This window comes from Anabas testudineus, chromosome 12, assembly GCF_900324465.2.
Source record: "Anabas testudineus chromosome 12, fAnaTes1.2, whole genome shotgun sequence".
Classification (NCBI taxonomy): Eukaryota; Metazoa; Chordata; class Actinopteri; order Anabantiformes; family Anabantidae; genus Anabas; species Anabas testudineus.
Window position 1 is genome coordinate 15,814,462 of NC_046621.1, and position 72,089 is coordinate 15,886,550.

Consider the following 72,089-nt stretch of genomic DNA (forward strand, 5'->3'; position numbering starts at 1 on the left):
AAAAGAGAATGGCAATATACAGAACGGTTCACGTAGGGGAGAAAAAGAAAAACAAAAATAAACAAAAAAACAAAACAGATGATCACCCAACATCTTGAAATGCACCAGAGACCCACAGAATATTGAGAAAGGCATCAAAATGTGTTGGGATGTCTCAGTTGACCACGACTCTGAATAGCCACTAAGTAAGTAAGTATTTTATTGTAATGCAAAGCCCTGTATGAGAGAGAATGGATCACTGTTCTGATGGACTAACAAACAAAACAGGCTAGGTGTCATGCAGTCAAGTGAAAGTGATTTCCAGAGAGTTTTCGACTGTGTGCCCCCTAATAAGTTATCTTCTTCCTCCATTTTTCACTTAACGTCCCCTCCTAAGCAGCATAATGACCTTTATCAGGCTAATAAATGTCGGTTTGGGCTCATTCCATCATTTAACCAGGTTAAATGAGCAACTGTTATACTCTGTTGTTTGTGTAGCCTAAAGAGATTTCCAGCCAAACAATACATCCCACTGTGGGTTTAAGCAAATGATTAAGTGGGCCTGATGGATTTCAAAGACCTGTAATAAGTGCTGATAGCATCTGAAACCGTACCCTGAGGCCAACACTCTGTTTACATCAATGGCCTTTCAGCCTACGGGGACCACTGTCACCAGCGCTGACCGATGGGGAGAGTATCAAAGTGTTCAAAAAGACATTTTGTCACAGCAGGATTTCAACCTGAGCTGCAGACACACTTGCTTTGATAAAGTGGAGAATACATCAGTATATGTAGCATTTGCAAACAAGTACAGAACTTTGACTTTTGAGCTGTTTGCAATCCATCTTGTACATTTGACTTTCACTGTATTCCCATTCACTTTTCATACAGAAATAACCTCATATGATACATAACCTGAGGTAGAAATACAAGACTGGCTTGTTGGGGTTGGGTGTTACTGATATCTAGGGCAGAGGCCAATAAGACTTTCTGAAAAACGATTCATGTTTCTTTCATGTCTTGCAATAGATGAAGCGATTGAAACGCCTGTATGTGAAGGGATAAAGGGGCTTCCATGTGTGTATCTGAATATCACTTACGACTCATCACTGAGTTCTTTCTCCTTCTTCTGATGAATCATCTCAAATAATAAATAGTATAAATCATATGAAAAAAAAACCCAAACGAAAACAAAAGTGACTTTGTTTTAATGTTCTAATCACTCCTCTGGTCCTTCCCTCTACTGTTGCACAGTAGCACTTCTTCGTGTTGAGGGTCCACGACACTGTGATTGAGTTCACCAAAGTCGAGGCAAATGCTCTTGGCATTTTGTTTTTTTTTTTTAATGATAGAGACACAGTAAATCCACTTTGAACTGCTCATCTTTCTTCAACCTTCTTTTTATCTGAGCCCTGCGGGTTGGGAATTACACCACCCAGTTCATACTGTATATCCGCACAATTCGAGGATCCACATAGTTTCAAACGGGGACAGTTTTACAGTTAGAGACTGTCAGAGAGCTGAACTCATGGCCAGGAATCGATCACGCTGAGTGTCTTTTTTTGCAGATAAGTATTCACATGGATGAACTTCATGCAATCCCCAGAGGCAGCTTCGCTCCCTCTGCCCTCATGTTCCTTTGGTTCCTGACATAGATGTATTTTTTGGCCATGGCCCTCATAGTTCTGCCAGCTGTACTCAAACTGTGCTCTCCATCACCCACTCAGAGCTCTCGCAAGTGGGCTTCTCGTCCTCACTGTCGTCATACTGCAGCAGCATGCCATTAACAGACAGACTGCGTTTAGTCCAGATGTTGCTGATCCTGCGTGGGTAACTGCTGCGACACTGTGTGGCCCCCACATGACCCATGTCAAATGAGTGGCTCCTCTTGGGCTTGCTCTCCTGTGGCAGCCCTAGGAGACGACCCAGCATGGTGGTGGACTCGGCCCTTCCAAGCAGGGGTTCTTTATCTGATGGGGGTGCCGTAGCCGCCACCATCATAGCATTGGAACTGGTGGAGGCGCCAGAAGTCCCTTGGTGGTCCCTCGCCACCCCACGCAGCTCAAGTGATGTAAAGGCCCCTAAAAGGTGGTCCAGGTTTGGCCGTGCTTTGGCGCCGTGCCCATGCCTTCTGAACTTGCTGCTGGGTAGGGTGCTGCATTCACTGCCCTGCATGCTGTAGCGGTCGCATGCCGCTCGCCCTGTTTGGCTGTCTAATGAGTTAGACGAGGAGGAGGATGAGGACAGGCTGCTTTGGAGGGATCCACACTTGAACTCTACCATTTCCTCACGCATTACCACCACTGTGGACTTGACCTGCGGCGGAGCGCCATTGAACCTGTTCAACCCTCCATTGGTCTGCGAGTATGTGTTGCTCACAGTGGGCAATTTGCTCGTCTGGATGCCACTGGTCACCTTGTAGCGCACCATGAGGATGATGATGAAGACCAGCAGCGTGGCCACAATGATGCCTCCAATGACCAGAATCATGGTGCCACCTAGAAAACCACTGTGGAGAGACTGGCACTGGGCGTAGTCCTCCCTGGTGATAAACTGGACGCAGCCGACAATGTTGGTGGCAGTAAGGGTGGTGGCAGTGTCCTCCCAGATGGCCAGGACACACAGGTCATATTGCATCCCTGGGACAAGATTTGTGACTACAAACACTCTGCTGGTCATCGGAATCATCCTGAAAACACACACACACACACACACAAAGAAACAGCATTAGAATACAGACGTCCTGTCTTGGGAGTTAAACATAAGGCAAGAGAACTTTAGCATTAAAAGGCGTCTCTGGCTCAGTCTGCTGTGTTCCGGCAGATCAAAGAAATAGCCAAAATGAAAAATGCTAAAGGAGCTATTTATATGCACAGAGTAACTCAGAAAGATGACTTCACCAGTCCCAGTGTCGCATTTGATATGCATGCAGCAGCTGTAATGAGATAAGCATTCAGTGGCCACTTTTTGAATATTGTTCTGGCTAAATGCAATTTCTGGTACATCCCATTTAACACGCATTAAGTTGTTGTAATTTCAGATGTTTAAATATGTCTGATTAACAGAAACTCTGCTGCTGCTGCATGTTAATTGTTTGTGATGTATTGCCAATCAATGAAATGCTGTGAGAAACTCTGTTTCTGTAGCGTAAACATGCGGTGAAGTTTTCATCCATCAAACTCGTCTGTCTAGCTGCAGAAACATCTAATTAGTACCGAAGTTGTCACATTATGGCATGAAAGATAGACATTTAAATACTCCTGACAATATTTAAACACTTCTTTCCTTATGGTGATATGAAAGGGGCTTGCTATCAAAAGCAAAGTTAATTGGAAAAGTATTTAATTGATGTAGTTTGTCTTGGCGTGCAGTTTCTCGCAGTGCTTGACTAGTCAAACATGCTGCAATTACCTTTTTAAAACCTTACACAGGCTGATTTGTAAAAGCTGTGTTCTGAAGGAATCAGATCAACGCTGTCACTGTCGTAGCTTTTGTTGACATGTGCTGGGAGCTCTCTTTTAAGTGTAATTAACTCTACCGACTGTGTCCTTCCACAACTGCACGGAACATCACTGAGATGTCAAAGTAAGCCTCACACATTAGTTATGCACCGCACATAAATAACCTCATATGTGCACAGTATCCCCACGAATATCGGCCATTCCATAATCAATATGACTTGCGTTCACAGTATTTGAACAATTTAATATCTTTCTTCAGCGCTGTGTATAGTTTAAATCTCATATTCCCAGCTCATACTGAGCCTTCTTTTTTTTTTCTCCTTCCTATATTCTGTCAATTAGCTTTCATTAAACAGCGTGCTAGAATGCATGACTGTGCACAGAATAGGTTATTAGATAAGGCTGAACGTATTGGGGGCTTTGCAGAATCATCCAATATCTACATTCGTGTCTTGCAACAGGATTGTGTGCCCATCAGTTTACTTTTCATTTAAAACCTCCACTGACCTTTAATCCTGTCTCTGTTTCCATACAACAACACTGCAAATGCCATTAGGTTTTGGCCAGGAATATAATGCGCTGGCTGGATTATGCTCTCATGCTGAATGTTTTGAATGACTGAAGCGCTAAATTTGCTAACTTAGAGTAAGTCACAGGAAACGTTTGCAGTGGGTGGTGGTTAAGCAAAGGGCTGACACAGGTGGAACTGTGAACTGAACTTGACAAGGTCTGTCGGTAGGAAGATTCAGACAAGGTTAGTGCAGAAATTTAGATATCACGTTTGGGATCCAGTAGGGTTTGGTTTTGTAGGTTGAACTTTGGGCGAAATCAGTATGATTGCAATTGAAGCCTAAATAATTTAGGTAAGATATAAACTACATTAACCCAGGATATGTGGTGGCCATGCTGCTTCCAGAAGAACACCGCCGCATGGGGTTTGGACATCATCCTTATTTGCCTCATCCTTAAAATGAGTAAGATGCTGAATAGTCTCACGTGCTCAAGAGAAGCCATACACTTTTTCTCCCTCCCTGTGTACCTCTGATTGATCTGTAATCATGGCCTGCTTCAGTGTGGACAGGGCCCTGGAAAAACAATGTCAGCAATCTAGGCAATGAACCCTCATAAATATGATTTCAAAAACAGTAGTTGAAATCATCAATTAATTAACAGCTGAGCAGTGAGGTTAAACTGAGAAAATCACCATAAACATTTGCTGTATGAGAGAGTAAAAACCAGTTAACCACACGAGAAAATAAACATAAGAGAATTGTGTTAAAACAACATCCATAACAAATATGTGTTCTGTGACTGTTGCTTCCCACAAAATCACGCCCTTCAATAAGAATTATCACTTTTCTGTGAAACGATTTCGCCACTGAAAATTCAGTGGCAGGGTTTCTAAAGCACACGTCACCGCTATGTCTGCAATTTGGTTGATATTAGAGAAAATTTATAAAGCATTTTCCAGAAACACACAGATGAGTCATCCAATGTTTCCTTCGCCGGGAAGAGAAAAAGGTATTGAAAATCCACATTGCTCTCGTTTCCCTGGCACGACAAACTGGCACAGAAGTGTGCGAGGATGGAAATCAGATAAACACCTTATTACTGAATTCACAGGACGTTGAGTTGCATTCACAGTGTTTGAACAAAGTAATATCTTTCTTCAATACTGTGTACAGTTCAAATCTCATATTCCTAGCTAATAACCAACCGTTTTTTTTTTTTTTTCTTCCAATATTCTGTCAATTATGTTTCATTCAACAGCGTGCTGGAATGAACAGTTCAGGTACATTGTGTAGGACAACTGGGCGATGAAGTGCTGCTGAAGGGATTCACCATCAGTTGGCAGTGAAGCATAAATGTGACATAAAGCTACTGGAAGTGCTATTCACAACAGGTCACTTCAGCAATTTTCACACTATTCTGATGCTGTAAATAATAATAAACATAACCGTTCTCTGGAGGCAGCCATTAAGTCATTTATAGAACACAGCTAAACCAAGTACTTCCCTGTGCACCATCACTGAAATTCTATCATTTTACAATAATTGTATTTTTTTAGTTGAAGTGTATGGTACTTAATCTCATCTGTGTGATTATAAAACAGGTCATCAGTAGAAGTGATCATTTACATTTATCACTGCAGCTAAAGGGACACCTGTGATTTCTTGCTAATAGTCTAGTTGCATGAGCATGGTTGTAAACTGAGCCGTGACCCCCACAGCTCTCTCTGTTTCTGTTTTGACCTGGCTTGTGTCTAATGCAACATGGCTCCACCTTGTACTGTAAGGCATCGTGCCCAAACAAGTAAGAAACCAGTGAGTGAGCTCTGACGATGGGCGATGATACAACATAAGCTGTGCACAATGAGCTATTTATACAACCTTGCCCTGCCAAACGGACAGAGAGGTGCTGCTGCCTTGGCACAAGGAAAGACACTGGGGAGGACATTGCATTGCATTACATTGAAATCCACTCTTTGGGTGGCAACCAAGAAGAAATAAAAAACAAAACAAATAATTAAAAATTAAAAACAGCAAAATTAAACTTTTGCCAAAGAACATGGGAAGAAACCTGATTAATACTGGCAGCGTGTTCTTTGGTCAGATGAAAGCAAAATAAAATGAGTTTGGATCACTTAGTGTCCAGCATTTTTGGCACGGACCTGGTCGGGACTACCACAGTGCCAACTTTTAAATAGGGAGGCGGGGTAATATTCATATGAGACCGCATGAGTGCAAAAGGTCCAGGAGATTACATTTGTAGATGTCACTACGGGTACATCCCAAGTCCTCTAATAACATCCAAGTTTCCCTCACTTGCATCTTAGTCCCTCCCACGAAGGTTTCATGGAGAGATGCAAGAAAAAGATGCAAAGAGCGGGAGGAACTGAGGAGACGGGTTTTTGGAGACATCTGCCTCAAAGTCTGTTTCTGATGACCACCGCTCAGCTGGACGTTAGAGTTGCTGTGGTCACTTTTGTTGTTGGGTTGGAGTTTTTTGTCTTTGTCCAAAAACACACTGTCCAAAATAACAATTCGAATGCATAGTTACCACCATCTGTTTATTTTTGACTAGAAACATCTACTTATTTATTAAAACCTGATTCTGTCCAACATGCAGTAAATAAAATAAAGCAATCTCAATAATGAATGGCGCACTAACATTTGTTGCCGTTGGCTTTCAAATATGACCTTTCTTAATAGATTAAATATTCAAAGTCTTGTTTTGTTTGTTTGTTTGCTTTTTTCATTAATGAGCTTAATTTCTCTCAGATTTTGTCCGAAAACAAATACAGTGGCATTACATGCAAAGGATTTCTAATTATTTGCATGGTTTTCTCCAGGTTCTAGTTGACTTGTACTAGTTGAGCCCACAAATTGAATTCAAAAAGTGCATGATGTACAGGATACTGATGATACATGATCAAGGTTTAAAAGCTTAGGAGCTGTCAGATAAAATCGGTCCTTCAGATTCACATACATGATTCATGGAATTGATCTGTTTGTTCTTACATCACACCTCAGTTTGTTTTCAGTGCCTTCTCCAAACGGTTTAATTTTAAGCACAGATGCTGTCTCTTATATTTGAAGCTCAATTATCCTAAATGTCACTACTTTCACCGTTTTGTTTGACGTAGTAAATTGATTTCACAGAACTCAAAGATCTCCATCCGCAGTCTCCAGGCTTACATTTTATAGACTTGAGCAGCTTAAGGAAAATAAATTAAAACGAAGGTCCATAATCCTTTTTCTTCTTGGATTTCTAATTAATCGTTCAGGGCAAAGATTTCACTTTGGCTTTCTTGAAAATATGAAAGCAGCATTCCCACCAAATTGTCAATTTTAGGAAAAAAGAAAAAAAAAAAAACATCTCAAGAAGGATTAGGAAGAAATGAATACTGATCTCTGAGTAACACTTCAAAGAAATTGGCTGTCTCAAATTCTCAACCAGCAAACAATTAGCAATTGACTGAAGAAGCTGAGCTGCAAGAATTTTGAAGTGAAAGATTATGCAATGGGCTTAATTCACCACTAGAATAAGAAAAGGTCTAAGATCCTACTTGGGTGTAATTGAATTTCATTAGTCATTCTTACCTGTAAATGAGGACTTCATCTTCAGAACAGTTGTACTGAAGCTGATACATTTTGACCTTTGGTGTTGATTTGGTAACAGTCCACTTCACCAGAGCAGAGACAGCAGTCACCTCTGATACAGACACCACCTTCTCTGGCAGAGGTTTAGGCTCCCCTTTGCTAATCTTGGTAGAACTAGTTATGTCTGAAAGCCCTGACTTGGACTGTGTGGTACGATTTGTACCATTACTCAGATGCGGGAGTTGAATGATTGATAGCTCAATAGAGGCTGTAGATTCCCCAGCAGCATTAGCAGCTATGCATGTAAAGGTCCCGTAATCCTTGGATGTGGTGATTGTTATGTCCAGGGTGCCATTTTCATATACCGTGGCTCGAGAGGAGTTGCTAATCAATCGGTCATCAGGAGCAACCCAATGCACAGTGGGCATTGGATCACCAACAGCTTTGCAGCGCAGGCTAGCTGTTTGGCCTTCTAGCACTAGCAGCTTGTGTGTATGTTGCGTGATCAAAGGGGGCTCGCACACAAACTCTTCCTCGCGAACTGACCAAAAATAGCGACCCTTCAAGGTTGCGGGAGAAGCACAAGTCTCCATATCATCCTCACGTTCCAATCTTCGAAGCCAGAGCACTTCACAGTTGCAGTGCAATGGGTTTCCACCAAAGCTTAAAGAGAGCGGAGGTGCATAAGGAGTGCTCAGCACTACGTTGCTCTGAGAGCGTGCAAAGATGGGGTCTGGAGGGAGCTTCTGCAGACGGTTAGAGGTGAGATCCAAGCGAGCCAATTTATCCAGATCTGTAAAAGTCCCCTCAGCAATGAAAGCGATGAGGTTATGATCCAGACTCATTTGATGAAGGTTGACCATCTTGCGGATGGCTTCCCAAGGCACACTGCGCAAGTTATTATATGACAAGTCTAGATCCTCCAGTGTCAGTAACAAGTCATCAAAGGCTGCTTTGGAGATCCTACTCAGCTGATTGTTGTTGAGGATCAGGTGCTGCAGGTTGACCAGACCTCGGAGGTCATCTGGTCCCAGTTCGGTCAACCGGTTACTGTCCAGGTGCAAGGATCTGAGAGTCTCCAGGTCAATGAATGAGAAAGGCTGGATGGCGCTAATGGTGTTGCGGGACAAGGTTAGATCCACCAGACCTGTCATGTTGGCAAAGTCCTGAGTGGTGACCTTGAGGATGAAATTGCCACCCAGCCGCAGCTCCACGGTTCGCCGGTCGATGTCTGGTGGCACGAAGAGCAGACCTTTGGAGGGACACAGAGTCCCCAGAGACTCTGAGAGATTCTGGCAGACACAGTATTTGGGACATGCATGGACCATCATAACTGCAGTTCCCAGAAGCAGGAGACAGATGACCACTTTGTCCATGTTAGTTCATAAAAAGGGGACCTGTGAAAACAAAAGTATGAGTTTAAATTTGAGATTTAGGTTGTTAACACTTATTTAAGACATGTTTGGTGCATTCAGTGCTACAACATTAACTAACTGGCACATGTCTCACAGTTACTCATCCATCCATGCTTTCCACTAAAAATTTTAAACAGAAAGATTTTACAATTGTCATTAAACCAGCAGATGATGAGCTGGTCTGATTACCATCCTGGAGAATTGTTCACATATTCTCCTTTATAACATATGCATGTATCTTCCAATGCAAAGCAGGTGTGTGATACCAGCGTCTGAATGATTAGATTAATCAGTGCTAAGAAGCTATTTTTAATGACGCACATACTTATAAGCTGTCATTACAGATGTACTCGCTTGCATGCAGTGGAACCTGGTTCAAGTTTAGTGCAAATGCATGTATATCCAGCAAACAATAGATGAGTTCCTCATTGGAATAAAAGGAGGTCTACGTTTTGTATATATTTCAACACTGTCTTTCACTTTCTATATCTCTCTGTGTGTTTTTATTTTAATTTTGTTCCCACTCTCCACCGTCTCTGCACTGCTTTATTTCAAATGATAACGCCATTTGGAAAATAAAAATATTCCACAAGCTGCAAGTGTTAGACTCATCGGCCTCTGTGAATGTCTTAACACCTGGCTGACTCCTCTGAATGGATGGCCACACTTGGCTTCATCCAAAGACCTATTACTACACCCAGACATTTGTATCATTAATTCCCAAAACACTCAAAACCTGAAAATCTATTTCAATCTTTTTCTTTTTTTTCACAAGAAACATTTATTATTGGAAAGCTGCATTGAGGCTGGTGGTGAGACCGCAATGTTAGTAGTTTTACAGTAGTTTATACTATGTTTTACTATGTTTTCTCCTCGCATTTGTTATTTATTCATAAGTATATAAGGCTGGTGTCAGCATGAGGCCAGTGAATATAACTTACTTTGCATTTCAGTACAGTAAAATAACAGGGTATATAAAATACATATGCTAAATAACTCCAATCTGAAATGAAAGAGAAGAAACAGAAGAAAAGTGGAACGTGTGACAAATAGAAACAGGTAAATAAGTAAGTATACTGTCTTTACAATATTTGGCTCAGCTTATCTCTTGAAACCCGCCGCTTTGAAACTATATAACCTTTACATTTAAGTACAAGATAGTGGTGGATGCTTAAATAAAATGTAACAGTATCACAGGCAGAAAGGAGTCAGCAAACTGTAGTGTTCCTTGTGTAGCCACATCGATCAGGCGCCTGCTCAAATTAGAAACCATAAAGGCATTTTGTAGCTTTACAAGCTTTAAACAATCCATTTTGAATTGAGCAAATGTCCATTTTACTTAATTTGACTGTGATGATCATGAAAAAAGCTTTCTCCCCTTTTCAAGTCCGCATAGCACAGATTATGTAGCACCAAGCTGTTCTGCAGCCTCAACATCCACAGTACTTACTGCATAACACGGATAATGTAAGGAGTGCCTAACCAGCAGCTAACAACGCTGGACTTCCAGCTGGTTAAGTAACAACACACAGCTGAAGTTGTCAAGATAACCATATTGGTGCCCACCCACACAAATAATAAACCAATCAAACTATACCACTGATTTATAAAAATGTAAACCTTTTCTGGGTGTAAATTACATTTTGACTATTGTACACAAGTCGAAACATACATTAGATGCATATGTTTGGTTTCTTTTCAAATGATACGATGTGGCAAAAAAAAAAAAACAAAACTGCAGCCGTTCCACATTCACAGATTGCCCTTTTCTCCCAACTGTCACATGTCTGAGCAGCACATTATATTAAAATTCAATCAGCGCTGCAGAAAAGTGTGAAACTCTGTAAAAAAGGTGTTTATTTTAGCCCAATAATTGCAGACTTGATGCATACTGTTCTGACCCTCTCAGCACTCTGGAGCTAATCCCCACAAGGCCTCATGGTGAGAGCTGTCAGTGATGACAGACACTTTCTCTCATGGACTCATTTTAATGGACTGCATCTAGAAACAACCAACTGAAAAGCCCTGCGAACCTGAAAGAAAAGCTGCCTTTTTATTTTGTTTTGATGTTCCTTTCCCCTGAAAAGGTACAATTGTGGTGGGTAAGCATTTCTTAAAGACTGGGGGGGGGGGGGGACAAAAAAAATCTAAATTTGCAGAAACGCTGGCTGAAAAGTTCAGTATAATTTCCAACCTTGCAACTGTTTTCCCATTAAAGTGTGCGTCATTTGTGGGCAGTATTGTGGTTACTGGGCAGAGAAAAGTAGGCCGAGAAGAGGCAGAGGTGACCTTTTGGGGAAAGAAGAGGTTCAGTCACAAAGAGAGCCACGGGCCATGTTTAAGGTCCACACCAATTTACTCCTGGCCTTTACCAAGTCTGCAACACCCTCTACAATTCAGTATAAGGGACAATGATACTTCGAAAACACCCACAGGCACAGATTCTATACGGTCCCACAGTGCATTAGTAGTGATGACATATAAAACTGTAATTCATTATGAAAAGATTTGAATGGTTGTAACCGTCTTGCTTCTTTAATGGTTATTGTGCCTGTGGAAAGTAGGCTACTGGGCTTTTTATTTAATTTCTATGCACTGCTTATATACATTATTTATAAACTAGCGTAGCGTATATTAAATTTTTGAAAGACTGAGCTTTATATGTCAATTATTCTCCTCTTGTTCACTTTGTATCACAGTGATTGACCGTATGCTAAATCCCTTCCCAGACAGTGAAGGACCAACGCTGGTCTATAGCAACAGGACATCTCAGCTCAGCAAGAGGTTGTGTCGTGTGCTGTTTTAAGCTGTATCCAGCATGCTACTTACACTAGAAATGCTAAAGTATAGTAACAATAAAGGTCAACATATACACCATTTGGACATTATAACTATGTACATGATGTACAGGTTAATAGTGTAGTTAATAGTGCTTATTAGTGTAGCTGCCACTAATTTAACCTTAGCAGCTCCTGTGCTGCTTACATTTTGACTTATTTCCATATTGTCTACATGGATCATCAACTGGGGATTTTTTCCTGGGAGCTGTGCTTTAGTCTCGGACTTTGAGCCTGACATCATATAAGAGCATTATATCATATAGTGTATTTTTGAAGACACATAATGTTGCACACAGTCCCCATGTTAAAGAGAGAGTAAGCTGGAGACGGCATTTTTCAAGCCACAAAGTTAGCTTTAATTAGATATGCCAACGTATCCTACATGTGCATCACCCAGGAGTGAAAAGCTTAACAGATGCAGCATTTCTAACTAACATCTCACTGGAAGCCTGTGTCATAGATTAAAAACAGCAGCTACTTGTTTCAAGTCATTTTTAAAAATATGATTTTACTTTACTTTTGCTTTAACCCAGGCGATTTGGACTAAGATGAAGATGAAGACAAAAAAAAAATAAAAATTCAATCGTTCGCTTCATTCAACCAGAGAAAAAAAGAAAAAGAAAAAGATAAAAACTCATTAGTTGTTTGCAACAGCAAACATAAAAGTGTTTAAGACTTTCTCATTGTTTATATATATCACTTGTTGTGGTTTCACTGTCAGTGGTGCTGGCATCAATCAAACATAGAAAAGACTGAACATCTATTCATTGTACGAATCTATGGCTTCAAATACTCGTCAACAAAATAAAAGCCTTCTCTTTTCCAAGAATTATTCAACAAGAGTAATTCGCACAGCGATTCTTCACTGTGGCTCTCTTTGGAGCTTAGATCACGCTCAACTTCACTTTGTAGGTTTCGCTCATCACTACATAGGAAGTCTGGTCTGTTTAATGTGTATTTTGTGCAGCAAGAGCCATTAAAATTAACCCAACAGCAAACGGAACACAATCCACATATTATAGTTTTTTTAAGCAGGTGACTAAAAAGAAAAAAAGGTCACGGGTAAGAAGATGATAAAAAACCTTATGATGAGGAATGATTAGAAGAGCGACAACACAGTTAGTGCATAATTTAATACAAGGAGGAGTGGAAATAGTTTCAGTTTAGTCTTTTTGCCCATTTCCTGAGAGGAAACATGTATTCATGTAGCTGATTTCCTGTCAACAGAGGAGACATACTGTACCTTACTGACCGCTGATGGACACTGATTAGTGACCCGCTCTACACTAAGTCAGTTTGCCAGAATGGCTGCTCAGCACAGCCTAATGAACTACTGACAAGACAACGAGCACCAGCAAATAAATAAATATGAGAGGTTGGATCATTGCTCAACTTTCCTCCGCCTCTATCACCTGATGGTTTGGTGGGACAGTGATCCACGGGTGTTAACAACTCCAACTCCAGTCTTTCAGATGAGAGGCAAAACATTCCTAAAGAACCAAAGTCAATTGTGAGGAGTGTCAAAGAAAGACCAGGACTCACATGTTGCATCATGTAGTAGCAAGATTTATGCAATAAAAGCACTTTGGCTACAGGTGGTAAAAGATTGTGGTGTGGGTTTAATTTGAATACGTTTTTTTTTGTACGGTGTCAAATGTCCAATATATAACCACAGTTATTCCGTAACCTCAAACTACTGTGACTAATAACAAGCATAGAAATGCTGCTTTGTATATGCGGAAAGTTTTGGAATGTAATTTTGGTGCCATTCAGTTCCTTGAAAATAGCAATGCAGTAGCGGGCGATGCAGTAAAAGTCATTTCTAGGACACAAAGAAGGAAACAAAGGCAGAAATAGGATGACATCATCTTGCTGCAACACAGTGTGTGATTCTTTAACAGTCAACTATGACCACGATCATTTTCACTTTTCTAACTGTCGTCTATATCTTTAGAAGAAAATGACAAATGATTTGTTTTTGTCATTCAGCTGCCGGCAGACAGTGAGAGTTTGTCCAAAACAATGTGTTTTTTTGTGAGTGGGAGTTTGTTGTACAAGGGTAACCTTCACATGAACATGCCTGCACAGCTGTGTTGCCATCTGTTAGACAAAAATCCAAGTGTACTATAGTTAGTGTGGCCCCTGCAGGGAGAGGAGGACGGCCTTCTTCCTCTCTTGACACCAACAGACCTGTAAAAATGTCACATTACGTCAACCGCGGCGGATGCTTTATATCTTTCAGTGCCCAGAATTGCAAGCCGAGGCTGCAACAGCGGGGACAGTCTGGATCCTCCTCACTGAGACCATCCTATCTGAGCCGTGCCCTTTTAGCCTCGGTGATATTTGCAGTTGTCAGCGAGGTTCGGTGGCATAATCCTGCAACACACGCAGGGGGAGGCAGCGTGAGGTACACCACAGCTGTCTCTTTAAAAAAAAAAAAAAATGTCGAGTGAGCGCTGAGCAGAGAGAGCTGCACTCGCCGGCATTACATCTTTGTCTTTCAAAGTAGCAACTTACTCTGTCTCTGTCTCTTACTGCTGTTTGGAGCAGTCGACAACACATGGATTTGTTCTGTGGAGCCCTTTGTTTCCTATCATATGATTCACCTGCATCAGATCTGAAACCTGTGCATCTCTTATGAAATGATATGTGACAGTAGTAGACGATTGTCTATGGTATTTAAAAGCTGAATCTCACCACATTTTTGGAAAAATCTAGTGATTATCAGAGTGGGAAATGGAAGCAGCACAACGTGGCCGACAGCTGACGCTTCTCTGGATGATAACCAGACTAATCTTTCTGTTCAATCAAATATACCCACACACACATTGTACATAATCTATGTCTGCTGCGTAAGAAAAGACAACCTGAATGGCTCCGGCTTTTCTAGAACAGGGTCAGCCAGCTATTGAGGATTACATCAACCAGCTGCGAGCTTGTCTTTCTGCTACCTTTCTCGACAAGGTGCTGAGAAGAGGCTCCGTGAAATAGATGCAGACTTTTATCAGTTGGGGGGGGGACTTGAATAAAGACAAAGCAGTGTCTGTTCTGCTTGTTGTCCATTTGAAGGCTGCTCTTACAGACAGATTGAGAGTTTTTGTATGTAATGTAAAGTACACAGGCTTGTAGGCAAGACGTTTAACCATAGAGGTCTTCAGGTGCCTACATGTTTGGACTCATGCCAAACGTCCCCAAACCCAGCAATCCTAAATTAATTTGGCAAAGAGCAAGAGACCAAGTCTGAGGGGGATCGAAGATCAGCTAGGCCCGACCTGAACAGCCCGAGGATAATTAGATGCGGGCAATTAATTAGATCAATTAACAAGCAGCTGCAGTGGAAAAAAAAGCAGCATCAAAATGTCCATAATAAATAAATACGTAAAGAAGTGTGGATGAATGTGAATGTACAGAAGAAAAGGGCCACATACTGTAGACGATATGGAGTTAACAGCTGTTGGAGTACTTCCAGGAATTTACCAGGCATGAAGCGCTTGAGATGAACCGTCAACCTGACCAATTAGATTAGAAAACCCCTCGGTAAACCAGACCCTCCCAACAAGAGTGACAGGGAACCATGACTACTCAGATACAAAGCCCGACACATTACAACTGTTACAACTGTTGTACTAAAAATGATGTGGGATACACCCGTGTTTCTAACCAGGGGAACATCGACAAGAAAGTCTTTGACGTGCAAATCTGCAGTGTACAAGTCTGCAGTCACCTGCCTGTCATATGTAGACTGTTTGATGTTTGAGTAGTCTTATTTAGGCTGCTAGTTAGAGCGCATTCACTGGCACTCAACACAATATTAGCTCTAGGTGGGTGGAGGTTGCAATCTCTTTATCTTTCTCTGCTGTTTGTTTCAGTCAGACTTTATTCAGATGAGTCCTTGTGCATAACATCATCCGTGTATGATTTAATTTCACTGAAAGAGCCAAAAACGTTCAGACTAGTAAACTATTATAGAAAAACAAAACAACAAATAAAACAAATAATACACAGTCAATACACTTTTACAGTCATACAGCCAATGCATCCCAGTTGCCAGACTAGTGATACAGTAAGTGCTGTTGTACTGTAATTGTGTCTGTAAATACACTTGTATTCTTTAAAAGCCATATACCCTGGATAAAAGGTGTCCCACCAATAGCTGCTCTTTATTGTGAATGACACCTGGATTTGCAACCATGTACCCTCTGCTGAGTTTGCTAACCCTAACCCTAACCCTAACACACCATCAGAACTACAGAACTGTTTAGTTTGCTGTGTCCATGTCTTTGAATACACGGTATTCCCTAAATGTCTTCAAGGCTTCTTATCTAGTTCCTGCTGAAATGACATGGCAATTACTTTAAAAGGTATTGACAACGGATATGTTTATAATGATTATAAAGTTTATATCATGAAGGGAAATTAAGTTACATTAGTTGGCAAAATCTAAGTTTAAGAGCAAGGTAAGAAAAGGCTTAAACGTGGCAATATTAGAATGAGCACTAGCAGTCTGGGATGTCTGATATGAGCTTAATTCATGCTGAGCAGCAAATGTGCCAGTGGAGGTAAGCTGAATCATCTGAGGAGAGCAGGTTGCACTGAATTGTTTGGGCTATTTTGCAGCAAAGATGTGCCAGAAGCATGATTAAGACGTGGATTCTGCAGATGGAGAATCAGGCTCGAGTGGAGCTTCTCTTTCTTTTTCGACCACTATAATGATGCAGGTTCTGAAACCATCTGGAGGTTTGTCGCACATTGACAGAACACTTGCTGTCGCCCTACTTTGGTAGTGTAATTAGGTAGAGCTAGGTTTGAAATCATTGCTGGTCACTGACACTTTAGCGCAGTCACACGGCGAGTTTAGCTCGCTTTAATCAATCAGATAATTTCACAGAACGGTTCAGTTTGACTGTTAGCAGGTCCTAATGATAGGCCACTGGTATCAAATTAGACCATGTATGTTAGTTTAAATTGGCTGCCAACTCTTACAACTGACAGAAGAGAGTGAGAACAGGTCAATAGAGGGGAAAACATTTTCACTGCTCAGAACAAACTAATGTGTAACTGCTACTGACACAGATACTAAAAAGCTTTATTTTATTGTAGACTCAATAATGCTGTGCTGAATCAAAACAACATATAATCAGGTATTATTCCAGCTAAGGGCACTAGTTTGTTCTTCATATGTGGCAGATTTGAAGCAACAGTAGCTTTTGCAAACGACTAAACAATAATAATAGTTGTATTTTATACATCACAAGGGCATTTTTCTTTAGGTATATTAATGGCACCTTGTGGAAGCAGGTGTCTCTAGGAATACCACCATTTAAACCAGGCTGGCTAAAATGCTGCTAAGGCCCCTGCATTGTTAAATGATCATCATTTGGTAACTGTTCAAAGGGTCAAGGGTTGGCTGTAAAAGGGCAGATATGTAACCTGTGTATAGATGTAGTACAAAGACAGGAGGGATATCAAGGCATGAGTCAGTCTGCTGTACAGTTACAGAAAGCTCCCACACAAACCAACTTTAAAGCTTACCATATATACTTCCAGTAACACCCCACACACCTCCCGAGGCAAGCCACTGGTTCTGTGCTAAATCAGACATAAATTGGTAATTGACAAGTCATTGCCTACGCCTTATGCTCTTGCTCCCTTTATCCAGCATAAGCATCTCACTTTTGTATCTTATTTCATTTCATATTTGGTTGGCTCCCTGCCTGGCACATCACATCGCTCCTGACTGCTGAACTTTCCGGCCAGAGCCTCTGAACCTTTCAAGCGTGAGATGGAGCAAAGGGTGAGATACGCCGGGTCAGGAATTGTGTATGGGCTCTCGCGCGCTCTGTGATGTGTTTGATCTCATGTCTAACTGCAGAATCGAGATTCTGACACAGAAAAGCCCCGAGGATGAGAGATGGATACGGATCCTGGTTGTTTATTCGGAGGTCATAATGCATTTTATGGTGATTTGACTGAGAATGAATTGAGAGTTCAAAGGTTCAACAATAAAGGAAACATCACATCAAAAATGATGCTACAGCTATTTATTGTTCTATAAGCGTATACACAACATTTTCTTTCTTTAAAACAAAACTTTCAAAACATTTATTTACACAGTAGTTGCATGAAAACTGAGTTTCGAGTTGAATCTTTCATATCTACAGTGCAGCTTGATTTTGGAGTCTCCTGGATTGTAGATCATAGGGTGGAGTTAGTTTGCCAAAACCGTAATTTCTCTTCTTTGACTCCACTCCTATCAAAGCCATACTCAGTCTGTGCCCCATGATGCCTCGCATCCCTGTGTGAGGCCTAACATGGAGATGATTATAGCAATTAGGTGTGTCTGGCTCTTTCAGTGGAGTTTTATCTGGAATTAATCGCACAGTGGTAAATACTGTTAGTCCCTGTACCCTGCCCCCATGCCTCCAGGTCAAACTTATAATTAATATAGTGAAAAAGTGTAACAGGGGAGATATTTTCATTTAGAAGGGCCATGTACACTCTTCAACAAAGTAGGCCTAGGAGTCAGATTTGATACAGATGTTTCCCTATATCCACTGAGCAATTAATTCCAAAACTTCCTGAAAAGAGATTTCATCTGTGATAAACTGCAGCCCCGTGGCTCAGATTATCTATTCACAGTCAGCAAGGGAAGGCCAAGGTTTGCCCAGAGCGCGTTTCAGCTAGACACAAGATGTCAGGAGCCGAAGCAGTATCGGGAAGATCTAGACTCTACAAGGGCACCATCAAAGTCAGTGTCTTTGTTACGGTAAAGTTTAGCAACAGATTTCTTTTTTACGCCTCTGAGCCAGTTTGTGATAAATAGGCCAAGTTTAAAGCTGCAGTAATGATTATTTATTCATGTTTTATCTTGATAATTGATCAAGTTACTATGTCTAATGCAACTATTAGAAACTATATGTCATGAAGAGTCTTTCTGGACAGGTTTTAGTCATGTTTTTTATTTCACTGTAAATCTGTAGTAATTTATATTTTTTACATTAAAGCTACAATATGCACCTTCTCTTTTGGGGATGCAAGTTAGCAGTAGAATGAGCCTCAAAATCAATCCACTCAAACCAACCTACCTCTCCCTGCTCTGCCGCGCTCTGCTGCCCAACCGTTCAGGTATTAGTCGTTATGAAATTACAATAAATCGAAAGCTACAAGACCTTTATGAGGGGGTATTTCTGCACTGCTGCCAGACTGTTCAGTGAATCTGGAACACAGAAGCCTTCGACAGTACCTCTGCAAATGAAGATAAATTGATCATATTTCTACAAAAAACAAATGCATAAATAGAAAAATGTTACATAGCTTTTGACGCTTTAGCTGACTGTTTTGGTTTCTCAGCTTTCAAAGAGTGCACTAATCAACCTCATTTCCACTGTCCTGCAGAACCTGCACCATGCAGTTACTCAGAGATAAAGTTAGCAATCAGGTGGTGAACACAGTGGAGCAGTTAGCAGATAAAAGTAGATATTTTTTATCAGGAATAATGAGAAACCAAAGCTATAAAAGAGCCAACATTGGATGTAAATTTATTAAGTGAGCCCATAAGTAATTTTGTCAGCCACATTTAGGTAGCATTTAGGTACATGGTAACTTGTCGTTAGTGTTTTGAGCTTGTTGACAATAATCAGTTAATGGACTTTTAAAATTTAGCAGCTTGTGAGAAAATCACAAAGGATCAAATAACAACATACCCCACACATTTTGACTGAAGGGCACATGTTGTGGTCACTGCGTTTATGCTGTGGTCTATAGTGTAGTAGATGTTTTTCTCCTGTGTCCTTCAGACACAGTAAAAAAAAATGTTCCTGGATGACCAAAAAGAAAAAAAAATGTTTTTTTGAAAAACATCTCAGAAGAAATAACACCAGCTCATTCGCTCTCTTATCAGAGGCTGCCAGATGCCAGCCCACAACACTATCCCACACACAGCCTGAAGGTGCACCGCAACACGAAGCCATCACATTGGGGTGGAAGAGCGAGAGGGAGAGAGGGAGATACAGTAGAGAGGGAGGAGAGAAAAAGACATATAGCCTGGGAACATTCGCTAGGAAAAGTGGATCACTGTGCAGAGGAGGGTCGATGGGAGCACAGAGAGGCCGGGAAAAAGTGGATCAGTAGCATCGGAGACCATTGTCTTGTTTTTTTTTTTCTCCACTGTGCATGAGAAGCTAAAGAGGAAAGAAAGGGGACATCACTTTTAGATGGGTTCTGATAGAGTGGGATCAGCTAGGGTGGAAAAAGTAGAAAAAACACGGTTCATGATGGTGACCAAGGCAGTTTTGTGAAACAGTAGAGATGATGCAAATGACTTGTGAGTAACAAGCTCCATCGATCATCCTTGTTATAGCTCCAACGTACAGCACAGGCCCAGTGGCAAAGCCACTCATGCACACACTGTATGCAAAAGCCTACAGTCTGTCTTTGACTGTGGGTGGAAGCTTTCTAAAATTTACATGTGGAAAGCAGAAACCCTTTTGCCAGAGTGAGATACACTGTCTGATCAAGCCATCTGTGATTAGATTTTGACGGGCTGCTGAAAGTGCACTGGTTGACAGGCTCAAAATTCAATTTTGTTTCACTTTCTCATGTTCGCTGCTTAAAGACAACTATCTGTGGTGACATTGAGATGTACGCACCACTTGACAGATGCACCAGCATCCACACTTGTACACACACGATGGCTGGCAGCTGCTCACTGCCTTAACTTCTTTTTTTCAGGCTGCCAGTCGAAAGCTGATTACCAGCGCCAGTCATCCTCCAAACACACAGCAGAGAGCTTGCAAAGTATGTAAGCATAACATATGAGTTTGAGAGAAAAACAGACAGAGACAGAGAAGTACCAGAAGCCGTTATGAAAAGCACTGAGCCCTGTATGAAAACATAATTCTAGCATGAAAAGTCAAAGAAAAGGAGTGAGCTTCATGTGGGCGTTTTGAGGATTGAAGTGACAAGAAGCAATGGAACTGGTTGAGCCATCAGGCCAGACTGAAGAAAGATAAGAAGTTCATAAAAAATAGGAATTGAAGTCTACTCCAAACCCCAGACAGCCTCAGTTTACAGCAATAAACAATCGAGAAATCACAGAAGAACCTTTGGAAATAATTAATCACTGATTTTATTTATTTGCTCTTCCAAACAGCACAGTAATAGGCATCAGTGAAATTACATAAAATATTAAAACATCCATAAAGGTCCATTGAAAAGCTGATTTTAAACCTCCTTAACATGCCAAGCTGATTCAATTAGCCAACACAATTGTAATTCAGAAAACATACATTGTATAGATATGACATAAGAATTCTGTTATTAGCAGGATTTCTTGGACAGGTTGATGTGAACTTCCTGGAATTTCCCGAGGACAGTTGAGGACAGTCAGGCTTTAACAGCCCCTGAAAATCCTTCCACAGTTTGATGCTAATGCAAAAATGACTACATTGTGTTTCTAAGTAATTCAAATCAAGTGAGGCTGGAATATGTCTAGACAATCACAGGCAAAAGTGTTTGTGAAAGGAATTAACACAGCCATCTGTAATTCAAACCAAACCCAACATTAAAACCTTACCCATCTGCCACACCATGAAGATTAAACAAAGACCAAAAACTGTTGGGAAATATGAATTGAACCCAGGTCTGTCCTCAGAAAGAGACACAGCTAAAGAACGAGGCGTCAGATATGATGCCAGATTTTCATTTGCACTCTGTGAATGCTCTTGAAAGCGAAAGACTGTCTGTATGCGATGCAGGAGTGATACAGCGTGAGCTTCATAAATTAGATACGTCTTTGGGATAGGGCCCCTATGCGTTCACAAAATGGCTGACAGGAAGTCACCGAGGAGAAATAAACCCAGGACAGGGGTACACAATGGGAAGGTAATATGAAGGGCACAAAACCAATCAGCAGGCTGTCAGGGACCTTTTTGTCCAACAGGAACACGTCTGACATGAGGCTTTCCTCGTGGACACAATGGTGTATGTTTCAAATTAGTTTGAAGAGGATCTGCTACTGAAGATTCAAATCAGAAAAAAAATAATCTGCATGTGAGTCAGTCAGCCAATATTCCCGTTACAATAATAGGATTTTCTTTTGTTTCCTACTCAATGCACGATGTGCTTTCAAAGCCTGATAAGGATGCCTTTTAATTAGTTTCCGAAACGTCGATAATAAGAGAACTGAAAGTGATGTATGATGAAAGCAGGCGGTGATGCGGAGATACTGAGCGCTGCCTTTGATGTGAACTGCACTTTGCTGCATATTCTGTACAGTAAACACTGCTGTCACGGAGCAGATGCTGCTGCCTCGCTTTGTCATACTACTGGCCCAAAGACAAGAAAAAAAAAAAAAGAAAAAAAGATCTCCCATCACCAGAGACTTGTACAACAAAGGTAGCTGGTAATTTATAGCACGTTGAGGCCACTGAAGCTATGCAACGAAACCCAGCAGTTGAGTAGTGGCTTCCTCTGATCTCTGCGAGTTTCCGTCCCCCGAGTGGTGACACTGGAAACAGCAGAGGGCATGACGAATTGTTTTTCTGGTTTACCAAGAAACGTGTTGTCTTCCTGTGTATCAGTCAAAGATGAACTGAGACCAGCTGAGCATTATACTGAAATATATGTCAATGATTCAGCTTCATAGGGACATTAGCATTGATATACATGAAAATTCTATTTAAGGATCATTGCTCCGGAGAGCACAATGCTCACAGCAACTTAATGGGCTCTGTACCACTGCTAACTGGGATGGCTGTACTGACCAGAGACACCCAGTCACTGGAGTCCATTGATTGAAACAAAACTGCCTAGAGGAGTGTGAGAGACAGGAGTGGGCACACTGTCAGACTCAGCCAGTGGGTCTGCAGACTTCTACGATCCATTTATTGATCCTCGCTGGCTGCTCACTGCCTCTTTTCACAAGGTAAGATCTTCAGAAGGACAACGCTGATGCACTGTACTTCAAAAATCCTATACCTGTGCACTCAGTCTGCCACAGGACAAATAGAGCAGGTTAATCTGTTGTGGCCTCCTAATCTATTTCTCCTGTAATTTCAATTTTTTTACTTTTTGAGGCATGGGGTTAGGTTTTTGTAATGACAGTTCCTGTAACGTCTGCACAAGCTTTCAGACTCAAATATTCTGATCGCTGAGTAAAACAATATTTTACTCAGACGATCTGTCTGCATCCTGTTGAGAAAATAAGATTCATGAAACTCTTTGACAGATTATGCTTGAGGCAGTGGAAACTAAACATGGATAAAATCATTTTGCTCTGCGCCTCAGCTTCTCTAATAATTTATGTTGTTTCCCATAGCAACAGACACAAAAACGATGCTGAAAGGTTACCTTATGTTTTAAAGGTCTAATTTTTGTCTTGGTCTTGATCAGCGGCCTGTTATATGAAAATCTGGACCATATTAAATAAGAAAATGGCTTTGGTGCACAGGAGGTGGCGTTTCTATAAATAATCACCAAGCTGAGAAAATTAGTGCCAGCTTATGGAAGAAAGTCTTTGCTGCATCTCAGTCAAATTGCTCCTGCCTTTTTGCAAGTATTTTTGCTTGTTTACCTCAAACACACAGTGAAAGAGGCGATTTCACAGTTGCCAATAAACCTGCACGTCTTTGGACTGTAGGAGGAACCCAGAGCATCCGGATGAAACCCACACAGACGTGGAGAGGCCAAAAGGTTACAAACCATAACCTTCTTAAAGACCTGCGGATATACTGAGAAAGCTAATCACTTTTGATTGCTGAACAGGCTTTATCAATTTCTTGTGTTCCTAGAAAAAAAAGAACTATCTCAAGCTCTTCGGCTCGCGTTTACACTTTGCAAGAAGGTGTTTTTCCTCGTCTAGAGAAGACATCCAGTCACAGATTGTATGTTAACGTCAGGTGTAAATGGACTAACGTCCTAAAGTAGACTCGCAATAACACCTCTGAGGGCATGCAGATACTAAGAAGCTGATAGTACGCTTCCTATCAAAGCAATTTTTCAAAATAAAGACCCAGTTACACCTTTTCTTTCACTCCATCTGACCCTTCTGCCACAGGTTTTTCAAAGGGCTTGTTTCCTTCTGTACGGTTGTGAAAAACACATTCAGTAGGATAATAGAAGACCTTGCACTGATGAATCCCTCTCAAAACATTTCCAAGCCATGAAAATAATCCCAATTATATGATGCAATGAGAACGCAATGGGACGAACCTGACTAAAAGATTCCTATCCTCATGCTTGTCCACAAAAGCGTTAGCCTTGATGTTGTAATAGAAACAGCTAATCACAAAGAGGAGGCAGGTGAGGAATGAGATAAAATAAAATATATACACGACATAAAACTATCAACTGATGGTGAAGGAAAACAGATTTGTTCCTAATGGTGAGATTTCAAAAATGGTGGCACAAAAGCTACAAGACAAGCTGTTGCTTGGTGAGGTTGCGCTCTTTAGCTTTTTGACTCAGCTCTGCATTCTTCACTCGCCAGACTTCTGCTTTTTTTCCTCTTCCTCTCCGCAGTAAGCAGCGAGCGAGGAAAAACACAACAGACAAAAGCACACGGCAGCCGGTGCAGCTTTTTAACGGCATTAGTTCAGCTCCGGCGAGTTTGTCACACCGCATTGGGTGGGGATAGAAAACTTGCAGCGAGTTAGTGCAGATCAATCCACTCCAACCTCGGGAACCGTGCATTGTGCGCAACACGGAGGAGCGACAGGGGTGACCTAGTTTGCAATGCCTCAAATAAGATGTTTAGCTGATGGGCTCTGTTGTGGAGGAGTTACCTTTTGGACTGAGGCTGATTAATTATCACGTGAAAGCATTTGAAATAACACACACACAACATAATCCCAAGTCAATAGGCAGTTAAATCACTGAAATAAAGAAAGGTATTGTTGTTCTAGTTGAATGCTACAGTGACAATGTTAACCTTTACTGATGGAGAGAAACTGTTAGTGATTAAGTATTATCTGACGAGGTGAGAAAGGGGTTGTCACACATAATAATGTGTGCTTGCAACATAATAAATAAAATCACTTTGTGGTAGTTTTTACAAAATACCTGCATGATGTTCTCAGCATCTCCCGCAGACTCACTGCTTTTAAGATGCTGATGTAAACGGCTCACCTCGTCTTGGTCTTGCAGAGACTTTATTTTGTAGCACTCAGGCGTGTGTAATGATAAAGGCTGCAGCGAAGCCCGAATTAATGTAATAATAAGTAAGAAAGTAAAATAAAAAAGAAAGAAAGAAAGAAAGAAAAAAAAAAAAAAAACAATCATTACACCCACCCACAGTCTCCGCCAATTCAGTTTGCAGTCATCTTCATAAAGCAAAAGACAAGTGTTGAGTGGGTTTGCTGAGAGTTCTATCTCGATAATTAGATCTACAATTGTATGGTGCACTGCAAAAAAAAAAAAAAAATCTGTTAGTCTATTAATCTAGAAGTGACTATTAAATTCTTCACTGATAAACTGTATCAGTAAATGGGGTAAGACTTTGATTGCTTCCAATGCAAATCACAGTCACACACCCCCACTTGCAATTTATATAGGAGAAAAAAAGAACCCTAAACATTTGAGAACTAACGAGCTGCTAAAGAGGATTTTTTTTTTTTTGCACTGAATATGCGCCACGCCTCTATATGAAGCCCGATATCGCCTCTGGAAATCAGAAAGTGGAACATGGTACAGATCGGAACATTTTCCATGGCGCCAGTGAAGTAGAAAGAGCTTCTAAGCCTGATATAGATACTGTAATTGGTTGATCTCTGGTGTGTAACAAGACGGTGGAAATTCTCAAACCTTACAGTGGAGGAGAATAAAAGGTTGGAAAGGGGCCACACTGGTGCAGCCAATCAATGGCAAGCTGGATGCATGAAGAAACAAATCACAGAGTAATTGAAAGGAAAAGCTTTGGCTTGTTCTGCATTTTAATAAGCATGATGGATGCTTTTCTACTCATGTAAAGCAGCCGTCCACACTGCGTTTGAGCCCACATTATACGTCCTTACAGGAAGTGCGCGTTTGTAGAGTCGATAGGGGGGAGAGATCTGTAATGGATGCGATCTTTTTACAGAGTGTTTTATAGGAGCTGAAGGTAGAAAAAACCCTCATGTGGTACAACAACTGAGGCACACAGGGGAGGGATAAATGCTGTGATGCCTGTGTATTAACATTCACAGCCTGCTCCATAATAACTTCATAGCTCTGAAAGCTTCTGGTGAATCTCAAAAGCATCGGGGTTTAATGACTAATGTAAAAACAACAACAAATTATGTCTAAGAGGTGGTTTGGCTTGTGATAGAGACAGTGTGTGTGTGTGTGTGTGTGTGTGTGTGTGGTTGATGGAACACAAATGAGCCAGAAAATTGCTTTTTTTGAGGAGACAGTGTTTGTCTTAATGACTGTCACCACATTGTCTTAGCTAACATGAGATTAGTGCAGACAGATCGAGAAAGTAGACAAAAGGAACAACCAAACATTTCGCTTTTGAAAAATAATTTCGACATCGATCGACTTCAATCTCACTCTTTGTGTATTTAAAACCTGTGCAAGGTTCATTTCTTGAATCTATGTACTATGCTTTATAATGCACAGTGTTGCATTTTAAATTTATTCAATACCTTCACACCTTTTGTTGTCAATAATTGATTCATGTACGTCTCACTTTCTGCTCTTTCAGACTGAGCGTCTGTTACCCGCAGTGGTACAGTGGCTGACTTAACATAATTCCCTTGACAGGTTCTACGTGTGCTGGGCCACGTTAATTGACGTCTGCAGTTATACAAGCCATGCTATTTCATTTACGCCTAACATTCACAGTGCAATAATGTTTTAATTGCTTTTGGGGTTTCGGCCTCTTTATAGGTTGGGCTCTCAGAGTACATGTTTGTTCTGTTAACTTCACTGTACTGCAGTTTGGGCCATGCTTATAACTAATGCATAGATATAAACAGAGTAAGGGACCTGCAAAATGTTCAACCGGCTGTCATGATGGTATATTTCTCTAGGGAAATTAGTTTTCTTTTTGTTAACATTAGTTGAATGCACTGCACCTACAGTTATGTCAACTGTGTTATGTTGCACTTTATGTTTCTCTCCGTGTTCCCAGTTGCTGGTTCACTAACTTGTGGTTCAAAAATCTGCTTCCAGTTTGGGTTACTTTACTTTACTTTAAGATTAAGTGTGCCTCCTAGGAATGTGTAGACTGAAACCTCAACATCGCAGCCACTGAACTACAACTGCAGCCAAGCCAAAGTCCTATCCTTGTCCTTTGTGAGTCAATGTTTGTCTGCCATCTATCAAACTGATGGATCAATGTTGGCCTGTCATTCTCCAAACCTTCGCTCCAGACTGATGTATGGCAATAGCTGCTGCAGAAGTTCTGAGCACTGCCGACTCAGTCTCAAAGAGACTTGCAAGTGCGGCGGCACAATCTCAGCAGACATCACACTCTAGACTGAGAACTCATTTTAAGCAGTTTGGTAATTGTAAGTAATGCCAAAAGCAGAGATCTTACACACTTTCCAACACCCACAACTGCACCAGTTTTTCACATTCACATTCAACTATGGGTATTTACAATTTTAAAACAGTCAGCTTGGATGAAAGTTAATGTGGCACCTCCAAGTGTGTATTCATGACAAAAATAAAGACTACAGCTACCTCCTACCTTGGATATTTGAAGTTAGCTGTCCTACACTGAAAACCAACAGTGACAGAGTTCTGGATGACTATTTCAACACAGTTTATATTGTTCTCAGTGGAAATGGATCCCACAGCAACTCCAGCAGCTGATGTCTCTCTCTGTATCTTTGATCACTATTCTTTCATCTTTTGTGAGTCTGAGAGTGGCATAAAATTGCTGCATAGCATGATATATGACATTCCATCTCAGCAGCGTATGAAAAATAAATTAGATTTCCCTACACCATTTCCTGATCAGCTCCCACAACCACCAGCCCTTCCTCCTTTCATCACACCTGCCTCTCCCTTCCTGCTCACACACTTTACATGCCACCTCGGCTGCAAAACACAAACAATCCGGGTGTGTTCACAGCACAGTGTGTTACAGGGGGTTTGTTTGAATGCTGATGAGCATTTACATCTGATATTTAGTTCTGTCTGAAGAAAAAAAAAAAGGCCAGTTACAGTAAAGATTTAGATCTTCATTGCATACATTGGTGACAACGTAATTTAACAGCTGTGTCTGGGTGTAATGGCAACAGATCCAACATGTTAAGATGAGGACATTAACTTGGCTTTTTTTTTCACATGTCTCTGCACTCTGCCCGTCCAACTCGATCAAGTCCACACCATAGCACTACCTCCACAATGCTGTACAGATGACGGGACTTATAGTACAGTGGTTTCTGTTAAACAAGGAAACAATTCTTCTGTTATCCACTACAGTTACACTACACTAGTGCTTCACTCTGATCTGATGACTCACTACTTTGGTTTTCAGCCTTACTTCAGGTTTACTTCCCTGGCAGTGACAGCTCTTTTGATTTCATATTGACAGTTACCACAAACAACCTTCCCTACAGAGTTGTTAACTCAACAACATTTGCCTACCTGACCTCCCTTATCCATGTCAACAATCCCTCCTGTCCACTGCCCTCGTCTTGTGGTCCCCTCACCTCATCTTCAAAGATTCCAGGTTAAACCTTTCAGCTTAGTCGTTCCTCGATGTTGGAATGAGCTACCCACATCTGCATGCTGAGCAGCCTCACTCCCAATTTTCAAAAACCTGTTAAAAACAGAACTATTCTGCAACTTTCTCTACATTTGAATCTAAAAAAAATCTTGAACTTTTACCTCATGAAATGAAGACAATTCTTCATATAGCACCAAATGACTAAATGTGAATGAAACTGGTTCCAAACACAAATTCAACAATAAAATGTTATCTGCTTTCTTGCAAATGAACTAAAGAGGGAAGAAGACACACCTGACCACAGACCAGTCAAAAAAACAACTGCCCAAATATTTCAGAGACACCAAAGTTAGAGGAGATATGAATAAATCCAAATCTTTAGATTAAAACATCTGACATGCTTATGAATTGCTCTGGGTGCAGTTTAAATCTTTAATACCTAAGATATAAAAAAGCAATAAGAAGAAAAACTGTGGCCCTGTCACAGTAAGCATACCCAATAATTTAAAAGTTAACATCTACAGTGTTTTCATTAAGACATCAGATGTGCAGAATCATGGGATGAAGGGGGAACTAATTGAAACAATGCATGATGGATTTCCCAAGACATTTCTAAGAAGAAAACAACTTCTTTATTCAGTCTGAGCTTGTCGGAGGTTCTTACTGCTGGTCTAAAATGATTTATCAAGATACATATCTTCATGTTATTGTTTTATCTTCTCATTCTCAGTTCAGCATTTCACCAACGTCAGATGTTATAAAAGTATATGAACTTTTTGGAATATTATGGTTTTCTGCATTCATTTGTCATAAAATGTGATCTAATATTTATTTAAGTCAAGAGTATTAACAAATATAATGTGCCTTTATTGAGAAAAAGCATAAAAACATCCTAATGTGAGTGGAAAAAGCATGTGAACCACAGAGATACTCATGATCTACGACAGATACAGTTAAACTGGTGCATAATATATTAATACGTCATGCAGTAATCACTTAATAGTGAAGCATTGAATTCATCCTAACCATGCCTACGTTACATTTTATAATGATGTATCTTAGGGTCAGAATAACAACCTTGAATGGCTTTGTAACACAAGGTTGATTTTATGCTTTATTACCTTTCTCATGTCTTTCATATTTCTGTTTGTGCCAACAATAGCCAGACACCACTTCACGCTTTTGAAGTACTTACGCTCTAAGCTAGTTGTATTTTGGATCAAAACACCTCCCCCACAGCTTGGGTTAGGGTGAGGTGCTGTTTTGCTTCAGTACAGGGTTTACAAAGACTGAGGTCACACTGGTGAAACTGTACAAAAAACTACAAATGTGTTGTTTCCGATTGCAGAATCGGAAACTCAAGTATCACCTAATAATCCAGCCTCTTACTTTTTTATGTTTCTACGACCTTCACAAACCTCCTGAGTGAATATGCATAAGGCATCAAAAGCATAAAAGCACTTTTTTAATGCAGGAGATTGTCAAACAATGTAGAACCTCTACTGTTGAGTCTCCTGACTGTCCACTTTACAGTAGTGCAGTAGAAACAGACAACGCCTACTTTTTGGGCAGTTAACAGTTGAGCATAATCCAATGTGATCAGTTTGAAACATCACTATCATTATCATTTTCACAAGCTATTAACACCTGCAACTTTCTTTTGAGCTCTCATGCATTTCATGTCCTTTATATCCAGAGTCAGCAAGAGCAGGGGTCTAAGATGACCCCTCACAGTTTGCCTATGGAGTGGATTTGACAGAAAGCAGGGGGAGCCTTTAAGTGAAAGTCACAATGTCAGAGGTGCGAGGTACAACTGCAAGTATGTCTTGGAGGTTGGAAGAAGGTGACTTATTAAGAAGTCAATCAAATCAGTAGTGTGAATTCCAGTGACAGGCTAATTATCAAAGACTGCGGCATATCAGCAGCCTTGCCACTGAAGACAAAACTGAAGTTAGCAACACATGGCAGGACCTAGTGAGTGGTGAGAGTAGGTAGAGAAGGAAAGAGAGGTGTGATGGGCAGAAACTGAATGGGGAAGGTGAAATGGGCAAATGGGCAAATGGGAAATGGTTAATGCGGCTTTGATAGGTGCACTGGAAGGGCTGAAAGAGAGGGTTGAAAAGAAGTTAAAGACAATGAGAGATCTAATTTATGAATACTGTGTAAAACAGTTTGGAATAAGAGTAGGAAGTTTAGAGATGGAGAAAAACAGGGCATTAACATGCTACCTCAAATCTGGATTGGCAATTTCTAATAGAAAGAAATCTGAAAGTCTGATTGAAAAAGGAACCTGCTAGGGCACATTTAGCACTTTAACAAGGCACCATTTAGTAGGGAGGGAAATGGCATGTTAAATGTGAATAAGATCGAGCTACAGGCTTGCAAAAATAGGAGTGGGGAGTTAGGTCTACCTCTAGGTGTGCCCCCCATTGGGACAATAGATTTAAACTCCACTTGAAAAGGCATAGTTACAGAAGCCTACAGCCCCCAGGCTGTGTTTAACTCTGAAGTGTTGTGGTTTTTGTGGAAACTTTTTAAGGTAGCTTGGAGGAAGTAGCTATCGGTGGAGGCGGAGGATCATTGGACCAATTTTGTGAAGGCAGGTAGCACTCGTTAAGGTACTTTGCAGGCACAGGTCGACAAGCCTTTCAACAGCTCGGTGCAGAATACCTGCTTTGTCTGGATGCCAGCACACAAGCATGATCTGGCATCAAATGCAGCCAGTGAAAAAGGAAAGAAGAGCCTTGCATGTACTAGGATTGAGATGGCAGTCAGCAGTTGATACACCTGAAGTCTCAAATCATATACCAGGAGCATCTTCTTCCAACGTCAGACTCCTCCAGAGTTTCTGTTTTACAAGTGATATCATAAATTCCCTAGTGAATTGACTTAGACAATAGCTGACCTCATTCTTTGGACACATAATATTCCTGAACCTGGACCTGACCAAATGCAGCAACCCCAGATCATAGCACTGCCCCCACAGACTTAGATAGACACTAGACATGATGGGTGCATCACTTCACCCGCCTCTTTTCTCTATCACTCTGGAACAGTGTAAATCTGGACTCATCAGACCACATGACCTTCTTCCATTGTACAGTTCTTAACACAATTTTAGTAGTTTCATCAATCTCCTTAGATGTTTTCTTTGCTTGATTCATGCCAATGAGGAACAACATCCTTTTCACGACCACAGAATGTGTCTTCTGACATGGTTGTTTAGGAAATGTGCTCACTGCATCAGTTAGGGTTAAATAACTTGTTGCCAGCTGAAACATAATGATCCATTCAGTAATTATCCAATAGGAGGCTCCCACCTATTCCACAGGTGGTGACATTTTAATTTGGGCAGTGTATATTGAATTTGCTCTAAGACGAGGCTAGAATAACCTTGGAATTTTTTTCAAACAGTACACCAATTATATACACAATTTGAGTGGCACAGCTAATAAAAATTATCTCCTCTATGCAAAATTGAAGAATAGATTTAGTGTATTGAAAGTGAAAAATATTTTCATTGTGAAAGTTGACATTCTCCAGTCTACTGATTTTCAATATAATATATACATCTAATATGTGCAGTATTAGGTGATCAATGCTGTAGAAATAGAAAACATTTAATTAAATGTATTAATTCACCTTTTTACCAGTAAAGACACAGCCAATGTGCAGGTACAGTATGTGCACACTGTTCAGGGATCACAAGTGCTTTGTCAGTACAATGACTAAATAAATATGTAGGGCTTAATATGCAAGCTTATTATTTGAGTGGGAGGCACACAGCCTATTTAATTTGTTTTTGTTGTTCACTGCAGTTAGCGATTGAACTGAAGGTAGAGAAAACAACTGATACTTCAAACATGCAGGGGTATAATTGTAAAGGTGAAACATGGACCCGATTGATGCCATGTAGCGATTTGACTTTTCACAAGACAGATTTGTGTTTGTAGAATTAGCAGCTCATGCAAACATTGCACAAGAGCTGAACAGAATGATAGTTCGAGGGAGAACCTCACTGGGAAGCTCTTCTTGAGGTCCTTCGGATGCATTTTTCAGTTTGCATTTGCATCAGCAGTAGGAACACTGAAGTGATGTAAGCCAGCTGATGGTTGGAGAGCATTTACACATTCCTATTGATTTTTGTTCAGTTCATTGACTATTGTATAGCCAGTTACATGTACATCTTTAACTATCCCTTTAGTCAAACTGGCTATAACACATATATTTAAACCCTGACATTATTTTTTATTGTCCAAAATGAATTATAGCATGTATAACATATAAAAACACTAGCGTCAACAGAGCCAGCAGTAAATGACCACTCGGCTTGCTGAAATAAGACTGTTCTTCCCTGCAATGACGATGGACACTGACCTCTCAGGAGCCAAACTGCAGGCTGCTGAGATGACCAGTTTTTCACCTGGTCATCAGTTCTCCCAGTGCTAAAAATGCTGGATCAAGAGTCCAAACAGCCACCACATATTTGAAATCTAATGGGGGCTTTATCACATGAAAAAATATAAAAACTTAATAACGTTGCCTAACAACAGTCCTAACATGTAAATGATGACAGCTTCCAGCTTGGCTTTAACACGTCATGACCACTAGTTTGCATGTAGTACATTCTGGGGTACCCGGCTTCCCCAGCACACAGAAGTCAGCCCCCAGTCAGCCATGGAAACTCTGTGGCTGTTCTGTGTGTGATCAATCAACATTTGCTTAATGTCACTCACTGTTTCTATTGTGCTGCTCTAACACTACATTCACACTACATAAAAGCACCTCATGTTTAATCCTCTAGATTCTAAGCCTTATTTCTTGAGGGAAAATAAAATGTGTAAATGAAGACTTCACCGACTAAATCCAGAAATCTGGTGTTAAAGGCTCAAGTTTATCACATCCCCATGAGGTTTCTGTCACTTTCATCATGTCTAAAGTCCTCCAAAGTGCGAATATTCTGCCATGGCTTGCTTTGATGAGAAAGGTCAAGAACTTTTCAGGGATAACTTTATTCCTTTAACTGATTCTACGTTGAATATTTTTTAAACCCAAGGATAAAGGACAAATCTTACCTATATCGTGTGGTATTGTGCCATATGGTCCCTCGAAAATACGTCAAGGCCACACATTCACACTCACAGTGCAAGATGAACAATCAGCCTATAGAAAAAAAAAAAGTGTCAAAATGCGTTAAGAGCCCATTTTATACATAGTCATTATCTGTTGTTTGAGGTCAAATGCTATGTCCAATTACACGTTAGTGCTAAGGTATAGAAAATTGGATTAGACATACTAATATTTGATCTTTGTAACAACATGAATGTTATCCTACGTATTGTGACACTGTGAAACAAAGGCCAGGAGGAGCTATTAAATACAGTACATATTAGCTGTAAGCTAATCGTGCCACTAAGCTATGAAACCAGCGCCACTGTGATTTATAAAGAATTATGTGCTCCTCAAACAAAAGCATGTAAACATCTCCTTAAAGCACGGTGTAGGATGGAGGACAGATTAGATTGGCTTATGGAAAATGACTGAAACACACAACAGCGTGTGTTTGTGACATGATCTCAGCAACAACCGAACGCGCATTATTCGTCACTGTTCTTTTTCGTGCCTCTTATGTTCGCGGCCAGTCGTCCCTACAAGCGTTTTTTTTTTTGTTTTTTTTTTGCCTTTCTGAACACACAGTCACAGAGATGCATTGTTTGTTTGCTTTGCAAATGCGTGTGGGAGTGAGAGCGTGGGTGTGCATGTGTAGATGTCTGCGAATATGCTTGTGCTCCGCTTCAAAGTATGAGCAACTGAAAAGAACGTTTAATTTAAAAAGAGAAAAAAAAAAGTTTGCAAAGGAAGAGAAAGCATATGGTCCCTCCGAGTGATACGAGGATGCTGGGGAGGTAGCGGCCTTATTAAGAGAATAAATGACAAGGCTCTGCTTTTTTCCTTATACCACTCATAGTAAACATCTTCACATTGCAGTCACTGCATGTCCTTCGAGGTGTTTATGCTTCCTTGATGGTGCATTTGACCTCTCGTGCAACGACCACATGACACAATATTTCTAGATGATGCCGCCAGTGCAGTTCCTGTCCGCGCGTCTCTCCGGGGACTCATGACACACCTCTTTCGTCTCGGTTCAGAATGATTGCCTTGTCTTCCTACCGGCCCTCCTTTTCCATCCCTTGCGATTTGGCTGAAGATGTCAGCCTGATAAGTGCACCCCCCTCCTAACTGTGCTTTGATTTCTGGGGTGGATCCTGCCCATCACACCCTAAGAACGATGTAAACCTCCGTTTTTTTTGCGGCTGTGCTTGGCCTGTCAATCGCAAAGTGAACACAGAATGCACTCCACTCACCTTCGGGAATTTCCCTCTACTCAAACCTTTCCTGACTGGAATATTTAAGACAAAATCATCTGAGAAAGTGAATGGCGCTTGATGCTGATCACCTGAGATTTGCCCATTCATGAAGTCATCATTAGCTTTTAAGTCACAGCAGCCGAAGAATCCAAACATCACATTATTGACTCACTGTCATTAGCTGTCTTCATTCAAATTCTATTTAAAGACACTGCTGCCAGCAATAACCTGCTGTGGTGCGCATTCAAGCTAACAAAATGAGTGAGGGAATTGAGACTTTAAAAAGACACCAAGAGAGTGCAGTTTCATTATAACGACACTACAAGTCTATTAATAATATGCATAATGCATTTGAAATCTGTTGGTCCTGCTTTCTCTGTGACATGTTGCATTACTCCGATTCACAAGTGGTTCATTTACAAATATGAACGTAATCTACATGTTAAATCAGCTGCTTGTTAATATGATTGTATAAGGAGCTTCACAAGGCAAATCATTACATATATATAGTATACAAACACTCTAACAGCTATAATCACTCCTTCTATTTGCACTGGCTATGAAAAGATCTCTTCCTAATGGGGTTTAAAAGAAAATAATGCTGAAAAGCATTTCGTTAATGCACAGCATCCAGTAGTCAGGTCAAAATGAGCTACCTGCCTTAATGCAAATCAGCCTGCTACCACATGCAAAAACCAACTTAGCAAAATCTACAGTACAGTGTCTATCAATTACAATTTACGGAACATATATTCTCAAATTTCTTGCTGGATCCTACTCAGAAAAGCATTATATTAAATAAATAAATCCAATATTTCTTTCTTCCCCCATAACTTCACTTAGAAGAGTTGAGGGCTGTACTTTTTCCGAAAATACTACAAGCATTTTAATCAAAAGTTCTGCTCGTGTTAAACACACAATCAGACATCCCCTCTGATTAGCAAAGAAATTAGGAAACACACAGAGATACAGCATCCTGTATCCATTCCTGATCCCTTTTTATCATGATGAACATGGGCATGCAAGTAGATTGAGTCAGTCCTGCATTCAGTACGTCATCCTACATTCAATACGTGAACTATCATTGAACTAGATCACCGTGTGTCAAACAAAAGGTGCGGAAACAAAGGACAAATCAAAGGTGAGTATATAATGGGATTCTTAATAAAAGCTTGGGGCTGTGACTCGACATTAATATTCGTTTTTCTGTTTCATTCAGTTGGTTTCTTGTCATTATTGCTAGTGAGTGGGTGCCATTCTTTTTTTTTTTTTTTTAAAGTTCACTAAACTTTCACAAACATTTTTTTTATTCCATTTCACTCTGCTTTCTTTAACCTGCCAGTGCTAATGAATGCTGCTAATGAACAGCCTGATTAGATTATTCTGCTTCTATGTTGCACCAGTGCCAAAGCCACAACTCTAACACGACACTGAAACCGCTTTGGATATCAGTCAGAACAAAAATAAGCCAGAAATTCATTGAGGTCTGTATTTATACTTTTCAATTTGACTTACTTTACACCAAAGAGGCCACATCGCATGCTGCCACACACACTGCACATCATTCAGGTGGCTCAGCTTCAAAAACAGACACCTACTGTACAATGCACACAAACGCTCTTCCACAGCCCTCGTCAGACATTACATGCGTGTCATTTGTTGTTAGTGGGTATGAGGCAAGACACAAACTGGGATCTCAGTGACAAGCCAAGCCCCCCCACCCTCCCCAAAATGCAATAAGGTCCCACCGTTGCATCTCCTGTGGCGAAGTGTAATCACATTTTCCACAAGGGTGGCTCTAGTGCCCGTGAGAAAAGGGTTTATCAAATTCACACACATTGTCATTACGCAGTCCGTGTGGTTTCCCCTCCATATCTGCAGCCACTTCTGCTCAGCCTGTGTGGTTTAAAGAAGCTTTGAGGATAAGAAACACACACACACACACACACAGACACACGTTGTGCTCCGAGTCCTGTCGATAACGTACAGAAAGGCATTTCAAAGGGGACAGTGGTGTGTTCTGAATAGTGTTTGTTCAGCTTCTTTTTATTTCCATGTCTGAAAACACAGGAGATCTCCTGTAATCTGACTAATTCGGTACTGTTTCTCATGTCACTAACTGATTTTGTATTGCTTTGTAATAGTTATTACTGCTATTGAATACAATTATAGCTGAATAGCTGTTACTTTAGCTTCTACCAATGGTGTCTGTATTATATGTTCACTACTTTAGCTATTTGGAATTTCACTTCTGTAAAGTGGGAACACTTGCAAGAGATAAGTAATGAGAATAATAATCTACAGCCATGCGTAACAACAGCTCTCTTTTGAGGAGAATGTTCTTCTGTAAAATTAAACTTTATAGTTTGTCTGGACCTGATTAGAATGCCAGACACAGGTAAGTAAAGGTAAAAGGGTTTATGGTTACACAAAGAATGAATAATTGATGGAGTGGTTCTGGGATCTGTCTGTTCTGGAAGCTGACAGTAGAGATCTAAAGAAGAGAGCCAGGTGAGTATGGTAATTACAGAGACGGAGAACTGCTCTGTTTATTGACAACTTATGTTATATGTGAGTGTTTAAGGAGTGAGGAATTCAGGGAGATATGGTTCCAGAAGAGAAGATGGCAGAACCCAGGAGGACTCTAGGAACTGAGGAGTCTGAGATGGCAAGAAGGTGGACGCTGGTTTGGCTTTCTCCACGTGATAGCAGGATGCCGCGGGAGAGGAAGTAGCAGGCAGAGCGAGGAAAACATAAAGTATATCATATACGCATATCACCAGAATAAGTCCCAAAAAACACTGTTGTGATGAAGCCTCCGTCATTTTTGTGCACAACATACGTGGGGGGCACGCTTCTACACATGTACGGCAGCAACATTACATTTTTTAATATGAAGTAAGTTGCTAGGGCGTGGATGGTGTCGATGACAAAAGTGTGATGCACATGACTGATACACTTTCAGTAAATGAGACACATCAGTTGATTCTGGCACATTGTGTGGTGTTCACAACTAATTACAACTGAATCCAGTGATTCTGTACTAAGCCAAAACACTTAAGTATGGAGAGACTGAGCATGAGTCTGCACGACGTTTAGTGGCCGGGTATTGTGTGTGTGTGTGTGTGTGTGTGTGTGTGTGTGTGTGTGAGGATTCTAATGTACCTTTTAATTTGTGAATGGGGCATGGTAACTGAGCAGTTCAGTTTGTTAAACATGAATTGTAGCTGCACAGGGGGAAGCAAAGGTTTGGTCTGTGTAGTCTTGGTTGACACATAAAAGCGAAAACCTTTCAATAACTGATTAGAGAAAGCTAACAAGTGAAGATATTTCTATACTGTGCCCGAGAGCTCACTGACAATGGGTTTTATGTTGGGCTATAAATCCACGCTATCTATTGTTTATCCATTATAGCTCTCAAAGTGGGCTAAGAAGTTCATTGGCCTGCTTAGAACCACAAACTATGTCATCCATGACGTCTGAGCAGTACAGGAGAACAAGTATGTTTACTCCAGTTTGGATGGCACAGGCAGACTGGCCATCTGGAGTCTTCTTTCACTGGGAGGTTGGTGGACGTGTGGGCCAGCAGCGAGACAAGCAAAGTTTGAAAAAGTGATTTTGGCTGCAGTACTGTGTAGTTGTAGTCTTTCTACCCAGAGGTGACGTTTTTTTTGGTACCTGAGCAAATGTAAACAAAAGTAGATGAAAAAACATAGTGTAAAGTAAGAAATACATAAGTAAGAGCTGAGAACATGAGCTGGTGCTGTGCCCAATGCCACAAACTGATTCATTGATTTGGCAGGATAACAACGTTTCCCCTAATATCAATACAACAAGCTGTATATTCTCATCACTTAGTCCAAGTGCTCTGTTCTCCTGCCTGTAGGATTTATCCCCTCCTAGGGAAAGATAAGCCAACGAACAGCCAGAGCCTTAACACGTTTAAAACAGAGAAGCAGTCAGCTGTCTGGAGCAGTCAGAGTCCTGCTCAATAAAGGATGACTAACCACAAGCAGTCAAAGTGAAGATGTGAAAAGTTCACCTTTTATTATTATGGTCTGTCTGAACATAGCAGCAGTGAACTCATTGGGAATTACTAAGTCTGGACTTAATCAGAGGCATTACATTTCAGGTTGTCCGTCCACCGTCTGTACATCTGCCTGTCCCATTCCCATGATCTCAATATCTCTGGAACGTCTTGAGTGCGAACATCCACTTGGCTGCAGGGATGAACGCACTGGATTTTGATGGTCAAAGGTGAAAGGTCAAGGCCACTGTGACTTTATAGCTATCTAATTTCTGTGAATGTGATATCTCAGGAACATTTTGGCATAAATATCTACTTGGATTCAAAGTTGAACTGATTAGATTAGAACAAATAGCGTAAAGTAGTCACAGGTCACTGTGACCTCACATCTATCTCATTCTTATCAACACGGTATCTGGCACCAACATCCAGCTCCATAGACATGCACGTGAATTGGTAACAACAGGTCATACAACACACCCACTGCACTGCAGACCTTTTCTTATTTATCTATCAGGTTATTGATGTGATAATGGAACATGGCCCAAAAATCATCCTCAATCATCCTCCACCTATGATCTGGTGGAGGAGGTGGACGCCCTTGGCATGGCCAAACTATAACAACATCTTTGTGCTAGAAGACGACAGCTCAAGTCGCAGGAAGGGGAAAACCCTATTCCTCGCAGAAGTACTTACAGAACAAATTCATTAGTCTGTCACCTTCTGTTATGTTTCTGGGCGTACAGCCGATTCCAAGACAGCTCTGTGTTTTCATTTGTGGGGAATGTGTCTAGTCTATGTTTAAAATACTCACTGTGATTTTGTAGTGGGTACATGCTGGGAAAATGACAGAATGAGGCATGCTGAAAAAGAAGCAGCATGAACGTGTGTCTGTTTGGTGATTGTGTTTTTTGGGTGAGCACACATGCTTTGTTGCCTCGCCTTGCTTTTACAGCATGAATATAGAAAAGTACTGGTGCATATTACGTTATACTGTGTATTGAGTTTTAATAGAAATCCTCCCATACGTATCATGGAAGATTGATATTGGGGGTTATGCTATTCTCATTGCCACTAGGCTGACGGGGGTATAATATTAAAGATTTTCTTTATTACCAGTAATGTAGATGTGACATTTATGGGGAAGTGATAGTGGAAACCATTATTGCCAAATATTACCAAAAATTGCAGACATATTGAATTTTAGGACAGGCTTTTGCAGCATGGAGGGTTTCAAATATAAAAAACGCACAATATTAACATGTAAAATGATCTTATTTGGAACTAAGCAACTATTATGGTTATAATTTATACAGTTCTGTCTTAGAGAAGAAAATGTTATTTTAATTAAACTATAAAACAATATATAACTATATGAGCCTCTTGGTAACCAAATGTTTACTGTCCACCGTGTAACCACAACTTCCAAGGTTCAGTTCTAGCGGTGGATGCTCGTTGCATGGCATACTCCCTTTGTTTTGTCCTGTTAGAGCCCTCACTGTCAAATATAGGCAAAAACCATAAAGAATAAACATCCTAAAATAGCAAAAATTAACAGAAACAAGAAGGTTTCTAGGCAACAAAGATGAGATGCTACATTTACTGCATTGTGTGTGAAAAGAAGAAACAGTCGAGTAACATATAGCTGTTATCACGCCCGCCACCCCTGGTTCTTATGTCTAATACAGTGTCAAACATTTAAACCTCCCCTCACTACGACACACACACACACACACACAGTCCCATCCCCTTTCTCGAATAATAAAAAAAAAACCCTCCTTTTTAAAAGTCACTTAGAAATAGGACAGCCCATCAATCAGAGCATGTTTCTGATAAAGAGCCAAAGCTGCTCAACTTTGTGATTCAGTTTCTCAGCAGATGATCTGTATCCTTCAAACCCATCTTCCTGTGCCTGTCAGTGGAGCTTTAGCACCGCTTGTCACAGGAAGTTATACGACTGGATGGGCGTGCTGTATCGCCAGGATTTTCAGATGCAGGTCGGCCCTGACAACGCAGCTTCCAATTGGTCTCAGTTGTTTCCAAGATGAATCAGAAAGGCTTTTAATAAGGAAATCCGAAGAGCTCATGGGCTGCACGGATAACTTCAAAGGGAGGTTAATATAGATCCCCTGAGCATTTGCCTCTGTGCTGCAACCTTTATAAAAGCTGAAGAATGGACAGAATTATACTGTGAAGAAAACTCACTTTTCCAGGCTATAAAAAGTATATTTGTTTCTTCACTCATGCTACCTCAGGGCGAGTTTGATATAGGAATACTGCAATAAGACAAAACATAAAGAATAACAGCAACAAATGCAGAGATGTATGCTGCCCCGAGGCCCCGAGCTGAGGTATAAAACGCTGCATGCACACATGATATTATAACTATCCCTTCGACTTGTATTGATCCTGACAGGCTTACAAAGATATATTAACCTGAATCCAGAAACAGCCACTTCAGCTCCAGTGCAGGTAAATACATGGAATGCTTAAGGTTAGCTTTACTGTTGAAAGGTCACACTGATATAAGGATCCATGCAATTTTCAAGAGCCGCCTTTGCCCCGCGTTATCTCGTCCCGCAACTGACAGAGACATCAAAAACCCTGACACGTACTCCATGATATTGAGCGGCGAAACAAATTCATGACATCTGCACATGCTACCAAAGATGAAAGCCACAAGTCTGGTACAAGGCATGCAGGGATAAATGTACAGTAATGAGAGCCTTGGGGTCTGACTTAATGAGACGGATTAGTGAACCATGATAGGGCTCTCTTGCGGGGCTGTAAAAGGGGCGGTGAGTTTGGTAGTGGCGAGGGCTAAATGGATGAGCAATTTGTCAGGTAGAGGACGGCCTAACCTCAGCTCCCAGGAAACTCCTAAATGAGGCAGAGGGAGTGCAGACCAACAGATGAAGCCAGATTGTAAAAGCTGACAAGTGCAATCAATAGATTGCACGCTGATATTAACCTCTATCATCTTTTTTTGATATCCTGCTGCGACGGGACAGAGGAGGAAGGCAATTCTCAGCCTCAAGAAAAGTGATATGTCTCCTTACTGCAAAAGCTACATTTTTCAGCCCAAACATTATGTGACCTCAGAGCACTGCATGAATCTATCTCTAGTTAATTACTTAAATTGCCAATAATGTGCCACCAAGAGGCGTTTTATTACTTCACTGTTCCCATCCTAGCAGATGGGACAGATGGGTGCAGATAGATTTTTGGAGACATACTTCTGTTTTAAAGTCCAATAATAATGTCATGTTTGTCTTGTTTATGCCTTTCGTTCGCCACTTTGAGGGCCGTCTAAGCACTGCTCTCATGTGGTGTATTTTGCACCACAGCAGGATAATTTCGATCATTTAGGACTGCTAGCCCCTTTATCGAATTTGAGACTTTCCCGCATCGCGTCATCAAATGCTACATTTCTGCTTACAAATGTCCAGGTCACAGCAGAAAGTGGAACAGCAAGCTGTCTTTCTATAAAAACAATGGCACACGTTTGGTGACATGGATTACATGCTAACTAGACAACAATTAACTAATGGACTACAATTACACACAACACAACACAACACAACACAACACAAGTGTGTCTGTGGAGTACAGCACCACCACTAAATTTGACCTCATTACTAAAACAGTGCAGTGTAATTAAACTGACACCTCTATGACAGTGCTATGGCACAACAGCTTTATTGGATTACACCGTACAGGTGTACCTCATAAAGCAAGTGTATGCACTTTCATCTCTGACTGGTTGTCTTAAGTTTTAATAGAGAGCCAAAGACAATGTCACGTCTGGGCCAGTCTTCATTCAAAATCTGCAAATTATTATAATCCCCTTCTTTGATCATTCTTTCTGAAAAATCTAAACGTGTTTCTTTTTCAGATCTTTTTCAATTTTCTATTAGACGCTAAAAGCTTTGTGAGTTTTAAAAAAGATAATGACTGAACACCCCTGATCCAGTTGATCAGCAGTGAGTAGGGCAGATATGGTTGGAAAACAAACAGGGCAGAGGGGACCTGACGACTGAGTCTAGGAACCACTGGTCTACACTGTTCAGTCCAGGAGTTGCTATCAGCTGGTCTGACGTTTAGCTCCAAAAGTATCTAGGGCACTTGGGAAATGGTGTTCTTCCTCTACAGGGTTAAATATTGCATAAAAAACAATGTTAGATCTCTTTTCAAAAACCCACTGAACTTAGTATGGACGGTACAGCAAGGGAGAGACTGAATGTGTGTCCCTTAGCTATGCATGTAAGCAATTATTAGTCTAGGTGCTTGATGTTGCCACATTCCTGGAAACATATCTAAGCTACAGATGAAAACAAACATCCTTCCAGAAGCCTCGGAGATGAGTCTTAGTTTCAGTTTTTTTTATTTATTTTTAACTGTCTCATCACTGATGCTGATGACTGTGAGGTTGTTGATGAGGAAGTCTGTGCATACACCAGTTTCCTCGATCTAGATTCTCTAAATCGTTTGCTTTAGTCTTACTGCAGTTTGGTGTGTCTGACATTCTTGGAAGCAATTTTAGTTTTCAGAAGAGCTTTCCATCAGTCCCAGAGAAGAGGAAAAACACCATAGGCACGCCCAACGCGTCGCTGACGTTTTTGAAAACCAACCGCATTTGCTTGGCAGATTGCAGTTTATCTCCTCCTTAACCATCCCAATCATTGTAGCCTAGTTTTTTTTTTCAGCAGTGTGGCACCTCCTTGCCATCACTTACCTGAACTCCTTATCTTTGTTACTCCCCCGAAAAGCAAAATTGAAACAAGTACGGATTAACTCAATGTCACAGCAGCTTTGTCCCTGGGATAATGGGGGACGATGAACTCTGCGGTGACAGCAGTAAATGATGCCAATTTTCTCAAAGAGAGAAAATGATAGAACGAGAAAGGAAGACAACAGTTTGGGGAGATCGCTTAAGACTATAATCCAACTTTATAAATCGCCACGCTCTGGGTTTTGCTGAGGGTTTGTCTTGTTAAAGTGATTTATATCACCCGATCATTGCGGTGAACGCAGCATGAATTCTGAATGAAGAAATATGACAGCGTGGTTTTACGACGGTTAGGTGAACAACGGCACAGTGGTGTGAAAAAAACACCCTGATGTGTTTTGTCTTAGGGGAATAAAACATTTGTTGGCCAGTTGTTCTATAAAGTATGAAGACACTGTTCATCCGTGCATCCTCTGTAAACCATGTCCAGGTGTAAATCTACTGTAGTAATACATCATCCGGAAACATCATCTGGGAAATGCTTTATGCTCAGCACACTGTCCACAACTATAAAGGTGTCTAGTTATTTTTATATATTCTGAGTTAGTACTGTTTATAACTGCCAGACTTACATCATTAACTCAAGCTTTGCAGCTGCTGTCGACCCTCAGAGCTTTTAACTAACTGCTGATATAATTGAATATTCTAAGTGAAACCTGGTTTGATTAATACAACTAATGATGTACACATGCACTCAGCTAAGCAGTATACAACAATATCATACAGAACTCTTATTGCCGCACAGAATGTAAAGTGTGTCGGGCCAGAGTGAGATTTGAAAAAGAGAGCCGAGCTTCAAAGTTTCATGGCAGCATTATTATTCATTTCGAGTTGTGTCTCAGGGCACCTGATGAATTTAGGTCCAGTACCCACTCTTTTAGCTCTGTTGTACTCAGGCTTTTTAAGCTGTGTGAGACAGTCTTCCACAGGAAGATCGTGTCTGTCTGCTGTTTGCTGCTGAGCGAGCAGGTGGAGATTAGCAGTAGGTTGTTAGAGCACTTTCAATTATCGCTGCTGCCTGCTATGATTGGGGAATAAAGGAGGTGAGGAATAATTAAGGTGAACTATATCTGTAAAGTTGCAGGGCTGAACAGTGAGCTGAAACCCACTGTAATGCCCCGTGATGCTGGGAGGAGCGGAGGACCACTACACTGCTTTGGTTGTTAGAGGTGATGTAAAATGAATAAATAAAAAAAAAGGCATAAAGGCCTGCAGACTGAAGTCGATCAGATGATTCCTTTTATTAAATTCAAACTGTCACGGAGGGAAATGCACGGACATATCAGCTACGCCCGCTTGTGTGACTGCACACTGAAGAGGACAAGCTACAAAGTGCATGTGGCAAGTGTCAAAGACCTAACAGGTATGTAAGGATTTGTAATGGCATGACTTGAAAAAGCATTGTGAACAGTCTGCTGCACATAGTATCTGAGATTATGACATGTGAATGTGCACATGTCAACAGGAGTGGATAATCCTCTTTTCAAACCAGGTGGTACTCACAATAATAGGATGAGTTGTTTGGTCAGGTCAGCTATCCAAACACATATTGATTCATGCCAAGAAAGAGGGGTCCAGTTCTTGGTAGTTGTCCCACGTGTCTCTGTTGGATCTCTCAGATCACCTAAAACAGGAAGAGACCACAATATAACGCCCAGACCAGTGAAAGGAAGTAGTGGGTGATGGTTGGGTTTACATCAAGAACCTGCGAGCTGCTGAGTTCTATGAACAAAACAAATCATAGGAAGATGGATTTTTCTATCATGGGTGATTTTGAATGCTGTCGATTTTCTGCAAAACAAACTTTGGATTTTTGCAATTTCAAGGTATTAAACACAGAAAGATGTGAAGCTTCAAAATAAAAAAAACGTTCATTTATTTGGCCGGCGATGAGACGTACAGTAGCACCTGAATCACATGATCGGCCGTGACCACAGCGGGATTGAAACATCAAACATTCAAACTGCACTTTAGAGTGCGGGAGAGAGCAGCGAGCAACATCGTTTTGGATTTGAGTTTGCTAATTACACCCTTCTGAGCCTTTGATTTCAGTCTGTAGAATTTAAGGACGGGTGCGTCTGTTTGCACAGAACTATAAAGACAAGGACGTGAGGGTCAGATAGCGACTGATCTGTTCCGTGATGTTTTAAGACAAGGATTCAAAGGAGCCCGCTGACAACATCTTGAAAAGAGGAAATAGCCGGTGTCTATTATTACAGCATTAATACGTCTCTTCATTAAAATTCTGCGACCATGTCAGAGCACATGTCCTCCCACAATCCACTGCTGCTGCTCATCCTAATGGGAGAAGATAAAAGCAAGAGAGAGTGAGAGAAAGGTAGCCACAAGGATTCATAATGTTTATTTTGGTTAAAAAAAAAAAAAAAAAAAAGTGTTCTGGCTCCAGGCTGCAGCAGCCGAAGTGAATAAACAAAAGCAGATTTCAAGTCTCAAGGCAATTAGTGCTCTCTTTACTGAACAATCCATCTCTCTGCTCAAACAAGGCTCTTCTTACGTTCTGCGTCTGCCAGGCGTCCATCTTTGCCAAGTCAGATCATCGGGGCAGAACGCTAAGTGACACAAAATCCCACTTGGCTGAAAGAGAGGGAGCTGCGCTCAGTGGCAATGGACACGAGACGCCAAATTAAAGGGTGTCAGTGTCATACTGAAGAAGAACTGCTGTGTCACAGTGGTCTAGCATAACAAAAAAAATGGCTTGCAGACTGCTCGACCCCTGACAATGACCATTCTTTCCACTTCCTCCACTAAAAGTCGCCTGTAGCTCCCAAAGATGTGCATTCCAACGGTGTCCAGGACTTTCTCTTAGAGGCAATAGTGGTTCCAGTGAATTTGCACAAAAAGTGAATTATGCCTCAATGACATTGCTGGTTTCAACCTCGTCACATGACAAGAAAACACAATGTCTCGGGGAGCACAACTTGTCTTCGTAACCCTGTTCGTCTCATTCGAATTTGAAAACTCCATTTCCAGATATGTCCCGCACATTCCGATGAGGGACAGTTTGTGCTCAGCTGTATCTGGTTCAGTCTTTCACAAAGAAAAACATGAAAGTTACAATGAGCTGTATGTTTCAATGATGGCTGAAGAATAGTACATCCTCTTTTTAAGAGCTGGATACAATCTAAAAAGTCAACACAAACATTTTTTTCCCCTTTATGTGTCGTAAATACTATGCAGAAATATGGATTAGTCTGCATAAACAGCCGCTTTTGCACATGTGGTGATGACAACACGTATTTCTCAAAGACACAAGTTCAATCTGAGTTTAAATCCTGCTTACGAGCTTCTTGGTTGTTTTGGGTCCTTTCACAGCTGAGATAAAGGTCATCAATGATTACAACACCCTACCGAGAGATATATTTTGTTTTGCAAAGGTTGAACTAACCCCAAAAGGCAGCTGAGCACAAACTGTTGATCACAGACTAGCACAGTTCAACACGAGGAACTGAACTTTATACATTTAAATTAGATGTATAGTTTTAAAATGACAAAAAGGAGACAGATTTTATTTCATTTTTCTGCTTATGTCACAGTGACAAGCTGTAGAATATCCTCCCCAAATCCCAATGACAAGCTCTTTCTGTAGTGTGGGGTGTTACAAAGCCACAGAGATTTCCAGACTTGCTTGGTTGCAGCGCTTATGTGTTGCCAAATACACCTCTGCTTTGACTCTGGCAACACAATGTACTTAATGAGATTGCAGAGCCTGCTAGGAGTGTTCTCCACCTCTGCAGCCTGAGCGCCTATACTGCCGCGTGGTGGGCTCGACATTGTTTGAGCGCAAACAGCCATGAAGCTGTAAAAGTTCAACCGAAATTCAGAGAGTTACAATTTCACGCTGAGTGACTGAGACACTGCAGTTGTCATACGTGTCACGTAGGTCATCAACAGTTGTCACTCCAGATTACAGTTGATGTAACACGGTGAAACACGGCACGGCAGAAGTTGTTGCTCTGTATGCAAACGCTGTGTTCCTGGTTCATTTCTCAGCTCACAGCAGTTGTGCTCAATATACAGCAATCATGTCTCAATGCTATGCGTATTTATTCGATATTACAGTAATTATTTCATGATTACTTAAATAAGTTATCAGAAATACTAGATAAATAAAATCATGGTTTTTACAGATTAAATTGATTATTAAAACTCATATTAAAATATTACATAGACTCCATCTGTTTATATGCTTCTGCACGAGCAGAAATCATAGCCGGATGTTTTCAGGGCTTGGATCTTCCAATTTGGAAACATACAGCATTTTAGAGTGGTTGACTCTAACTTACAGTATATTGAGCGTTTTAGTCCACTTGGACTCACATCAGTCCTCAAAGAGGTCGCTGTGACCTCACGTCTGTCCCATTCCTGTTAAAGTAATATCAGGAACACCTGGAGGGAACTACCTCATTACATGTGGCACAAACATCCACATGAATCAGTGGATGAACTGCTCAGAATATGACTCATTCTAGTTTTATCACAAAACCATTTGAAAAAGATATAGTGTGCATTTCACATAGGAGGCTTTCAATGCATAAGCCCTCAAGTGCCACAGAAGAAAATGAAGTGGGTGGTCACTCCAAAGTGTCAAAGTCTAAATCTATAGTGTTTAAGCTTCACCCTTAGTGATTACTGACGGTTAAATGTGACCAGGGTTTCACAGCCAACATCACTTCTGCCAGGACCTGAATTCTATTCTACAAGAAAACAGCGTAGGCACAACAGAATTTTGCAGAGACACTCTGAATAACACTTGTTATTGGCGATAAAATACTGTTCACCAGACGCAGATGTGTACATAGACATGTCTACAATGCGTCAATTAGGTTTCCATATGCGATAAGACACAGTAAACACACACTTCATACTGATCCAAATGTAAACTCTCATTACCTTCAGGGGAGATCAAGTCTGTTTTGAGAATGAATACTTTACACATTGCAAACGTGTTACTGTTGGTGTTCTGGGACAATGTTTGGCCGGATACCATAAGCAACATGTTCACCATTTCTTGCACTAGCACACACCAAACAGAAATAATAAAATGCTGTTAGGAGATCCAGGTGCGTAGTATAATGTGACTGTATGAATATATGGCTTTTGAAGCAAAATGCCTCGTTTGGGCTCCTCCCTGTGCTTCTTTTCGAAAGGACATTGACGTTTTAATTAACCGCACTCCAATTTAAAGTGATTCCCTTTTAGAGGCATTTGAAAAATTGTTGTTTTTAAAGATTATAATTACATTGCTCATCATTATTGGAGATTCTGCTCTTGTCACTGCACTGCATTCAAACAGTGCTGCCTAATTTATTTATTCTTTACTCAGCTTATCTGTCCTCTATTTATTTAATTGGATTTTTAAAACCAAATATGTTATTAGAAGTATTCTACAAGTCATTGTAGCACCTCTACGAGGCTGTAACCTTTGCTAATTAACTAACACAAAAGTGTGAACGTTAATAGTTTTGCAGGTATAAAAAAGTAGTGGCCACAGATACTTTAAATTAATGACAGCCCTGTTTGTTATTTTGAGGTGTCTGTTTCGATCACATGTACAACAGAGCCTGCGCTATCTCAACCTTTAGTCCCAAATTTTGGTGAAGCTTTAAAATCAGTGGCTTCCACGCATTCCGCAAAGGTTACGTGCAAACCGAAAAAGGACCACAGAAGACGCAGAGCACTTTTCTCCCAGGCTGGGTTGTACTACCCATGACTACTAAATTGACTTGGACATGTAAAATCCTGGGAGTTCCTCTTTAATCTAACAGAGAGAAAGTTCACACAGTGAGTCAAAGGGCTCCTTGTTAGTCAGCGATACACTTGTACAACTTGATGTTCGAGGAGGGAGCAGATCCATAAGTACTAAAAGTTTACATCGACTTTATCTTGCCTTTCACAACTCTTTCCTACCATTATTACCACCTAGATCTGGATTATCAAAGAGCAGGTGCACTGTCCTCCCCAATCATATCCAATCTCTGTCTGCAAACACACCTGTCATAATAACATGACAGCTTACGGAGCATACCATGACATTATCTATCTAGGGCGATTTGCACATCACCTGAGCTGCAAATGAGGTATCTCAAAGACGGAAAGTCAGAGAAAATGCTACGCACGTCCCTCTGTCGGCAGTGTTTTGATCCAACCGCTGGGTGGTTGGACTGGGGCTGTCCCTTTGAATGCTAATAAATGATGTCTTCAAAGAAGAAACGCACCCTAAAGTCACCTTTCACTATTGGGTCGACTTCACACAGAGAGTTACAGTGTGCATCACATCAAAGTTGTGGCCTCATGCAAGAAGAATATTTTGCACAATAGAAAAGTATTCTGGTAGCTCAGCGAGTCATCCTGCAAATGTTGACCTGCAGCTCAGCTGGTTTGAACTGAACATCCTGTTATGAATTTGCACAAAAGCAGAAATGTCTTCACAGTGCAAACTTTAGCAACGTCGCTGAACACTCTAAGACACAGAGCTCTGCTCTGGCTTTACTTCATCTCTACACTTTAATCATACATTCACTGACACGTTGTCTCACCCACTTAAAATTGCTATTTTCCCAGTGCCAATGATTCAATAGTGTCGTACATTTTTTAATAACATAAGTAAATGACTTCTCTCACTCCTTCCAGGTGTATGCACAGACTTTGTGCTTTATTGAAACTGTATAATAATCTGCTGTATGGTCTGTGACTGGATTGACAGCACCGCACATCATTAAACAGGACTTCTTAAACCTCCTCAGTGAACCTACTGTCTGTTTACAACAGACAGTAACAGCTCTTTGTGGGGGAGGTGAACCTTGCTGGCTCTACAGTATGTTTGGTTCTGCAGCGTGAGTGACACAGCTTGTGGACTGCTTCAGTGGCCCTTGGCTACATGCACAGACCACAAGCCAATTAATCATTATCATAGTGCTTAACAATGGCGACCAGCCTCGCTGCAAGTGAGTTGGGTAGGTGTGCTGTAAAGCAGCTTGTGTGGCAGGTTGGAATGCAAACAATGTTGTGGTGGACAGAGGTCAGCATGGGAGAAATTGAATGTTGGCCATGATCATTAGAAAACACAGCGCACCGCAGTTTGCTGTGTCCGGGGCTCTGTAGCCACAGACCAGTCAGAATGCCCGTACCTGATGCTTTAATTGTGAGACTGATCAGTGCAAGTGATGACTACAAATCTCTAAAGACTAACATTTTCACTCAAGGTCTGCTGGGATGGGAGCAGAGCACATGCATGTTTCAAATATTGAATGTATTTATGTTTGTATTAATCTGCTCCTGTATAATAAAGTGGTCACTGTGACAAATGACAAATAGGCAGCTTTATGAGTTAAATAAATATGACTCTGGCAGGTGTGGCACCAGCGACCACTGCTCTGGCCCTGCCCCTGCATTTTATTACAATGTTTTACTTCCTGCTCATGCAGACAAGTCCGGAGTGTATGAGACGTGAGACTGGGTCAGCAGTTCATGTTTAAACATGGCAATGTAGGATTTCAGCCAAGACAACACTAAGGTGGTTTCGGAAATATTCTCTGACTGTTCCTAAGCTCCAAACTCCACAGATCCACATCAGCGCAGACACCTAGCGATGGCAGTTCACACGCGATTCCCATCCAAACTGACAAAGCTTAGAGGATCCACCAGAAAGAATGGGATAAACTGTATAAATAAATCCAGGTGTAAGAAGCTTGTGAGGACTTACACAAGGACACTCAAAGATGTAACTGCTTCTACACAGTACTGACTTGAGGGTCTGAGCAGTTTGGTAAATGGGACGTGTCAGTTTTTCATTTTAATACATCTGGAGGCATTTTCTCTTATGGGACAGTGAGGGAGAGTGGGAAAATGTTATTTTATCAATTTTAAAATTCCATCTGCGCTACAACAAAGTGTGCAACAAAGTGAAGAGGTCTTAATAACTTCTACAGCACAATTGCTTCAGAAATTATTCAGAGCCCTTGTCTGAATAATTTTGGAGCACAGTGTTTAACACCAAAACAGAGTGATGCAGAGATGACTTGCTGTATTTATAGTCTCATTTGCATGCAAGATATATGACAAAGCTGCATAGAGTAATTGACTGTGTAAGTTGAGCCCTCCAGTGTCGTATACAAGCTAGAATATTTTAGCTGATGACAAGGGGAGGGGGTGGGGGAGGGGGGGGGGTATTATGTATGCAACGGTGGTGACACGTTTTAAGTTCCAAAATTCTTTGTTGTAAAATCTGTTTCAGGAGGCTACTGAGTTGAGACTTACATAAAGAGCGTGAGCCTCAAGCTCATGTTTGTCTCCTGTCAGGTTGTAATGTGCCTGCTTCTGGATGCAGTATGTAAATGGTAAACTGGATTACATTCCAAAACCGACTTCCAAAACAAGCTTAATATGACATTGTGTTATCTCCCATCATGCAGCCATGCAAAGCTGCTGTGTGTTCTCCTTCCTGTTTAAGCCATGCAACGTTGACGGCGCATGCAAAAAGATCAACCGTCAGTGGATTAGTTTTACACTGTTTGTCCTCAGCCGCAACGCAGATGTGTGCAGATTCATCCCCCCAGCAGTATTTCTGCCTTTACCCGGTTAAACCATTACTCCAGCATTTCTCAATAAACCTTCAAGTACATCCGCCTCAGCAGAAGGACAATACGTGTATGTAGGTGGTGCTGCAGCGGTCAGTCCTTGACAACAAAAGATGACATTTTAAAAGGTCAGCTCGTATGGTATGAATGCACGGTAACCCTCCTTCTCATAACCTCTGCTCATGGCACACAGTCTGTTTTCCTTAGATTTCTTCTGTTAAATAACTAGTGGGTTGAAATGGCACGAGTAAATATAACATGCAAACTGATATACAAATGGATTGTTGTGGTGCCCTCACAGTGTCTTTTGCTTCCGATGTAGAAAACGCGTTTAAGGTATTAAGATGGATAAAATAAATGACTGTATACATATGTGTAACACACATATGAAACACTAAAAGCAACAGTTTGAAAGCAGGCCGTATTCCTTTCAGCTTGGCTGAGCTGAGTGCTCTTCACACGGGAAGCCAATGCATCTGTCGTCAAAACAGATTTTAATTAACCTAAAGACATTTTTATTAAAGTTTCAATCGTGTTACCTCAAAGGCCATTTATTGTTCATTAGTAAAAACAGAGGGTCTGATTAAGGGTGAGTCCTATCACATTTATAAAGTCAACGTTTAGTAATGCATAGAAACACAGTAAGATGCTTGGTAACTATGGTGCTAACTCTTAATTAAAGTTACCATTGCCTGTGGAATGACGTCAGTCGCTCAGTGCCTACAGTAAATGTGACAGCCAGTCGCCTCACTGTGCTTCCTGTCAGGGTTAATCTTAGACGACGAGGGACGCTGTCACATTTTGATGCAGACATCTGAAATGTAGTTCCTCATGTCTTCCATGCTCTTAGTCCAGACTAAATTTAACTTAACTGGAAATCCTGTGATTTGCAGATCTCTGGGGTGCAGTGAGGGTACTGTAGGGATATCAAAGGTGTTAGAGAACAGTTTCTGGGTCTAAAATACTGATCCGAGGTTTCCTGACATGGATCATTAAACTAACTGAATCTGGTCCATATATCTAGTGTTGATTGATAACTGTGCAAAGGTTACGTGCAAAGTTGAAGATGTGCTTGAAGTGATGCAAAGGTGATGCTGTTTTTGGTAAAAGAATAACCTTTATATGTCTTTCTGGTAATAAAGGTATTGAATATGTCAAACCATAGCAGCACCTATTGGCAGAAACCTTATTTTTCTCAATGTTTTACAACGAGATGCAGACTGTACACTGAAAATAGAAAGAAAATGGATTGTGTTTTCTCCCTTGGCACAGAAACACATTTCAATGTTGTCTCGGAAGCCGAGCAGAATGCACACAGTACAGAAAGATTGTGGAAAATAAATTAAGGGTTACAGCTGTATGGTTGGTACCCCTCTGATTGTAGTACCTGGTAATTATGGTCTTTGCGTTTTGTTTTGTTTTTTTGGCCAACAAACTAGGCTGTAATTCTGGCTGCTAACTTGTATTTTTATACATCACCCAACTTGTAATACATATGGAATACTATAAAAGCTTCCAATGTTGTGCATACAATGTAAAGAATCCAGAAGAAGTATTATTAAATGTAATTTTGAACGGCTAGTTTGACTATGAATTTGAAGGCTTGTTGAATTATGTGATTGAATAATTCATTTATTTTTGGCTTTTAACATTACCTGCACTGGTCAGTGATTTTAATGCACTATATTAACTCTCAGTAATAATTAGCTGCAGTTACATACTGTTTTCCTGAGTTCCTTCTGCGGAAAGAGCTGATTAGAGTGTGAAACCTGTCTTTAGGTAAGAAGAAAGTCAAACTGTGTTTTGAACTGTACTGGAAACAAATATCATGACAGAAAAATGTAAAACAATGGATTTTCGTTTAATTATTGAACTTTATTTTGCTATCCCAGTAATCATCATCATCATCATCATCATCATTAGTCATCTCATGACCCAATGTGGGTGAGCTGATCCCCCAGGCTGGGAACCACTGTTGCAGACGAAGGAGTTGGATCTACTGTAACATAATACAGTGACACTGCAAAGTATTCAGAGCCCATCACTGCATTTACACTTTACTGTATTTCAGATTCATCTTGAAATGGAACAAAACAGATCACGGAAAGGTAATATGAAAACAGCTATAAACAAGTAGAAATGTATAAAGCACTGAGTCTTCAGTGCAGGAGCATGGTGGCCTCAAAAGGAACAAGCGTGAATCTCTTCCTAGAGCTGTCTGTCTAGATCCAGGTGTTAGAAGCTTGTAGAGACTGACTTACTAGACTTACTTTTGTTATTTACTTACCAAAGTAACTGACAATATAGAATTAAATAGGTGTTAAACAAAGGAAACTGGTGCATATATGTATGAAAAACAACGCCAGTGAGTCAAGATGTTAAGTCTGTTTAAAAGCTGAATTGAATTCTTCATTGTATTAAATAAATCCCCATTCAATGTCTGTAACAAACTGGCCTGAACAAGGTGCTGCTCCATCTGTGTCACATCTCATTACCTGCTTCAAAGTGCAAAATATTCAACTAAGCATTCGCAGTGCTGTCAGCAAGTGAGAGACGACCCAACCGCTCCCGCTTCTTCACCTTGATAAAACAGTCGTGTTTGTTTGGGAACACGCTGCGTTTTGCGAACCAGCTGCTGGTGGCAACAGCAAGACGCAGGAGCACAAAATTACCAGAAACACCCCACAGAGACGCGAACGAAGGAACAGGGCTGCTTCTATATTTAGCAGCAGCGCGGAGCCAGCGCCTGTGATGTTGTTGCTCGACGTTTGCATGATGTTGGGCTTTTGTTGTCTGGCAGTGCAATGTATGTCATGAGTTAATTAGATGGAGGAAAAACATCTGTCTATCAATAGCTCCTTTAAACAATCAAACATACAGTAAAAAGCTCATTGTCAGCAGTCGCTCGGTCACATTCTAAAACAGGAGCGCCTTTGTTTTTCTCTTCAAACTCAGAAAACTTCACTTGATTTTCTTTCCCACGGACGAGGACGCCGCAGATCACTATTCATTTTAATTAAACCTGGAAAGTGCCATGTCCCGTGTCGTTAACTGGCACCAGTCAGACATTCTCCTAATCTCGTGGCCTTTTGCGATGTTGTTGTATCAGCTGCAATGATTTGGTGATTTCCCCCAAATGAGACAGAACAGTGTGATTAATAATCTTTTGCAAAATGCCAGTGTCACATCTACGTGGCAGCCACTTAATTACAATTCTTGTGTAATTGATGTCACTGTTGCTCACACTAAACCCACACCTCCGACGGTGATGTAATGAAGAGCGCGTAATCCAAACGGTCGCCTGTTGTGCTCAGTAATGTTAATAAAATCATCTTTTGCTGTTGAGAATTACCATGTATCATTATGCCCAGGTAGTGGTAATGCACGGGATCAGTCTGTAATTCATTTTATGATAACATAATCCTTACACACACTTCAGTTAACCCGACTGAGAGTCTGAGAGGCAAATTAAAGGCAGACAAAATAAGTTATGTTATCCTCAATACGGTAGTTAGTGTAATACAAACTCCCATGAAGCTATTTAGTGGAAATTTCCCCAACACAGCGTGTAATGCTGCACTGTGAAGCAGTTTATGCCCGGGCTCTATTTAACATGTTTCAGATACTTTGTTTTCACATACATCATTAGAAATTTATAGAGTTTAATAAATATCAAGATTTGTATGAAGGATGACTAGAGTTTTATTCTTCTCAAAGGAACAAAGGAAAGCGTGTCCATGGGCAACTGTGGATTAGTTGGTAGGGCAGTTTTCTACAAGCAGTTGGTGGTTCGGCTCCCATTCCCCTCAATTCCTGGCCACCAAAAGACACTGAATGCTAAATCACTGGAGCTTTAAATATGGCTGCGTGTCCACAAGAATTAGCACAAGTGTGTGTCCAACTCCATCTAGTTTGTCGAAGGAGGCAGTTCCAATTCCACTTTAGTCAGTGGAATGTAATTGTCCAGCAGTGCGTAAAGGTTTGAACCACTCTAACTTAGGTTTTTCCAGTCTTTACAGTACAGTTTGTCTTCTAGAAGAGTCTGTTTTGTCTTGTTTGACGTGCTTGGATAATAATAATAATTCTGCTATTATTAAGTTTTCCTTGCCTTTAACATTTGGAAACTTTTAGTTAGTTAATGTTAATTAAGTATTTGCTATGCTCAGATATAGAAAAAAACCTTGTCTACTAATCTGGCCATATGGACTACATGACCCAGAGGCCTGTTGGTTCTGAGATACCGTATCTCACTCTGTAGCAAAGTGTTGGACAGACAGATTGCTTTCCTTCATCTGAATAAAAGCATCCTAAATGGATATCTGGTCATAATTCGATGTGCGATCCATAAGTTACATTAGACCTCTTAATATAACTAGGTCAGTTGTAGATGAATGATGATGGCACATATCAGTTCCAACACATCAGAAGTATTTAACACATTAAATAGATGGAAAGCCCTGAGTCATATCGGCTCTGAGAGAACAGAGACAGCTGCTCAGCCATCACACATAGAGCAAGCGTTACTCAAAGTTCAACTTACGAAGCTGTGTAGGCTGCAGAAGCCGCTGTCTGTGTTGAGTCCCATTGTAAGCATCCATCTACAGTCCAGTGATTAGTCATGTTATTGTGTTTTAGATGAGAAAAAGACTTTTTCCAGACTGGTTTAACTATCAGAAGTATACTAAAAGTACCAGTTTTAAATTTCAGTGAGTCTACCACACGGGGCCTTGGGGGTGAGACACAAACTACAGGTCATGGAAGCATTGAAAACACAGCCGGGTCGTTTTTCTTCACGACTCACAGAAAATGCTTGTCTGCTCTTCTAACTCTCAATCAATACTTTTTAATAAAGGCAGACTTTTTTTTTGAAGGCGCCCGCATCCTTTTGAGGACAGCATACTGAGAAACTTTGCCTTCAGATGCCCCGACACTCTTGAACAGGCCTTAACGCCGAGATTCTCGAGATCTGATTTCACATTCCGTTTGAGTCTTTGAGAGCATGATGGCTCGGGAGTGATTACATATGAGCCGTGGGCTGAAATGCATTTATGAGTCAGTGGGATCCATTGAGCTTGTCAGAGATACTGTTACCTGATCTGCACTTCCAGTTAACGAGAACTGTTTAAACTCTTATGTTCATGTTTCACTGCTAAAAACTACATCGAAACTGCAAAAAATGACTAATTGTGAATGAATGAACCCTACAAAGGCCATTCTCGTATTGGAATTAAAATCAACAGCATTTCTCCATGACGAGCCACTATAAGCTTTTACAAGAGACGATTAACCACGACACTGAACCTAATTATGGAGCCACCAGGACATTTTTAGCACATCACTGTGAAATGACTTGGCTGTTCTCTAAAGTTTGAAATCCACTAAACATTTTGGCAGCCTGCTTGCTTGTCTGGCAAAGGGTGACGAGGGGACAAAATGAATCATGATAATTGTTGTTGATAAGTTTAATGTGTAATTATAACTGTGTAATTCCGTGTAATTAAACTCATTATGGATTTTCTAGATGCACTAAAATGTATATAAATACTCTAGGTGTGCTCATATTGTACATATTATGGTTGTTGAAAATATCCGTGTAGCTTTGTAAATCATTGCATTATGTTCTTAAGTAGATTTGACAAGGTGTCCCAACTTTTTTGGAATTGTACTTTTGATAAAGTGCCTGACAACTCTTTTGGGACTATTTTTCCAACAATACCCAAGAGAGAACAATTAGGAGAACTCAAAGTACTGGGTCACTATAACGCTGTATGGTTAAGACTTGACAGCTGGACACAGCTCATTGTAGCACATTGGCATTGTGTGTCAACTCACTCAGAAGAAACACGGGATAATTGTTGGTCTAAAAGTTTCAAATACTTTCAATGTGCCAAAACAGTGCAAGATGCCAAAAGCGTGCACATCAACATATTATAACATCAAAAGAATTGTAAGCCACCACAAGCTCTTGCTCCCAGCTTTATATTACGTGGACTTTTGGCTTTATATAAAACGTCACTGCTTTAGGCATCAAATATTGATGTGCCTGGGTTAATAAGGTAATCAGGTGACATCCTGCTGTGTATCTTAACAACTCTAGAAGGGTAACTTTAGTGTCACCCTAGACACGTGTCTCAGTCTGTTCTTCTATATCCTACTTATACAGTATATGTGTATTTATTAAGCAAAATCCAGTGCAGCATTTATTATACTATAACCCAGATGAAAGCGGTTTTAGGTACCAACTCATGGTGAAACCCCAGGCACCGTGTAACATCCCAACACATTATCCCAACTGTAATGATGAAAGCACAAGAAACAGCACCTCTGATTACAGTTCCACTCATTCATGTGAGGTAAGAGTATGGTGAGACCAACGTATATAGAGGAGCATTTGGGACCGCTGAAACATTTTTGGCAAAGAGGGCTGATGGTCTCAAACCTTTGTCCCTAGGGCTCGTGCTGCTGTTCATCAACCAGGGTGACAGTTTTGGGACAAGTTCATAAACAGCTGATGTAGGAGGCTGAGCTATTCAGAGACATCCAGACATTTTCTGATCAAAGCTCAGTCAGAGGAGGGAAATAATGCCGCACAGAAGACTCTCTGCTACAGTTTCATCAGCCAGTTTATATATAATCTGAATGGCTGTGGGATGATGAGCAGATTTTGTTTGACTGTCAAGTTTGGTTTATTTTTTTAAACTCAATTTGTTTGGGTAACGTGTTATCCATATCACATATTTCCCTATATTCCTTTCATGGATCTCTTCAGAAAGGCTTCCAAGCACACCCACTCTCAAAAGAGATCTGCAGGGGAAACAATGCATCTCTGCTTTATTCAAAAAACTGATGACACATCAATTTCATTGCAACGGGTCATAAGCCTTATCAATACATAATAAAACCACTCCAGTTACAGCATATTCTGCGTTCAGCAGTGCATATAGCATATATAGTATATTCCAACAGGTACTTCTGTTATATGTACTGAGCTAGTCAGTTGATAGAGGAATAAGTCACATATACCAGTGCACGTTTTTGAATTACAACTATGACAATTGGCATCTAGGCTCTGACCTTCTCTGTTAGTGACCCCAGCACCAACAGTGACTGCTAATGCAGGACACAGTGTACTCTTGAGGAAGTAAAGCAGTCAAGTCAAGCTAGGGCGTGCAGTTCAGGTTCATGTATGCTCAGACCTTGTCACTCACAGAGCTCAGCACAGGCGCTGGTAATACTTCCACCATAGAGAAACCACAGACCAAAACATCTGTGCCACTGGAGGGAGTGTTGTGCCCTTTCATGGTTCAGCACAGTGGGGTGTGGCGATCGGTCCTAGGATAACACTGACTCTGTAGGTGGATGCTGAGGTGGAAGTGAGCTTTATGAAATAATGCATCATCGGCCGGTGTGGCAATAGGTGTGGCAGCAGAGGAATGAACACAGCTCTCAGAGCTTCAACATCAAAATGGTGTACGACATATACAGCGCAGTGCAAAGAGACAAGTACAGTATTCATAGGAAGTGTGTACAGTCCCTGACATTAACTGTGACATCCAGTTACCATGCACAGATATTATATGAACATGAAATACAAGTATTTGGCTGTGTGTGTCAATATAATTCAGAATGTAACCTGGGTTGTTGTGGAATTTCCTAATTTGTATGGTTGTCTGGCATTATATAATCCTCCTCGCTATAATCCAACATAAAACCTGATTGATATGCCAGCACAGATATCTATTCAATTACTTACCTTGTGACTATGTTGATATAATTTAATGCTAATAAGTGCTCAATTTATGCTTAGCTGTCTATCATTAAAAAATAACATGTCAAAATGCATTTTTGCCAGCCTGAGTTTAACAAAAGACTTCAAAAGTGGAAACTTGAGCTGAGTTAAAAAAAAAAAAAACCTTTAATCAAATAGCCTCAGAGCATTACACTATAATACAATCAGTCCACTGAGAGCTACGTTTCACTTACTCAGTATATTGAGGAGTGACATATTGAGATCACATCAATATTCTATTGGCTATTATTAAAATTCATATTACGGAGGAAGTGTGTGTGTGTGTGTTTGGGAGGGGTGAGGGTGGGGGGGGTGCTGTAGAAAGATCTTTATTTGGCATATTAATTAGTCTGTTTTTAAAGTGGTAGACTGAAAAGCAACAGGAGCACTAGACACTTCAATGTAACAGTACATCAACACATGTCTTAGGGAATTTTTTCAAAATAAAAAAGTACCACTTTTTTCATTTTTTACCACAGCTTTTAGGGCATTTCATGCACTCTCAGTAAACCATTATAGGCCTTACTTTTCACATCCACTTAAAATAGATTTCCTCGTTAGTATTTGTGAAAACCTCTGGAGAGAATGCACACATTATGGCAACAAACTCTATTAAGTCAAAGTGGATATGCTAGCAGTAGTGGTAATAGTATGTTACTCTATGGAATGGTAAAGTAAATGCGTAGACAGTCTGCAGACACAGTCTGTGCAGTAAGTACTCATAAAACATCTTAACCCTTAAGAGAGCTCCTGAGGTGGAAAACTGCTAGGAGTAGGGGAAGTATTTTTAAAACACTGGCAGAATGACATGGCCTTGGTAAACACAAAAATCATAATGTTGTTATGCTGTAAGAATATTACAAAATATTGTAGTGGTTTTATAGGACGGTAATATTTCTCTCAAATCATCGTAAATTCAACAAATCTAACTAAACTTTCTGTGTCAAAGTTTGAAGCCACATATCAATTAGACCTCATTTAAAGATGCATTTTATTGTAAATACTTTCCCGCTAGTATAAGTCTCACCTCTAGGACACAAACTGAGCCTGGCGGTCTTATCTCATTCATATTCTGATAGGTGCTATGCTTATAATAGGATATTGACTATTAAACCTCCAGTTTGTTGAGGGTCAGTGCAAATGTAAGCAGCCTTGCATTATTATCTAACACTTTACCTTCATAACACAAATATGTGTAATGCACTACACATTTATTTTTTCCTAATGGAGGATTCAATTGAATTTGTTAAATAAGCCACTTAATATGTAAATGAGGCATAGCAGTGATGTTTCCCGACACTGTCCAGAGGACTTCTGATCATGTGGATCTGTTTAATGTAGGGACCGATGGATCTGAAACATAAGAGACTTTATCTCTGAAGGTTCACATTAGCAGTTTATATGGCTACACATCACGCAGCTCATTATTTTTAATTAGCCCTGCCTTATTTTGTCTATTAGCGCAGTCTTTAACAGTACTGCTGCTCTGTGTCAACCACTGTTCGAGCTGCCAATAACGTTTAACGCGACTGTCGTCAAGATAAAGGCCACACATCATTTCCTGGTTAAAACCAAAGCACTCGACAGCCAAACAGCTGTATATTTAATTTACCATGCAACATTTATTCCACTGTATATTATTTCTATTTTACCTCCTGAGTTACTCAATACTACCTACAGTATATTATGATGGTTGATGATTCCATATTCTGAGTGCAACAGCAAGGATCAGGTTTTTGAGACCAAAGACACCTGCAATTATTTCAGAGTATTGAATATCTGTGAGCATAATAACACCAGATTAAATCCCCCATGAGTCCAATATCAACTCATTTCACACCGACTGTTTGAATGAATACCACAACTCACTAGCAATAAAACACAATTTACAGTCTGTGTGTGTTTTCAGGTGACCCTGCTTGTCCTTCATGGTGTCCTGGGATTCCCAACCTATAAAACTGGTATTATTATCCTCAGCTAGTGACGTTATTTGGTGGAATATTCTACAAGGACTCTGCGCAAGGCATTGGTCCCAAAGGGAATGTCACGGCCCTAACCTCATCTCCTGCTGTTTCTGTGAGATCTGTTCACGTTCACTAGGAGGCACAGCAAGGAGGAAAGTCATGGAGAATTCAAGAGGCCAAAGTCAGAAAAGAAGGAGGAAACATAGGATAGAAGGAGAGAAGGAAAGGAAGGACAGGGCTGAAGAAAAGATGAGCAAAAGGATGGAAAAAGGGAAGGGAGGATGAAAGAAACAAATAAAGGAAGAGTGGAAATGAAAGGGGGAAAAAGGAAGAAATAAGCAAAGAGGAATGAAACAGACAAGAAAAAATGGAGACAGAAAAAAGGAAAGAAGATGAGAACAGAAAAGGAGGTAAGTGAAGGAAAGATAAACAGGAAGAGAGAAGAGACAAGAGGCTCATTGATTGTTGCTGTCTGAATATATATAAAACTCTTAAAACAAGCCATGAAGGAATAACAGCAAATATCGAAGGAGGCAAAGCTAAAGTGATCCACATGTCATCTTAAACCTTTTTATTCATTTTAGTTTCCATTTCACCCCACAGCAAATTTGGATATGTCTAATCAAACTGCAGCTGCATAGCCTACGACTGATGACCTGACACTGACACACGTAGGCCGAGGAATTACACAGTAAACATGATCCTGTCAGGACAGCTTTACGAGACTGACACTTTAAAAGCTTTGTGAAAACCGATGTCAACGCTCATGGAAAAAAACAGGCAGACGCATACGGCCGCTCTCAGAATTATTCGAACTGGGTGTGTTAGCAAAACATACAAACTTTCAGCCGTTTGCAATGAACAAATGAATCAAGAGCGGTTTAAATAGCTCGATGCAACACTAAATGCTTTTAATGGCCACTGCAGTCTCAAAACGTTTCAACCACTTCATGACAAGCTTCAGGACTTAGTAAAGCCATCTTTTGCTGTTATGACCTGCTGCAAACATGATGCATAGCCAGACACCTGCTTCTGGAAGTGCTCTGAGCACTGATTTCTCACGGGCCTCCAGCTCACTTATATTCCTGGGTTTGCATGCTGCAAAATCAGTTTTCCTTCACACAGCAGGTTTCCTGTGCCACAGGTAGCAAAGCAGCTTCCACTTCCAACAACACTTAATACACTCCTAGCCAGTTCAGGTATTTGTTGCGTTCTATCTCATGCACCTTTTGTCCCCCAGCTATAGCTAAACAACCTGCAGCGCAGCAGGAACTGTAGTTGGCAGCATTCAATGAAGGTCACAAGTGGCTCTCACTTCTTATGCAATTAACCTAGTTTCACAGTGAGGCAGCAATCTGTGGGGAAGCAATTAATTTCTTCTTCCCAGTGTGTAGACCACACAGGGAAAAAAAAAAAAAAAACCTTGGACAGCCCAATGTTTGTTTGGTTGAATTGAATCATGATTTTCTTGGGAAGTATGAAAATTCAGAAATGGATGAAAACAGAAGGAACGACGAAGGAAGCAAAGAAAGGGGAGGGTAGCTGTTAAAGTAAATGAAAGAGGAAGTACGTGGGTAAGGGGAAGATGACATTTGTTTGGTTATGTTTGATTTTGTTCTAAATCTGTTATTCTCTTTTAAATGCACAGCAGAGTGTTTGTTTGTTAAGGGGAAGGCAGCGGCTCATCATTAAAATCTTATCAGCTCACTTGACTCCTTTTAATAGAAACGCAGCCAATAGATGAGAAGATGCTCCCCTCTATCTACTTTGTTCTCAAGCCTGCCTCTCTGTGTGTGTGTGTGTGTGTGTGTGTGTGTTGGTGCACTGTGTACTGACCTTGAATTCCTCCTGCGGGCAACAAACAATCCCAAGTCTTTCTCTTCCTCCCACGGACGAATGTTGCGAGGTGACGTGATGCGTGTGTGCTGAGGGAGAAGTCGTCCACCTCATCCGTTCACTCTCTCACCTGCAGGAAAACAACGAGGAGACGCAGAGAGCAGCACAGAATGAGAAATGGCACAGACCTTAGACATTTGTGTGGCTTATCAGCCTTTTTATTTTAGAAGAGAGAACGCAGGGCCTGCTTGCCCGGAGCCTGGCTGAGGTCAGACACAGATTCATTCTCTCAGGGTAGTATTACTGTTGAAGGAGGTGAAAAAAAAAAGAAACCGACAGAACAACATGTAGAAATGTAGTCACTGCTACAACTTCTGTAATGATGGATACAAAAAAATCCCTAAACCATGATCTGTGAATAATTATTTGTTGTGATTACACGTAAAACTGGAAGACCTATTATGAATTGGGCTATTAAACGCAGGAGGATACAGCAATTAACCCCACTAAAACAAATCGACAGCCTTGTCTAAAAATGAATTTAGCAAATTCACACAGCTTCAGTTTACCCACAGTAGGGTGGTAAACACTCCAGGGTGAACGCAGTCAATCAGTATCAGGGATCTGTAAAGGCTTCAAACACTGTTAACCAGTAACTTTTTTTTTGTCTAGTTCAAGAAAGATGTTTGTAGTAAAAACCTGATTTTCAGATTGCCGGTCAACACAATGGGGCTACAAGTTTTCTATCTCTATGTAAAAGCTCGAAAGGCTAGACGATGTTGCTGTTTGTCAGTTTTTAGTTAGACAGCACATGTTTGAAAGTACAACTCACTTTTTAGTAGGAAGGCTTTTATCCTGACATCAGTAAAATACACAGTGCGTGTGCCTGATTTTCATCTTATTGGCAGGCACTGCTATTTTTCCTCTATTTAATTCATCGTCTGTGCCAATGACCAAACCGCCATCTGAAATGGGTTAAATTCATAATTATGTGCAGCTATTAATACAACTGAGCCGTTTCCTCAGTGTTGCGCCAGCAGTGTGTATGTAACCTTGATAAACCAGGTGGATTTTTACAATAGAACATTTTCAAGTGCAACTTCAATCATGTCTGAAGGTCCCTCTAACCTTGAACCCTTTGTGGCTCCCCACCACGTTGCCCCACAGGTCATGAAATGAGGTTGGGTCAACGCGATACCTGTGCCACGCTGACTTTGTAAATCACTTCAATGCGTTTTCCGGGCAGGTGCCTGCGGCATACATCACTCAGCCACCAGCCAGCTTCACTTGGAGCTAAGTGCTGTGCCAATTATTGCATGACACTGCCATCCATATCTGTTCTCATGGAAATTCATAATTTATGACACATCCTCCATTCTGCCTCCAGGGAACTGAACGCTATTATCCTGCTAAAGCGAGATCTGATTGGGCAGCTGCTATTGCAGTTGCTTCTTTAAAGTCTCATTTCTGCAAGTGCCCGTCCATAGTGTCCATAATATATCACCGTCCAACACAGGAGACATCCAGTGAGCCACAGCAACACGGGCTAGACACATGGCACAAAATAAATGTGTTAGGGTCTGAGAGTAAGTACTCAGATCTATAAATCAGTATATATACTTATATATATATGTGTTTGTGGAATGACAGTCTGTCATCTTCTATATTTTGGTCTCCATGTTGCACAATATAACCCCTCATAATGCACACATAATTGCCTTAAAAGATAGCATTGACAGCATTTAACTTGTCAACCTGCAATAAATAATCACTTTTTAAACTAATATTTACCATTAGCCTCTTCCCTTTTTGTCCATTTGGCTCATGCTAATTACCAATGCACAGTATGTCATTATTCCTAAGGTGCGTACAGCTGTGCCAGCAAGCACAGGATGAAAGGTTAACAAGGGGTGTTGCAAGTTTCAATGCACCATTAACATTTGAATAAGGAATTTCATGTAATAGAATAACTCATCTTGTCAGGTTTTGTGGAGGCTACATTAGCTCTGTCATGTAACCAGTGGTAGTTGAGACTTCAACGATCGTCTCTCCTGTCAAATCCAGTTTGTTTACTTCACTATGAAATTGCAAATGAAAGTTGTCTGTCACAATGAGTGATTTAAAAAAAAAAAACAACAACTAAAAGATCACTCACGAACACGGTGCGCCATGTGTCAATTATTACAGATGGATGTGAAATTTTACATGATTGCCTTAAAAGTTGGAAATCACATTATGCTTTTAAGTCCAAACTTTCCTTCCGAAGCTCTGTGTGAACTTCAGAAACCGACACAGCATCTGAGAGTGTTTGATCTCTCAAGATTTTTATGGTCGGAGACAGGCTGTGTCTACTTTTTTATGCATTGGGGGACTTAAAATGCATTTCCTCACCGAGATTTCTGCTGGGCACCCGCAGTGGCGAATAAACACATCAGCTTGAGTCCATCCCCCTCTCTCTTTCATATTTTCCAGTCTGTTGCCTGTCATTCCACTGCCTCATTTGAGCCACTCTCCCCTCTTTGGAGGCGATAGTTCGGCTGCAACTCTATTAGCAAAAAGCAGATACATTAAATTTCACTTGTCCAACGTGCTTTATTTCAATTTAGGAAAAAATAAAAATAAATGCAGGTAGTCTGTCTGTTTCTCCTACTCTGTGGAGACACAGATAACAAAATGTGCACAAAATTGCTTTACATTACTGAGAATTGCTCATCATGTAACATTTGACCCCCTACGAGGCCTCGTTTTGCGAAATAATGCTGGTACTATAAGGTTGAGTTGGCTTTAAGCAAACTGGGTCATACGATGTGTTGTCCAACTGCAGCTGAAGGCTTTTGTTAGTAACTTTTCTTGATTTATAAATAGTATTTTTAAATGTTATAGATAGATAGATTCAATAGAACTGTGTTTGGGTTTAACAGACATTTCCATCTGACGTGTGCTACCGAGCACCACAAAGCCACGTAAAGAAGAAACAAACACATTCATCACGCAGGCGGTTGTGATCTGCATGATTGAAAGGCAATCTACTCTGAGACTGGACCAATCAGAGAGGTGCTGGATGAAGCTGTCTGCTTCTCTGCTGTACAGAGGCAACAATCAAAACACACATTAAACGTATTGTACAGTACAAAAAGATATTCAATCGAATGGATCAAAAGTCCACTCATCCAGACAGACGTATTTTGTCTGCATAGGAGAAGCATTTCATCGTTTGACATGGCTCTATTCTTTAGCTCTGGATGCTGTATACTGTGGATTCAAATATTATTCCAGTGACGATGGCTGTGGTACAGTGCGTTCTCTCCTCTTCGTGCTGAAGTGTCCTTGAGGAAGACACTGAACCTCAGGTTAGGGCCAGTGGACAAACATCTTACTCTCCTTTTTTTTTTTTAGGAGAAAACTATGAGCACTTATTAGGGTCTCGTTCATTTTTTATAGCTTCTCCAGTTCCAGGGCTAATTTCTCTGCTTCATATTTTTCCTAAGGCTGGTTCAGGAGAAAAAGTTCAGACTTCCGTACACTCAAATAAGAATGTGATTTACTTCTCAAGAGACAAAGGAAAGACAATTGGGCCTTTGGGCCATTACCTCTCTCGAAGTCTTGTCTTTTTGTGTCTTTATAGATGCAATGAATGGTACAAATGGGGATTAAGGTTACATTATTTTGGGTATTCTCTAGTTTTATATGCACAAAAAATGACAGTTTAGTGGAGAGTGTACAAAGGAAGTTTGACAGAGAAATAAAACCATTTCTGCAAAAGTTGGGCTTTTTCTAAAATGTTAAAAAAAATCTTCCTTGCATTATAGCTTCAGGTTGTGATTCTAGATGCAGTAGAGGACTGTGCTAAGTGACAAACGTTTTCCAAAGTACTCCAGATTGAGTTTCTTCTGGTGATATTGAAGAATTCTCTTGCAATGCCACCAGGTTCAAAAGGTGCATGCAGTCCCTAAATCTGTCCACAACTGTATGTACTGTACTGTAGATGGTGAAAGACCTACATTCTTTGCAATAGTGGGTGGAAGATTATTCCATTATCTAACTGACTCACAATTCTTTCACATTGTTTGGCACAAAGCAGTGAGCTACGGCCAAACTTGCTTTGCTTGCAAGGACTGAGCATGTGGTGGATCATCCTTTTACAGCAAATCATGATACCAAATAAAAGTTAATTTCATCAATATTCATCAATATTTCATCAGGTGTTTATATATTTAAGTAAATCAGTGAAACTTCTTTTGTGATTAAACTTAAACTGGCTGTGTCCTTTACAGTATTTCTATAAGTTTATATCATCTACTTCCGCACCAGTCATACTAACAGGGAATTAACATACACCAATATCCACTGTTCACAAAGTTCTCAACAGCAAACTCTCAGAACACCCAGGAAAGCCAGTGAGCATGTTTACCTGGCCGATAAGCTCCTTATCACATCTGCCTGCACTTGTTATTGCCTTACAAATGGGCTAAAGCAGTAGATATCAAATACATTGTTACAATAATGGGATAATGGCTAATTTTGAGGAACTGGAAAGCACAGGGGAAACATTTCTGTATTGGCCAAGGGGCCATAGCAGCTATTCACTTTTCACAATTATTTCTCCACCAAATTATGTTTTATAACACTGCTGGCAATACAGATACAATTTATTAGGTGACGAACCGCTTGCTCCTTGTGGAATCAGGGTCTTTAAAAACATTTTCCTACACTCTACATTACATTATTTCCTTCTCCCTGCACTGAGAGAATCCAGCTAAACCTCACAGACCACGCTGTTAGTGTGATGCACTGACGCAACAGACAGCGGGTGTAAGGTAACTTACGTGAGACTTATGTCAGCGCTGCTCTTTGTTCACCCTACAATTCACTGACGTCAAAACACATCTGTGAATTGAAACGCGGCAAAGCAGATCGCTACGGTGAGCAGAAACGTTCGTGAATGGGTCAAACCTTTAAAAAAACCTGGTAATTACTTGACACAAAAGCGGGTCCACTTGGCTTTCAGATTGTTCTTCACCAATTATATGCCTATACTGTTTACCTATACAGTGTACAGTATTGGTCTTTGGCTGAAACAAAAACATGTACTCACAAATTTACTGCATTAGACCTGCTGTGATTCAAAGTACTGTATGTTTTCCAGACTAGTGCCAAAGAGAGGTTTTAATACTTTTCTACACAACCAGCCCTGCATTATGACTATGACGTGTGCATGTGTGACTTTAATGTGCTTTCCATGTTCAGCTCGCCAGTGTTATTTGACAAAAAGCCTGTGGACCCATTTGAATCATGCATATAGTACTACACATCTGTGTGTGAGTATGGAGGCAGATAGTAAGGCTTTGAGAAAGTGGTACTGGTTAATGGAGCATTTTCACTCATTCCACATACTGTGTGTCACGGTTCAAACGCTTATTAAAGTCAAGGTGACAGGAATAAACCGTAAACGCTCAAGCCTTTTATTTCTCCACTGTGTGTATCTTAGCTGTATGACCGTGTTGTAGTAGCGGTACACAACCTGTGCAAACAGCTTCCTGTCACTCAGCTCACGCCACACGCAGTCATTTCTGTCTGTTGGTTGAAAAACACAGAGTGACACAAACACAGAGTGGTTCTCTCGCTGTTGGTCACAACCTGCAATGAAGCGTCAAGCCACAGAAAACTCTAAGCACTCTGCGCTGTCTCAGTGTCCCAGTGCACAGCCAGACAATGCAAGAAGGGAAACAGCAGGAGAATAATGAGGAAAGAAGAGTTTTTTGTTTTTTTTTCGTGTTTGATCAAGAGCTGAGGTCAAAGAATTCATTTAAATGGCTTTGCTACACTGCACACTCAAGAACAGACACTCAGCCTACAAAAGCGTGCACGCGCTGACTCACAGATAAACACATATACATCGCCGCTGACTGCTAATCATAAGCAGTCTTTGTTTGACATTTGTCGGAGACTGCTGCAGCACAACACAATCCATCCCGTTCTTTGTTTTGAATTATCATTCACAGCAGTGACAGTCCAGCACATTTCTTTTGTTTCACGTGCACCCTGTTAGCATCTTGTACACGTAACAATCAAGAACACACCACTTGTAAACATGCAAACAACATGCAAATACAGCTTATGTGTGATTTTAGCACACTCACTACTGTATGTACTGTTGCACTTCATATTGATCCAACAGAGCAGAAGGCTTTGCAGAGTGTAACTGAACCCTTAATACATCTGGCGGTGAAGTTTTTTATGTACAATATAATAATAAAATGCAGGCTGTCATCAATGTATTTTACCCTTGTTTCATTTTATTGTGTAGAAACATGAGCACACATACAAACATTTTAAGCTACTCTTTATTTTGCATAAGTAGGTGTTTGCAGGATTACTGACTCCATGTTAGTGGGATGATTTGGTTTATTGTCAAACTTAGGCCACCAGGTCTAGCTTTGGGAATAAAAATTGCTTGAAGGGGCCATGACAAGCCAGCGATAGAGGTTATAAATAAAACTAACGTGCTGGGTTAAGTACAATAATGACAGGATGCAAATGAATGCTACCTAGTACATATTCAAATGTTGGACTAGTTTGTGTTTTGCTACATCTTAACTTCCACTCAACAGAACAGAGTAAAGCCAACAATGCACAGCTGAGATGCATTTGATCATTGTGAACCTTTCTCTGACCTCATTAGTCAGACGAGCTTTAATTATAGTCCCGTTAGCACACACATGTAGATCCACCACAGGCATCCATGGATGCATGCATGCTAAACTGGTCATTATACACTCGTGCATCTTTCAAAAACAAACCCACCTATGCCCTGCAGCGTAGACACAATAATACGTACAGAGGCTCTAAATGCCTGCTTCGGACTTTCACTCCACGTGAGATTTAAGTCGTGTGCCTGGCTTTTCTCATTAAGCTAATTCAAGGCTTTAGTCAGTGGCCAGCTTTTAATCCCAAGTTGAAGAACACTATCTAGCACAAAGAGGTAATGAGGGGTGAATCTGCTTTGTGATGCCACAAAAAAGCTTCTTTGGGCTCTGCCAACATCTTAATAGGGGCAGCCTTTACTCACCTAGGATTGCCAGCAATGGGTGCCAGTACCCAGCAGCCACCTGTTTATGCCCATAGGTGTCTGTGGATAAAAGGAAGTGTGCCGTCTGCTCCCTCTGGTCGGAAGTCAACAGCCTCCCATCACACTTAATCTGTCCTGTGGAAAGTTCTAAATCCACAAGAGGACTTTCTAGGGAGACTTAGCCATCATAGTGCAGCCTCATCTTCTATATGTCAGTAGTTTCTCAGACATTATCGCATCCAAGCTGCAGGTGAATAACTGCTCTTTCTTTTCTTTTCTTTGCTCATGTTTTCACTTGGCTCTTCCTCCAGGCAACACAAATTGAGCCAAGCTTGGCATTGAGAGAAGCAATTTGTTAAAGGACTGTGGAGTGCTCTCGTCTAATGTTTCATTAAATTATCCCTATTCACTCGCCTGTAGTCTCTAGTAAAGCCTCTTATGGCGGCACTGGGATTTCGAGCAGTGGGGCCAGAGATCAGTTGCGATCTGATATTTTCTTTCCGTTATGGAGCAGCTCCAGCAGGGGTTGCACGGGTCAAGGCTTTGTTTTTGCCATCATATGTGACACCGTGTCCTTCCAGCTGCCTGGTACAGGCAAAAACGGACAATTAGGAGGCTGATAGCAATATGAGCTACACAGCATGTCTTTGTTGTTTCACACATCAGCGCATAATTATTTTCACAGTTGTTATTATGTCGCTTTTGTAAAGTAGCTCATTAATTTTTATGTATGTACAATAAACACAGACACTAAACACATAAACAGCTTGAACCACTCCTATTAGATTGAGAGCCTATACAGACGACGGAGCTTGAGGTTTGCACAGGCACAATGTCATGCAACACTGTGTCAGAGCTTAAGATTAGCAACAGCTCCCTGCTTTATTGTTTGTACAGTTGTCACCTGCTTGGTCTTTCCCTTTAGGCAGAGCCGTTGGCATCTGTAAGGGCTCTAAAGTTGTTGTTGCTGTGGTGTGTCCTCAGGCAGTCAGTGGTGTATCCTACAGTCTGCTTATCAAAAACAGAGGCATGTTTCCACAAAGCCTGAGGCGTGCTGGTGTATCGGACAGCCGAAACACATGCTGCACCATGTACCAACAATGTTACACCTGGATTACATGTAATCTGTAATGAATCCACGCTGCTAACATACAAGTTTCATGTTGAGCTCAGTGACTTGGATGTGGTCAGAGAG

At 40.8% G+C, this 72,089-nt stretch overlaps 1 protein-coding gene across 2 annotated transcripts; it reads right to left on the minus strand.

Annotated features, from left to right (window-relative positions):
- Nucleotides 1-1,379: 1,379 nt before the first annotated feature.
- On the minus strand, nucleotides 1,380-45,265 carry LOC113159276 (leucine-rich repeat and fibronectin type-III domain-containing protein 2). Of its 2 annotated transcripts, XM_026355890.1 has the most exons (4): nucleotides 45,143-45,265; nucleotides 33,531-33,618; nucleotides 7,544-8,940; nucleotides 1,380-2,668 (listed from the first exon to the last, which is right to left on the minus strand). In XM_026355890.1, the coding sequence occupies exons 3-4, from the start codon at nucleotides 8,917-8,919 to the stop codon at nucleotides 1,678-1,680; spliced, it is 2,367 nt and encodes a 788-aa protein (XP_026211675.1). In that variant the 5' UTR covers nucleotides 8,920-8,940; nucleotides 33,531-33,618; nucleotides 45,143-45,265; the 3' UTR covers nucleotides 1,380-1,677. The 2 variants fall into 2 exon arrangements, with proteins under 2 accessions (XP_026211675.1, XP_026211676.1); XM_026355891.1 differs by lacking the exons at nucleotides 33,531-33,618; nucleotides 45,143-45,265 and adding an exon at nucleotides 9,373-9,393 and having other exon boundaries at nucleotides 7,544-8,919.
- Nucleotides 45,266-72,089: the final 26,824 nt, after the last annotated feature.

Coding starts and splice junctions, on each gene's coding strand:
- LOC113159276 (XM_026355891.1), bottom strand. Junction 2,669..7,543: donor GATGAAGTCCTCATTTACAG/GTAAGAATGACT, acceptor GTGTGTTTTCAG/GATGATTCCGATGACCAGCA.